General features: G+C 42.9%; 4 protein-coding genes across 5 annotated transcripts in view; 2 read left to right on the top strand and 2 right to left on the bottom strand.

Annotated features, from left to right (window-relative positions):
• The window catches only part of lman2lb (lectin, mannose-binding 2-like b), a 6883-nt gene extending 534 nt beyond the window's left edge, over positions 1-6349 (bottom strand). The window contains exons 1-9 of one of the 2 annotated variants that reach the window (XM_079358065.1): positions 6105-6349; positions 4603-4721; positions 4401-4518; positions 4115-4197; positions 3527-3547; positions 3111-3272; positions 2869-2983; positions 1885-2001; positions 1-1434 (exon numbers count right to left, since the gene is read on the bottom strand). The exon at positions 1-1434 is cut by the window's left edge and continues 534 nt beyond it. In XM_079358065.1, the coding sequence (XP_079214191.1) occupies positions 1292-1434; positions 1885-2001; positions 2869-2983; positions 3111-3272; positions 3527-3547; positions 4115-4197; positions 4401-4518; positions 4603-4721; positions 6105-6303 (1077 nt within the window). In that variant the 5' untranslated portion in view covers positions 6304-6349 and the 3' untranslated portion in view covers positions 1-1291. The remainder of the gene's footprint in view (positions 1435-1884; positions 2002-2868; positions 2984-3110; positions 3273-3526; positions 3548-4114; positions 4198-4400; positions 4519-4602; positions 4722-6104) is intronic. The other variant, XM_079358066.1, reaches the window with a different exon arrangement.
• A 12279-nt stretch (positions 6350-18628) lies between these two features.
• Positions 18629-28310, top strand: tbx3b (T-box transcription factor 3b; the record flags this gene model as incomplete). Its single annotated transcript, XM_079338517.1, has 6 exons — positions 18629-18972; positions 19124-19391; positions 19493-19639; positions 19745-19821; positions 23657-23834; positions 28254-28310. 6 exons carry the CDS (start codon positions 18629-18631, stop codon positions 28308-28310), a joined length of 1071 nt encoding a protein of 356 aa, XP_079194643.1.
• A 2096-nt stretch (positions 28311-30406) lies between these two features.
• Positions 30407-34958, top strand: tm2d2 (TM2 domain containing 2). Its single transcript, XM_079353750.1, has 4 exons — positions 30407-30791; positions 31107-31194; positions 31284-31399; positions 32924-34958. Exons 1-4 carry the CDS (start codon positions 30556-30558, stop codon positions 33135-33137), a joined length of 654 nt encoding a protein of 217 aa, XP_079209876.1. The 5' UTR covers positions 30407-30555; the 3' UTR covers positions 33138-34958.
• Positions 34959-37303: 2345 nt separating this feature from the next.
• Positions 37304-55235, bottom strand: htra4 (HtrA serine peptidase 4; the record flags this gene model as incomplete). Its single annotated transcript, XM_079358842.1, has 9 exons — positions 37304-37469; positions 39029-39124; positions 39329-39386; positions 39499-39613; positions 40577-40609; positions 40730-40924; positions 48057-48261; positions 48345-48440; positions 54808-55235. The coding sequence occupies 9 exons, from the start codon at positions 55233-55235 to the stop codon at positions 37304-37306; spliced, it is 1392 nt and encodes a 463-aa protein (XP_079214968.1).
• Between the last annotated feature and the right edge of the window lie 16531 nt (positions 55236-71766).

Here is a 71766-nt window from a genome sequence, read left to right as displayed (position 1 = left end):
CCTGTGCAAGTCATCGGCCCAGTCCCAAAAGTCTGGACCCCTCCCTGACCCAGCTCATGTGACGACGCAAATTAAAAAAAAAAAAAAAGAGGTGAAACTAATCAGCAGTAAACATTGTTCACATTCACATCACTTTCATTTGTTACTCAAAATCACAAATCTACGTGATCCTGCACACATACTGGACAGTTCATACTAGACTAAAACATCTAAAACAACATGATCAGTAAATGTCTGAATGAACAGGACTGATGGATTAAGTGCTTCTATAAAACCTTCTGACTGTTAAAAAGGAAAACAGATACGTCATGTGTGGCGCTCCATGGTGACAAACAGGAAGAAGAAAACACAGACAGGAAGTCCACTGATGACAGAAACAATATGAGCCTAAATTAATTTGTGACGTCACGTTGAAAGTAAACGAGCTCGTCTTTATTGGTCCAAATGTGAACAGCCCGGCGATCTGTGTGGAAAGTCAGCTCATCTTTTTTTTTTTTTTTTTTAAATCTCTTTTTTTCTATCGAGGGTGAAGATTAAAGTCTTTGATCCATTGAAGTTTTCCCTGAAAGATCACGATGAAACTATGACAGCCCGTGTAAACCCGAGCGCCCCTGAAGCAGAACATTAGTCATGTGAGAACAGGGCTCAGGGTTAAAGGTGCAGCACGCAGAGTTTTCATCAATCACACACTTACAGACAGAAATCAGGCTCAGCGGCTCAAAGTGCTTTGACTCTCTGAGGCTGGATTTTACCATTTCATTTAATCAGTGCAACAAAAAGAGAGAACGCTCCACAGGCTGAGCGGTCTTCAGAGCAGATCGGATCAGGTTCGAGGCTGCCCGTCGGCACCCCCGAGTGGCAGTAAGAGGTATCTGCATGTCAGTAAAGGTCAAGATAACATGACGTCAATAAAGTAAATACAGCATCTGTGATTCTTCTTCTTCTTTTTTTTTTTTTAGTGCGCGTCCCTTCTAAACGGACACGGGACACTCGTACGTACGCTTTAAGTCGACAGGGTCTCTGTTGGCGCCCCGACGCTCTGCACGCTGAGATGAACGTCACTGGAGCAGCTTTTATCATCAAAACACAGAAAAGATAAAGGAGAATACTTCACAGCTGGTTGGCCTGTCCCTGATCTGTTCGTCTCGGCGGCGATTGTTCTCTTGGCTCTTTAAGCGTTTTTTCATTGATCGTTCGATTGGTTCAGTGAAGCTGTGGCAGTCTTCGTCGTGTCGATTAAGAAACACACACACACACACACACACACATGGTAGGACTCATGGCTCTCTGATCAGTAGAAGCGCTTGCGTCTGTTCTCCTTCCAGCGGCCGTAAACCATCAGGCCGATCACCGCCAGAACGCCCAGGCCCATGACGGAGAAGAGCAGCGTGAAGAAGAACTGCAGCCCGCTCATGCCTTCGTCCTGGACGTCCACTGTGAAGCAGAAAGGACGAGAGACTCTGTGTGACATCAAGCCTTCAAACGTCCCCGCAGTGCGAGCGATTACACATCTATAAACCCTGAGCACGTGAGAGGGCGTGGAGACACATTTAGAGCCCGAGCAGATCATGACATCCACTGATATTAACTTATCCACTATGAGCTGACTTTATCTCAGAGTCTGTATGTCTACATTTAATCAGCAGTAAACAAAGAGTTTCACTACATCACACCAGCAGAGGGCGTCGTCACTCTGCAGAGCGTCGAGCTGGGACTCGGGTCGAGTGATCATCCTGTCTTCATAAAATATCTTTACGAGTGTTTGAAAACTGCACTGAAGGGATAAACTCACTCTCTCTCTCTCTCTCCAGACTGATGGTCGAGCTAACAAAGAATCATTCTAACATATGTAGTCCATATGATCCATCGTGTGTTTCAATGTACCGTGAAACTGTTCCATGTTGTCGACGCTGGGGATCGTGACCTCCTCCTCGTCTTCCTCGTCTGGCGCCCGCTCCACGGTCAGCTGGTACAGCTTCATGGAGATGATGTCGTGGTTATCTAGACCGACACGAGGAAGGAACGTCAAACACTCTCTCTTTTTGACCTCATCACTCGTCTCGAGTTGTTGCACGTTGTTTTGGTGTTTTTATGAAGGATTCTCTCGTCTTATTGGAGGATGTCTGCAGGTCAGGAGGAAAGCTCATTTGGCTTTTTAATCCTCTCACTTCCTGGAATCACTTCACTCAAACTGCCCTGCCTATCTACGGCACAGAGTCTACATGGATGCAGTCAGGGTCTCGAGGAGTACGAGAATCCTGATTTCACAATCAGGAAGGTTAAAGTCCACTCTCCCTGCACAGTGGAGCATGGATTACAGACTGGAATAGTGGAGATATTCTCATTGGATTTTGGATCATAAGAAAATAATCTGTGTCAAACATGTTTCTGATGTGTAGCTGTTGAGTTCAGCTGGATAATCTTTACAGATGAACATCATTTATATGAAGTTTGAAGAGTTAATGCAGCCCAGAGAAGTAAAAAGCTAACGTTATGCTACAAGCTAACTGCAGCCACAAAGTTAGCAACCGCTGTTTTAAGTGTAAAAAAGTTCAAATGTTTCAAAGTGGAGGTTTTAGCTAACATAGTTTATCTTGTCTAACAAAACATCAACATGTCTTCAGCTTGTGTTAACCACAGACCTTATTTCAGGCGTCTAAACACAAACGCATTCAAAATCCACATTGACTCTTAGAGTTAGGAACCCATGGAGCTAAAATGCTGACTCACTTCCTGGTTTTAGGACTCATTCCTGTGCTGGTCTACGCCACACGGATCGTCACGTGTTTGTAAGTCTTTACTGAACAAAGTGAAGTCTTTGATAAGTGAAGCAGACGTTTCTTGTGAGGTGCTGACGAGTCCTGATACCTGACAGATCTCCGGTGGCCGAGGACGCTCCGAAGAAGTATCCGGTCGGGAGGCGGAGTCCTGTGATGTCGGCGCAGTCCTTCCACTCCTGCCTGCCGTCCACGTCCACCATGAGCTGCAGGGCACAAAAACGCACGAGTCAGCACGTGTTCAACAGTTCACCAAAAAAAAAGCAGCAGCAAGCGTTTCCGTGGTAACGCGACACACAGCACTGATGGTGCCTTAAAGAGAAGCGTTCGTACCGTGAGTCTGTTTTTAGAGTATCTGACGAGGAGGAAGGTGTCGTAGATGGCGTTGCGTGTCATCGCTGTGCAGCCTCCGAGTTCGGTGGGCCGTCCGTCAGTGTCGTGGTCGTAGGACAGCGTCCCGTTCCCCAGCATCAACGAAATGTACGGGAACGCCCTCTGTGAGGAGGACAGGCGAGATCAACACACAACACCTCAACGACAGAGACACCTGACAGGAGGCCCAAAAGAACGAGCTGCGTCTCTTTTTCCCTGTGAAATGAAAAGCAGTGAGTCCTCTCCACAGCCTCGCTCACATGCTGACCAGTGTCTGAGCGACACACACACACACACACGGACACATGGAGGAGGAGCGTGATGAGAGGAGACGGATGGAGACGTGACGCTGGTGAGAGACAAGCAGCTGATGTTACCTGAGTTCCAGGTTGAGTCTTCTGACGTCCCGGGTAAAGAGAGAGAAAGACATCGGTTAAATACTGAAACAAAGTGTTCACACACGTCCTCCCTCGCTTGCTCGCTGCTCTGAGGCTGCCCACCATGAGCACCTCACAAGATCACATGAGATCCACAAGATCCCGCAGGAATAAACTGGTTGTTCGTTCAGAGCACGTTTTGACGTAGTGTCCATATTGTTTTATTTTGAAATTGACAGGATGCTCTGTGTGTTTCCTTAGTCTGACTTCCTGTCCAGCTGCATCTATTTGTTCAGCTCACAGCGCGCTCCTTAAAAAATAAACTCGGTGCATATTTGAAAGTGATGCTGCTGGCTCCGGAGACGGACGGCGGCGTGGAGACAGGAGCGACAGTGATCTGCTCTGTGGAGCGTGGCCGCGTGAAAACGTTCAGTAAGAGGCTTCAAAGAGTGACAGGCCCGACGATGCCACGCTTTCAAGTTTTGAGCCAAAAAAAAAAACTTCTGACAGGTTTTTGTAGTCTTCTTTTAAAACCACACAAAGACTACAAACCCCATGATTTAGGACAGGAGATACAAACTCACTCACGTCATGGCTTTTATCAGCGTTGGGATAAGTGTCCACAAATATTCCAAGTCCAACGAAGTGGTTCATGTTGCCAAACACAGGACCTGCAAACAAAGAGTCGGGATCATCAGGCTCAGAGTTCAAAGGTCACTGAGTCACTGAGCTCTGTGCCCTCACAAAGATAATTATCTGCATCAACATGTCTTTGGTTGGTTTAAGCCTCGTTTCCACCAAGCGGCTCGTCTCAGTGCGGCGCTCATTTTGTGGCGTTTCCGTAGGCGGTTAAGAAGGAAGTCTCTCTACGTACCATTCTGCATGCGATCTTTGGTTAGCCACAAGGCCAGGCCGTCCCCGTTCAAATTCTTCTTCCCCTGGCCGTGAATTTTAAAGTGCACCTTGAGCTCCCAGTCGCGCAGGAAGAAGGGCTGGAAGCAAGAGAAGACGGTGTGTCCCACTGTTCTTCATTATATTTACTAAACACAATCATCTGAGTCTTATTTGAGACTTACAATGCGACTCCACACCGCCCCCTGTCTGCTCTGCAGGTCAGGGGTCAGCCTCACATAGTCGGGCGTAACCATGGCAGTGCCCATCAGGTCCCACTGTGACGAGCTCGAGAAGCCCAGACCTGCAAAGAACAAAAGGGACACGCTGCTTTACACAGAGACGCCTCGTCCATCCACACGCAGAAGTCCTCCAAGAGGACGCTGAGGGGTTCAAATTACACCTGAGGCTTCTTTCCTGCATGTCAGTCCCCCCAATTACTGTCTCTGCCTACTGTCTCTGTCTCTACCCCGTCTGTCTCTATCCACTGTCTCTACGCACTGTGTCCGTCTCTACGCACCGTCTCTGTCTCCAGAATTGTCTCTGTCTATACCCACTCTCTGTCTCTACGCACTGTCTCTGTCTCTACCAGTCTCTGTCTCTACCCACTGTCTCAACCATCTGTCTCTACCCGCTGTCTCCGGCTCTACGCACTGTCTCTGTCTCCAGAATTGTCTGTCTCTACCACTGTCTCTACCCGCTGTCTCCGTCTCTATCCCTGTCTCTACCCACTGTCTCCGTCTACCACTCTCTGTCTCTACCCCCTGTCTCTGTCTCTACCCGCTGTCCTATCTCTAAATACAGGCAATGAAAGACTAAAAATAAACATTGAAAACAATGAAGGCACTGCAGCACCAGGTCAAAGTCGAACAGATGTTTCCATGGAGAACACAGAGCTCCAACAACATGTTTCATTCAGGCTGTCTGCAGATGTGATGTCACTGTGTTGCACTGCCACACAACAAGAAAGGAGAAACTAACTACTTCATTATTGATTAATACATAAGTAATTAATTTATTATTGATAATTTCATTGTAAAACCATTTGACCCATTTGGACATTAGCTAATGCTGCCTTCACGTGCTCGTGGAAAACATCGCACTCACGCATTCAAGCTCACTCGTAGAATAAAATTATAAATAAAAAGAGCTAATGTTGTTATGAAATGTTGATATATTCACCTGTCATGATTTATAGTTAAAGTGTGTCTGTTTGCTTAAATGAATAATTTAAGTAAACGACAGTGACTATATGATGTTTTATTATCTGTTGTTGACACTCTTTCACAGGTTGTCTTATTTCTGCTGCCCCGGCACGTGACACAAACATAACACCTCGTGTTTATTTGAAAAGTCTCCTTTTCACACACCTCATTATGACTATGGAGGGCTAATCATAACATTATTTTAACAATCTATGATCATGACCTGTTATGACATGAAACACATAAATGTCCGAGGAGTACGTGAATGCAGCACCAGTAGTGCTAACACATTTGCTCTTTCTTCGGCTTGATTATCAGACTATTTGTCATTTTCAGCGGATTTACGTTCCAGCACAGACCAGGTTTTACTTGGGCTAAAATGCGACCACTGTTTGTTTCGGATTAGAGGCTTTTATTGTGAAGCTCATAGTTGAACCGGCGTCCCGTTAGCTCAGTTGCTAACCCTGTTAATGCTCGCTCACCTCGGTAAGGCTTGGCCAAAGAAAACTCCCGCTTTAAAAAATCCTCCACAAACTCCTGCTCTTCCGCCAACGACAGGCCGGTCAAAGCACACACGGCGACAAACATACATGTTAATTTAAGGAGGTTTCTAAAGTCAAACACTGAGCGTAAAAAACAAAAACCGAGGACAGGACTTGACTTGGTTACCGTGGCAGCCATCTTTACGCTCCCACTTCAAACTAGTCACGTGATCTGACCAAAGAACGAACTGGAATTATGACACTTCCGGTTCAATGTCTGACGAAATGCATTTATCTATCTATCTATCTATCTATCTATCTATCTGTCTATCTGTCTATCTGTCTATCTGTCTATCTATCTATCTATCTATCTATCTATCTATCTATCTATTTATTTATTTATTTATCTATCTATTTATTTATTCATTTATCCATCTATCTATCTATCTATTTATTTATTTATTTATTTATTTATTTATTTATCTATCTATCTATTTATTTATTTATTTATTTTTTACGACGTGAAAGTCTTACTCAGTGATGTAATGGGACCAGAAGAAGTCCCCACACTGTGAAGTGTCCAGCTGAGGATAAACGGCCTTTACTTCACACCACCATCGACTTCATCTTTAGACATTGTTTTTGATTTAGAGCCCCCTGGTGGCTTCATTTACTTACGGGTACATTACTGATTTCCATCGTGTTGTATCAACACTTTCAACAAGTCAAATGGAACAATTTTAATGAAGCTCTGAAGGCTTTAATTGCAGCTGTATTTAAATTGATACTCCTAACGCGTCGAAGTTAAAGAGAGAAATAGGCCTACTTTTGCATAAAGAGCACATGCTGTACAAACAACATGTTCTGAAGAAAACATCTACATAACACTCCATGCATGAACAAAAAGGAGTGCTGCAGGGTATAGACAGTTTGAAGTACAGATCTGTGTGAGCGTCCTCTCGCCGCTGGTTAAGTTCAGTCTACTTTGCACTTGGTTGATTGAGTCCTTTGTAACTTAATGTCCAGGGTATGGTTGCTTAAAATTTATGCCACACACTATTAACTTTGAGCCCTCGTGTGTTACATATGTGGGGATGTGAAAAGCTCCAGATGTTGTAAATTCTAGGATTGATTTGTAAGCAGCAGTGCTGATCTCATTGAAACAAGTCGTGTTTAGTAGGCCACAACTAACAGAATCAGAAATGGGTTTGATTTACACATACAAGGAGTTTGTCTTTGTGTGTTGGTGCAAAACATCAAAACATTTAACCAAAGAAAATAGAACAGAGCACAAACTTAAATAATAAAATATAAGAAACAAGTTACAAATATATAAGACATCATTTAAAAATGGCAAATATAAAATATAATGAAAACACAAAATGACGAACATTTTAAGTCCAGTGAACTTTAATGTAATACCTCAAAATTATGTTGAGAATTTAGTTGTTCTCTTGTAGACAGGTTTAATGTTCTGGCCATACAGTGGAGCATGAGAAACATTTAAATGCATTTAATAAGAATATACTTTAATGACAAACTGATCATCCGTTTGAAAGAAATCAGAATCAGTTTTATTCGCCAGGTATGTTTAACAAAGTACAAAGAGACATCTCAAACATTACGAGAAATGGTCAAATAATATTAATAAAATTATAAAAAATAAAAAAAGATCATAACCCTTATACAGGGTTCATTCAGTCAAAGCAGAACCTTTCAAGAGGACTTTTTTGGAGAGACAGGACAGTGGGTGGAGTCAAAAATTGGATCTGACATTCAGAAGATCAGATTTGAGCTGAAGGTCAGATTCGAGCCGGGCCGCCTGTTGAGGACTGCAGCCTCTATACTGAACTTATGTGGATGCGTGCAAACTAACGACTCGACCACCAGTGCTTCAAGTACAAAATAAAAAAAATAAAAAAAGTGGGATATTGTAAGTACACCGGTCTGATATATAAAGCTCAGACACGTGGAGCATGGTGCACGTGAATACACAGATTCTCTCTCTAAAGGCAAAACTGCAGCTCTCCTCAGGGATGATTACGCTGCTTTAATGCTCTAATACCGTCTCTTCAGAACTTTTAAAAACAGAATCAGATCAGCAGCTAGACAACAGCAGGTCAAACATTCATGAGGTCGGTCGGCGTTTTCATCATTTGAGATTTGACAGGAGCTGCCTTTTATGGCTATGACACAATCCTGCTCTTTTCCTGACTTCTTGTCTCTATCAAACATTTGACTCAGCTCTTCGCTGTGTTTTTTTTGTTGCCTCATCCAGCATTTGTTGTGTCTCATAAAAGGATGCTGTGTGGTTCGATTAATGGACGGAGCCAAGTATTGACATGTGACGGAGGGAGCCAGGTTTGTGTCCGGATCTTAGGAGAAATTACAGTAATGCAAGTTGAGGGTGATGCTATTGCTCCTTAGAGACAGACAAAGAGACAGAGTGGGAATAACAGAGCAAACATACAGTAAAGGTGTTTATGATCCAGCAGTGACTTTGGGCCCTTAGTATTTCCTGTATATGTCCCCTGGGGAAGATATTATTCCCTTACATCCAGAAAGCTGCAGAATTCCAGCTGAACCTTGTAACCCGAAACACCAGCGTCTAGCACCTCTTTTGTCACCCACGTATCGCCATTTGTGTATCCTGTAATCTGCAGCAGAGACCAACACATACAGCATTTGGCGGTCTGCAGGGCAATAAATTCTGCCTCCGCTTATTGAGTGGAGAGGATCGCATGGCATGCTGCTCGCAGCCGCCTCCCACTGGGGCAGACTTGCACTGTAATCCCTGTTTGCAAGGTCAAAAGATATTTTAATATCCGTCGAGCACAGTCAGTTCAGTGCTCATCTTTATTAAAGCTTTCCACACCTGTTCCAGTGCAAACACTGGGAGCGAAACATTTCCCAGAAGAAGAGCAGGCATCACCTTTGCACAACAACAAGAGGCTTTCTGTTTGCGGTTTGGAAATGAGGAATTATTGGAGTTCATTGTTAATCATCATGATGATACATAAAACAAACTCTAAAACATTTTTCAAATTTGGTTGAATGCATCTTTTGATTAGTTACAAACAATGATTGGACCAACTTCATTTTTTTGTTTAAGGTGTATCTGAAAAGGGACAGATACAAAAACATAGATAAGCTCAAACAGTCATCTGATGTATGCATCATAGTGTTTTTAGGCTAATTCACAACACTTGTCCCAAGCATTCTGATTGGTCTCAGTGTTGTCTAGGTAACAGCTTTTGCTCTTGGTATTTCATACATTTTATTTATAAATAGTAGAGAAAGTTGATCAGGGCTGTGATTAGGATGCTCCTTGGTGCTAACCTTTGGAGGAGACAATTACAAACTTCATTAGCTCACAAGATAACAGCAGACCCCGCTGCACCTCATGTGGTCTGAGGTCCGATTTATCCTTAGCATGTGTTGTCGCACAGGAAGAATTCAAATGCTTATTGAACTGTATCACCTGTTGGTCATGGGATATTCATGCTTCGATTTTAAACAGGCAGGCGCTTGTTTGCATGTGAGGCAGGAAAGAGAGAGCTGATGCCTTGTTGATCCAAAGTGTAACGCCGTCTTGACATGCTAACCACTTGTTAACAGATTACCCAGGATGGATGTTAATGCAACGTGTACACAGGGCTTTATGTATGCACTCTTGGTCGGTCGTTCGGCTTTGTTTTCAGATATGTCCCGCCCCTTTTACCATATTAGGAATGCTACAGTCTGTCTGAGGGGAGCTTGTGCAACAACGAGCCAATGGGCTTGGATCAGTGACATCTTTGTGTTGTGATGTCACAACACACATTTTCAATGAGGGGGGCGAGGGACCGAGTGTTAGGAGGAGGTAGGAGGAGCCTAAAGACTAAAGAGCATCTAAAACCAGAAAAAACAGCAGAATATGGGACTTTTAATAGGATTATTTGTATTTTGAATTTTAGATTATTTTAATGTGCAATATGCAGCTACAAGCTAACTAAAGTACATTAACATTAGCCTGCTAACACAACAATGCAGGACACAGGTCCTTGCAGCTCGAGTGTCAGGTTTTTAGTCTCACGTTCTTACACTGAAGTTGTTTCATGGGACAGATACAAAGCTGAGCTACTTAGAGTTTGGTATGTAGTTTGACTTTCATCAGCTTCACACAGCTGTTTGATTCTGTGTCAGTATTTCCAGCATCCAGCGCTCTTCAGGAATCTCAAAATAACTCTATGGAAGAAACGCATAAAACCATCTGAAGGCTCTGCTGATGTTCTGTTGAAATGACATCCTGGTAACGTGAACCACAATCATTAACAATAAAAGCAGCCGGGCCCTGTTGGTTGGTTGCATTTACATTACACACAGAGTAGAAACAGCTTTCACAGGGAGGGTGTGTCTCCGACAAGCCGACAGTGTGAAGCAGTGAATTTTTAAATAATGAGGAGACCTTAATGCTTCTTCTGGCAGGACGTGCCTCTCTTAATATACGGCCACTTACAGCAGACAATAACTGTCCTCTTTGTCTGCGTGAAGAGTGCAGACATCCAGAAGAGGCAAACACCTCTGGACATAAATATTCACACCGTTCAAATCAACCGGCCTGAGAGAATACGGCCGGAGCAGTCGGCGGGTGACATATAGCCACATCTTATTTCAAACGCACTTTAATAGGCTTTTCATTCCCTTCGCTTTTTGTGCTGACAAAATGGAAAACACATCTTCTTAATTGAAACGTTGATTTCTTCCCTTTTGTCTCTTCAGTGTGTTTAACTGGACACCTTCCTAAGTACACTTTCCCAGAACATGGTGATGACATGCTGCAGGATTTTGATTTATTTATTGAGAAATTAAATCTGATTAATCGCTGAATTTCAATTGTTAATAGGGATGTAATTTTTAATCAAGTTTAAAAATAATAATAATAATAATAAATTTAATTTAAAATTTAAAAATATTGTATCTCAGGCTTTATTTTGAAATTGTATTCTGCTTTAAGCTGAGAGTACTTTCTGTTTGAATTCAACCAAGTGAAGAGGAAGCTTTTATTTTGAAATAAAGTAAGGTTCTTTTGGTAGTTGTATGGTTAGGATTTTATATTACACACAGAAACAGGAAGTGGTTCGGGATGCCAAACTGACGTCAACCAGCTCAAAAGAATGGTAACAAAGGTCATTGTGTGATGTCATCAGGTGGACTGGTGAGCTGAGCTGTCTGAGAGTTTGTTAATGGGAAACATTGAAAGAGTCCTTCTACATCACTGAGACGACAGAGAAACACTGAGGAGCATCAACAGTGAGCCTGAAGGGACAGAATAGCATTGTGATTTATCAAGATTTATCTCCATGTGATGTAGATCTGCTTTAGAAGCATTCATTCTAGAGATAGACTGGATAGAGTTGGATATCTGGGAAAAGGAGCCACAGGTCGGATTCGAACCTGGGACATCTGCTTGGAGCACTACACCTCCTTACGTGGGGTGTGCTCACTAGCTGCTTGACTACCAGCAGCCTCAGTAGTTCTACTTCATCAGATGCTTCCAGATGTTGTATGAAGATGAATGGAGGAGCAGCTTCCAGTGTTTGATTCAGCAGGAAGTTGTCCGTGTTTTCAGTGAATTTGTAAGTGCAAGCCTCCCTTCCTCTTCATGCTGTGAAAAGCTACTTGAGAAAATTAGCAACTCTCTGCCAGAGTCTGTAAATTATCCCTGAAAGTGCAGCAGTGTTCAGATAGAGAGGAAGCTGGGAGGAAAGAGAGGAGGATTCATTGTTATTGGAGGGAGAGTGCTGAAAGGTGTCTCTGTGAACACTTCTTAGAATGAAAGAGACCAAACAAAAGTCATTCTTTTCAAATTCATACCCCCTTCTACCAAATGTTTATGCTCTTACCAACGCTGTGGTATGAACATAACACATCTTTATTTATACTCAAGAACAAATCCATCAATCTGCCTCACTTCAGTTCAGATAAACATTTGCAATGACAGTAGGAAACCTCCCCAACTTGCATCTCTGGATGCTCTGATAAATGTTGAATGGAATATTTCTGTGAAAACTAAAATGACAAATGGTCAAAAGTCGGGAAAGTTTATCAGCCAGACTTTTACATGTAGTTCAGATAAAGAGCTAAAATAGATATCGTGGACCAAATGTGGAAGTAAGTCCGGTTGCTTGAGAGGTGACAGATCACTTCCCAAGTACTGTCGAGGTGCCTGTAAGCAAGGCATCGAAAGCCCTAACAGCTCTGGTACACTCCCTGAGTATAGCAGCTCGGACATCTCTCCACTGATGCAGGTGTGTGTGCATGTGCGTATCCAGTGAGAATCCATCATGAGCACTGAAGCAACATCTCAGAGGGAAAACGTTGTTTAGCTGACACACGGGACAGACGGAGAACGATGTCCGATGGTGGCCATCAGATGAACCTCTCTGAAGGTCGGGGGAGACGAGGACAAGGCCTCCATTAGCTCGTGGCACAGGAGGCGAGGAGGTCCACAGCAGCAGGCCGTCCTAAACAACGATCCAGAGGAACCTACGAGACGAGAGCTCAGCAGCTCCCAGGAACTGTCAAATACATCCTCAATGTTCTCACGAGTCGACTAGAACACTTTTCTTCAAGGAGTCCACGAATAACGAGGACAAAAGAGCTTTTAAAACCTCCTCTACAGCAAACTGCTACTCACGACTGGACACAAGGGACGAGATTTACTTTTAAAAAGCATTTAAACACTTTGAGTTGTTCCCGACGTCTTCATATTTAATGACTGTTTTTTGTCTTATTCTATCTCATTAATGTCTCAGCCTGTGATCAATGTCTTTATCCAAACATCTCTCCTCCTCTATCCTTTTAGAAGAAAGTCTGCACTTCAGGACATGAAGTGGTGATGGAGAGATGTTTTACAGCGAGCTCATCAGTAGAGAGGCTGCTTTCCAGTTACAGCTCTCTTTAACATCCAGCCTTCCATCTGTCTTCCTCCTCTCAATAAGCTAATTGTTCTAATGTGTCAAAATTGATCCTCAGGGGCTTCCCGCCTCCTCCTCCTCCTCTCGCCGCTCTTTCTCATCCCCTTTCTTTGCTTACCTTCCTATAAAACTGATTGATTGACTCTTTAGTGCTGGAAAAAACACGCATTGATTTTGTTGCTGTCTTTGTTTTGTGTAAAGTTTGCTGTTTGAGCAGAACGAAGTGGAAAATAAAATCTCCCATACTTGAGTGAATTGTTTGCATCAAAGTGTAACCACAGCCTGACACATCTAATATCAATATAAATAAAAAACTGACATCACATTTTATCATTCTTAGAAATGGACTCATCGCTGAATTTAAAGAGTTAATGATAAATTCCAACATTTAGTATTTCAAAATGTTGAATGGACTTGAGCTTATATTTTATGATTTGGTCAGTTTTTGGATTTTATTTTCAGAGTTTAGATTTTTTCTTTCATTTTGTCTTATTCTTCGCCGGTGTTTGTTTCTTTAATTGAATCTTTCCTCGGCCCTTTCCAAGAAGCCACAGATCAGTACGCAGCGTTTGAGCTGTTCGGAGGGTCTGATGTGGAGAGCTGTGAAATGTGAGGAATCCTCAGCATCCCTCTGTGAATCCTCTGCTTCAAAGTCCCCGCTCATTCCTGCAGCCCGCGGCGATGTGCGGCCTGCCTCGTCCACAGAGACACTCTGACACGCACGTCTGTTGGTGTGAAGGATCGTAATGCACTGAGAGTTGCCTGCTGTCTGAACGGAGCTAAATAAAGAAAACCTGCTTTAACTAATGTAAGGTAAGGCTTTGTCCCCCTAGTGGCAGCAGCTTGTAGTGTCAGCAATCATATAGTTGACCTTTTATCCATGGACTGATGTGATTTGGATCAGATAATCATCTTCTATGACACAGCTTTTTACGCTGTGTTGTTTCTGTAATAAAACCTATCAAAGTGACAGAACATGTTGTGTGTTTGTATGACGTCCGAGCTGCACCGTCTGTCGGTACGGTAAAAAGTGACTTGTGCGCCACCAGCACTCTCTCTCCCTGCTTTCCCACTCTATCCACTGTCCTCCCTCTATAAGAAAGGCTAACAATGCCCAAAAATAAATCATAAAAAAAAGAGACTTTATTGTGTAAATGTAAATATGAAATGAACCGGTGCTAAAGTAGTCCGCAAATCAATTTCTCAGATTGAAAAGAATCTAAGGTTTTATGAACTGCACGGATTGCACAGCAACATGAAAGTAAGAGTGGAGCATGAAGAGAAATCTGCACAACAAGTTTAACCTCAGTCAAAGATTTTTGAAGGTTTATTTTTGCCTTGATTCACGAGACAGGACCACAGCCCCGTGAACCAACCACCAGGACAGAGACCAGACCCCATTCAATGTTGTTTTGAATATGGCTCCTCTTTTGATTTTTAGTACCCATTGTACTTTGTCATCAAAACTGCACCCATGCGTATATACACACACATATATGTAGGTACTTCTTCATATACGTACTGAGAGAAATACAGTTTGAGGTCCACAGTGCTTACTGTATGCAATAATAACACTGCCAATGAAATATTCCACAATGTGAGTGTTGACCATGTGGGCATAAAGGGTCCAGCTACGTGTGAGATCAGCTGACACTTGTAAACAATCTGACAGGATGAGCTCTGTGTAAAGTGATAGTCTTGTCAGTTCTCACACTGAATGGATGAAATGAAAGGGAGTCCTGATCCGACACGCTGCAGTCTTCAGGCCGAGCCCGTGTGTCTGAGATCGGCTCCGTCTTCGACTCTTCTAGCACCTCTGCTCTGCTGCTAAACTAAATTCTTCTCACCTCCAAAGCCAAACTATGTTCGCTCACACTCACCCGCTACCATTAGGCCATTCATCAGTGTTCAACTGTCCAAACACGAGAGGTGTTAGGGAGACAGTGCGGCCAGACCTGTTTGGAAGCTTTCCCAGTGACCCTGGACAACGTTTCCAGTCAGAGGACAAAAAGTGTCTGCATGTTCAAAAACGGAGACATCACAAACGCTTCAGTCTGCATGTCCACAGTCTCATTTAATAAGTGATGACGGTGCAGGGCTTTAGCGTCTCTCTCCACGCCTGACATGTGCTGCAGGAGTTAACCATCGAGATGGCGGTGTGTTGGTGTGTGTTGTTTTGTCTGTCTTTGTGTGTTCATTTAGTTTTATGTCAAGATACACCAAGACACATTCCTCGTGTGTGTAAATGTCCTCAGCAAGAAAAGACGAGGATGTGATGTGAACTGACACACTGGGACACCAAAATCAAGTGTTCAGGTAAACTCTGTCAGTACAATGGATGACACTTCTTCAGAGCTGGTCGCCTCTTAACAAGAAGGTCAAGGGTTCGATCCCCAGCTCCTGCAGCGACATGTCCGATGTGTCCTTGGACAAGTTCTCCTGTCTGTGAGCGCTGTGTGAATGGGTTTAGATGATATGACAACCACTTTACATAGCAGCCACGACCAGTGTAATCAGTGTGAGGTAGGTAAGTGTGACCTGCGGTGAAAGAAGAGCATTTTCCATGCAGGAGATAAACGTGTTTTTGTTGGTTTCTTTGTTTTTTAAGGAAAGCAAACAATAGAACAAAGAAATACGTAGCCCCTCTCCTGCCTCTGTCTGTGGTGAAAACACCTTCGACCCACCCAGGTGCATGCTGGTCCTCTACCTGCCTCTAACTTAAATAAGCTTAGGTGCCTAGCCCACAGTGTTACCCAAAATATGTTCTGAGTACAGAAAATGTGTAAAATAATTAAATAAACAACACCACCAAACCTACTAGTAAACTAAATCCCAAACCTAATTATAACAAAAATTAAATAGCTCCAACACTATTAAAAGATTGTTTGCATTTGGAACTGTTGAGCCTCTCTGGATCTGTGACTGGTGAAAAAAAAACACAAAAAAAAACATACTCGGGTCCAGATCTCCTATAAAGTGTGCAGGCCTATGAGTTGGTGAGTACTTACTGTGGTTATGTTGTGAGTCTCCTCTAGCACCATCAAAACATCAGAAAAAAAGAAGAAGTTGTGAACAACACAAATAAGCAGAAAACTGTGGTGAAACTCCTCTCAGTAAGAGATAGAAAACTAAAAAAAACAAACAGTGATGTGGAGCAAATAAGGTGCTTAAAAAACCTTCATGGGCTACTTCTCATCTCTGCTTGAGGCTCGCAGCTCAGTGAGCCCACTTTAGCACATATAGCACAGCTGAATCACGTTGGAGTCCTGCTCTGGAGACACTAGAGAATAAAATGACAGCATTTGTATCCGTGCATCTTTTCTTTCCAAATTTGACAAAGTTTCCGACTATAAAGACCGGAGCACAGAGTCAAATTCAGCCTTGCACAAACTAATTAGTGCTCCGGCCTTGTGGACAACATCCCCTCACCCAAACAGGTCCATCCAGTAACGGGAGGTTAAACCGGCTCGAATGTGTTCCTGGGCAGTGACCCAGTGGAGATCTGTGGGTTTATCCTCAGAGACAGGTTTCACACGCAGCGTGTGGGCCAAACCCACAAATAACAGCCAGGCGTCTTGTTTGCCATCATCCTCCGGCCTGTTTCAGATTACTGACTGGCTCTTTGAAGTTGGCTGACGGACAGGCAGGGTTTTCCCCGGCTCCTCCGCCAGAAAAAGATTGGGTCATCATCTACAGCAGTGCCACTCTCTGCAAATCTTAAATGACTTCTGAATTAGAAGTGTGCTTACTTAGGCATCGGGTCAGAGGACTTCTGGGAAGCCTTAACATCAGGTCCAGTGTTTGACACTTCCTGATTTCACAGCAAGGTCCTTGTTGAATTAAAAAACATACCAGCTGTTATTCTTTACCGTTTTCAGAAGTATCTAAATGCTTTTGAATCAGGGGAGGCAGGTCAATACAGTAAATGATGTATCGCTATAGACTTGATGGAAAGGACGAGCTGAAGAGGAAAACCTCGGTTTTCAAAAAACACCTGCCCAGGTGTGGACTAGGCCAAAGATAAACACTAGAGAAGAAATAAAAGATGTGCTAAAAAGCTAAGGTAAGAAATGAGGGTTCCTGAATGTGAACTGGTGAAGTAATAATAATAATAATCTTTATTTATAGCACACTTTTAGAAAATCAAGTAACAGAGTGCTTTAAAAGGAGAGCAGATAAAAACAAGCAGGTCATCAAATAATAATAAACAAGATAATATTAAGAATAAAAAAATATATAAAAATACATTTCAAAGAACTGTAAAAGACTGTAAAGGAAATCTGAGCAGTGAAATTCAAGCAACGACCTAAAATCATTTCAAATCAGGAAAAAGTTTGTTTTATGAAGAGACTTAAGAGGTGACTGGTTCGGCTGAGCTGATCTCCTCTGACAGGTCCGTCCACAGTCCTGGAGCCCTCACTCTGTGAGCAGGTGAGAGCAGGTGAGGAGAAGGCAGAGAGTAAGGTAGAGAGTAAGGCAGACAGGCTGAAATGACAGAAGGCTTCAAAAACGGGATCAACACAACTTAACAAAGGGATAACAAAAATCATGAAACAAACTTGACAACAAAACCTTGACAAAAGTATTCACGCTTTTGTTTCACACGTTCACTTCTGTTGGTTAGATTTGTGGTGTGTTTGTCATGTTAAATGCTACATACGTATGATGAATATGCTTAAAAGATGAAGTTTACCTTATTGCGGAAGGTTCAAGGAACGCAGCGTTATTTCCTAACACTCTTTGTTGTTCTGTGTGACTTCACAATAAGCACCACCTCCACCTGCTGACCTGCTTTAGAGCTCCTGCAGTGGTGAACATCACATGTTTCACATGTGTCACCCTCACTCAAACAAAGTTTTCCCTGGGATCTTCCGACACTGTCCAGGGTCCATCGGGCAATAAAAAGCCTGTAACCGAACCCACAACCTAATCCAGCGGGGACAATCGCTGGCAGAGGCAAAGCTGAACCCCCGCAGAGGGTCCACATGCAGCGCTGCATGACAGGACGAGACCACATCAGTGGAGCTGTAAAACCACAGGCCACTGGAATGAAGTGGGACCACAGGAAAACCAGTGGCTTTATCAGAAGGATGGGCACGCGCTCAGATTACATGATGGTGCATCGAAGTGTTCAGTTTAGACTCCCACGTGGGGCAACAAACACAAGAGATTTAATCCTGAAAACTGAGAACCAAGTAGTCAAAAATGGTTATTTTTTCTGTCTGATGAAGTGCTGTGATGGATTAGGATTAATCTTGATATTAACCCCCATATTGGCACGAGCAGCTCTGCTCATGCACAAAAGGCCAACACCAAGGTTACTCCGCCCACCACACACGCGGAGTCCAAAAGTGTCTTGAAATGAGCAGATCAGCGTGGACAGAGGCGAGGGGGCATCAGAGCTCTGTGGACAGTGAGCAGGAGCTCTCGGTCAGACCAGTCATTAAGAGGGAACACAAGTAAAGCATCTGCATTTTGAAAGCAAAAACAGCTTTCTTACAAGGTGACGTCAAAGTTTGACTTGGACAGAGTCGTGCGTAAAAGTGTATTTTCCCGTTGGAGATCATGCGCTGCTTCTCCGAGCCGTGCGCTCCGGGCGACATCCCACAAGTCTTTTCAGCACGGGTAGGAGATGCGACGCCTCAGGCGGCTATCCTGGCAGGGCCATCTCTGTTCTCAGCCGTCGCCTTAACCTCCCGAGGACCCGCGGATCTCAGTGGGAAAGCCATCGCACACCCGGCGAGGCGCAGCTCACAGCCGGAGCGGACTTCCGTTTTGTGCAGACCTGCGGAAACTTTTGAGGGAGTAGAAATGTCCGAAGATGAGCCGAAACTTTATCTGGAAGAAAATGATCTTTGGAGACAGTTTCATAAATGCGAGACGGAAATGGTTATAACGAAATCTGGGAGGTATGCCAAACTGTACATGTGTCATTATTACGCACGGTGGAAACTGTTAGGCATGCTTTTACACTGCTCTCTCTCTCTCTCTCTCTCTCTCTCTCTCTCTCTCTCTCTCTCTCTCTCTCTCTCTCTCTCTCTCTCTCTCTCCTCCTTACAGGCGCATGTTTCCGCCGCTCAGAGCAAGGTGCACTTCGATGGACAGGAAAGCAAAATACATTCTCCTGATGGACATCGTAGCTGCTGACGACTGCAGGTACAAATTTCATAACTCCCGCTGGATGGTGGCGGGGAAGGCGGACCCGGAGATGCCCAAACGCATGTACATCCACCCGGACAGTCCGGCCACGGGCGACCAGTGGATGTCCAAAGTGGTCAACTTCCACAAACTGAAACTGACCAACAACATATCGGATAAGCATGGCTTTGTAAGTGTGGGAGGTCAAGTCAAGACACATTTCATAATAAATAGAAAACCAAGGCTCCCACAACTATGTGTTCAACTTTATGTTTTTGTTTTCATTTGCAGACTATTCTCAACTCGATGCACAAATACCAGCCGAGATTTCACATCGTGAAGGCTAATGACATCGTGAAGCTGCCTTACAGCACCTTTCGGACCTATGTCTTCTCTGAGACTCAATTCATCGCAGTGACAGCTTACCAGAACGACAAGGTAAGAAGTCCAACATCACACCATCCAAGCAGCATACACTGTGACGTGAGTTAACGTGTGGCCATGTGATCACATGTAAAACATCATATTTGTGTCATCGTTCAGATCACGCAGCTGAAAATAGACAACAACCCTTTCGCGAAGGGATTTCGAGACACGGGCAACGGGAGGAGAGAAAAGAGGCGAGTGACTGCTTCCGTTCATCCTTCACTGACTTTCATGATGATGAAGTCCTCGCTGTTATGCTCAGATATTCAGGGCCTTTAATGGTTCGGGATTAAAAAATACAAAACTGCATCTTAATTCAATTCAATTAAAAAAAAAGATCATTTTCAATTCAGTTCAATTCAAAGGCACACAGAAAATAAAGTGTCAACATGTAGCCTACAAAGTTAAAAATACAAAAAAAGAAGCTGGACCGTGATGGGACTAAAGATGTCAATAGAAATAGAGTAGATAGAGAATAGGCAGATACTAAATAATAAAGTGACAATAGTCTTGGCAGATAACAGAACAACAGACTAAATATTAGAGCTATATAAAAAAGATGAAAAACAAACAAAAAAGAGACAGATAAAAAGTTCACAGCTTTATGTTACCTTAATCTTTTATCATTCAAACTAAAATGACAGATGATGTGAATGGCCTTCTCTGTCATATATTCATGTGTATAGGCTACTAATACTAACAATTATACCATCGGACTTGATTTAATTTGTTTTACACGACCATGGTCAAATAATTGTTATTATTTATTCTTACTATAATAATCATTGTCAGTATATACAAGAACAGCTCTCATTCCTTTTATAATAATAATAATATTAAAACTGTTAAGTAATAATAAATAATAGCCCAAAATTATTGTTTTCACTCTTATAAAAAGAAGAATAGTTTTATATTTATCATTTAATAATTTGACTTTAGTGTTATCATTGAAAAGCTGTCTAACTTTATTTCTGTAGCAATAAATCAGTCATTTGTAAATAATGATTAATGTGTCTGTCTGTTCTTAAGTGATTGTTCATTCAGTTACATGACCCGTTACATGTTTGTTCTTATTGTAAAGATATTTTGATCAGAAGCTCGTCCTTAAAGGTGCACGATGGAGATTTTCTTGTGAAATTGGAGAGTTGGAGAAGTGAAATATTTCTATTGTATATCTGCTGAAGTGAAAACACAAAGTTTAATGAAAGTAAAAAGTGTTTCTCTGAACACTCAAACAGACCAGGAGAGAGCGTTTCATCTTCACACAGTTACAGTGAACACATGTTCTGATCTGAGCACAGTTTGTGTCCAGAGTTATCAACATAAGCGCCTTTAAATGTTTGACATGTTGCTCTTTTTTTCTGAAACTAATATTGAATCGAATGTTCTATTTCTGTTATTTCAATATCTGTTTATTCTAAAGTGTGTAAAATAGTAAATATAAAGTGAACCCTCTCATTAGTCGGTGTGCCTTAGATACAACTTACAGTATCTTTATTATCATAATATATGATTCTGAACTATTGATCATCCTGCTCTGTGTTCACACATTTGATTGATAATGTACATTATAAAGTATATAAAGTAAAGTAAAGAATAAAGTGCCAAACAAAATTACAAAGTGTGAAGCACTTTCACAAAGCTTAAGACAAATTTACATTTTGTAAAACATTTTCTTAAACACAAAGAAGTTTAACCGAGGACAGAAGAAATGTACACGTTATGAATCTTTCTGTGTAGTTGTCTTTGTATTTGTTTTGTCCTTTGGTTAAGTTGTGACTTAACTCGTTTGAGAAATAATGTTGGTGTAAAATTAATTAAACATTATTGCAAAAAAACAAAACATTTTGGACAAAAATGTTGACCATGAGAAACACTTTTAGGAGCGCTGAGACAAAGTTACAAACAGCTGAACACGTCTCTCAGTCCCCAAACAAACGTCTGACTGGAGCGAAGAGGAGGCGTGAGACATCCGTTAGTTAGTTTAAGCTGAGACCTGACAGTCGGTACGTTTCTTCTGTCCTTGTTACTTTTATAGTTTAATAAAAGGCCAAACTGTTTGACAACATTTGTTAAGGTGTTTCACAGGTTTGTACTTCCCAGCCACCGTACTAATGCTTCATTAAATGTATTATTTTGTCAAAGCTCTGTGACATAACTTTACTGTCAGTATGGATTCAGTCGTGTTGCACTTCTTTATTCACGAGCAGGAAGTTAACATTTCTATGGTCAGGACAGATTTCTCCTCCGTCACTCCCCAGCCCGCAATATTATCTGAAAACAACTATTGAAATCATTTCTCCTTATTTTACTCCTTTAGTCTTTTTCTGAATCCTAATGTAATCCAGGAGTGAAAGGTCTGTTTCATATGTTTATTGTTTATTCCCCTCCCTTATTGAAATCTTCTTGAAAAGAGCTCTTTTATAGCTTCTGACTTCTTTTTATAGCCACTTCTCTTCTTTCCTCTTCAGTCCTCTTCGTGTCATCCTGAGTTTCCTGAGTCGTCATTATGAGCTCTTATGTTGCTGAAGAAGTTCAGGTTTTCCTGTCGGGGTTTTCTTGTCGTTGATTGCGTGTCTCATCCTTGCGTTGCTCTGTTGTCGTGGTGTTTTGTTGCTCATGCACACGTCGAAGCTCTTTGTAAAACCATGTTTTTAAAAGTCTAACACAAATAAAGTTGTGATTATAATAAAAAGTGAAAAGACGTGTCCCCCAGAGAGAGCTGGAAAAAGTAAAGGAAATAACATAACTGAAGTAGTAACTTCTATTACAGTATTCCAGACCTTTTAAAGATTTTTTTTTTTTTTTTGGGGGGGGGGGGGGGGGCTTTATTAGAGAGACAGGACAGTAAACCAGGGACAGAGAGAGTGGGGATTGACATGCAGGAAAGGAGCTACAGGCTGGAGTCGAGCCGTGCACACTAATCATTCCACCCACCAGTGCCCCCTCAGACTATTTAAAATATGCTGAATTCACACCGACATAGTTTAGATCTGTATTTTATAGATTCATGTGTTCCCCAAGCAGCGAAATGAAGAAAATCCTGCAGTTCATCGAGCGTCCACTTGAGGCTGACTCCAGGATCGTGAGAAAACACAATCAAATGACTGGAGAAAAGCTGTTTTAACACCATAAATAAACACATTCATTCATAGTTTGGCACATAGCTGACCTGATTGACAGGTGGGCGAGAGGTTTAAAACCCGCCTCAGCTCTCAGCCTGTCCTTAGGTTGACTGAAAGTCCTGAGACAGGATTTCCTACATGGCGGCTGCCGTTGAGCCTTCGAGCCCCCTGCAGGAACAGTGGGGTGACGTCACTCAGATTTCAAACATTAATATTTAGAGTCTGCAGTTTTCCCTCCATCGAGGGTTCTTCACCTTCCTCTTTGATATCCAATAACTAGAATGGAGCGAACAAACACATGACTCATTTCAAATAAAAGAGAGAGAAGTTGAATTAGAAAGAGGAGTTGAAAAGACAGAGAGAAGGGAAAATAAAAAATGGTTGTAAAAAAAGATGAAATGATTATTAACCGATTCTTCTTTCCTTTTTGTGACTTCAGGAAGCTTCAACATTCACCTGTAAAGTGTGAAGAGACGCAGGTGACTGAGAGGGAATCTGAACCTGTCAGAGACTCCAAATTGTCAGGTACAGTACTTCATCATGTGTGTTATTCATTCTGTCCGGACACTCTGTAAGTCCGAAGTTTATACATCATTCATGTTTGTATTCAAGACTGTCATGAGAGTGACTCTGACAAAGACGACAACGCTGAGGACCATCCTGACCACGTCATGCGCCGAACCCTCAAAGAAACAAGACTTAGTCCGAAGGTTTCAATAACAGAGAGAAGCGAACGAACGCCCCTCGCTTCAGAGACAGACGTGGACTCCAGTCAGAGCCGGGGCTCTTCCTCACTGACGGATGCAGCGGGTAGCTGTTGGCCACAATTCTCAGAGGAGGATCAGTTTTGTAAACTGTGCCGCAGTTTTCCATGCAGTTCTGTTTATACCTCAAAATCCGGCAGACATCTGCAGGATCTACGTTCCCCATCCGGCCTTCTCTACTCTGCTCACGTAAACACCTGGAACAGCTGTGCCCCCATGGAGAAAGCAACGGCGTGTGGCCTGAGCCTGAAAGCACCTGTAAGGACTTCAGGAACTCAAGGCTTTCCCACCAATGCTCCACAGCACCCGCTGGTTCAGGTACACAGACGACTCAAACACTTGTTTTTTAAAGGTTTGGTTCTTATGAGCAAATGTTTGTTTTTTTCATTGGTCCTTGATATGATAGAAGAACAGTGAAAATAACCTTCTATAGCCATTGATCCCTTAAAGAATCTTGAAGTTTATATGAGGAAGAAAACGAAAAATGCAGTTCAAGTATCAAAAACTATTATTATTGAAAGTTTGTTTCAATCAATCTTTTTTTGGATAGCACCAATTGACAACAAAAGTTATTGTAAGACACTTTAAAGGTAGAACACTTTAAAGGAAGAATGTGCGACTTCTTGAGCATCAGCATGAAACCAAAACAAACTGCTGTTTGGAGACACCTCCGTTATTCTAAAGTTTCCTTCAGCGACAAACCTTCAACTCCTCTCTACTCACAATCGCATGAAGGAGTTAAGAACGAGAACGCACCGATAATAAGCACAATTAAGTACAAACGGCGGACAAATTTGCCCTTCACTTCAGCTGCATTCACCTGTGGTTTGTGTTAGCATGCTAATGTTAGCTGGTAGCTTCATATTGCTTGTACATTTACACAGAATGACAGTGATCTAAACAAATTTAGGTGACATCCAAATAATCAGTGAGTCTGTTCTTCTTCTTTCCTCTGTTGCCAGATTTAATCAGCTTTATTCACAAGGCCGTCCCATCCATGCAAGCATAGTGTAAACACAGCTCTGACAACAACACAGCCAGTGGGACTCAAGCTTCTCACTTGTTGTAGACAGTCAGGACTCAGAGAGACATTTACAGAGGATATTCTTGATTTCTGCTTGATTTATGTGTAAAATATCTTTTACTCTTTGTTATATTATGTTCAAAGATCCAATTTGAGTCCATCATGAGCATTGAGAAACATTTAGCAGGAGTAACCAGCCGTACATCTATCATCATAAATGCAAATATTCAAATGAAACTAGTTGGAGCTGTTGTAGTCAGGAAGTTTTTAACGGGTAGACAACTCAGGCAGAGTGTATTGGTGGATAGCTGAGGCATTTCATTTTGTCTGAGTGCTACTTTGTTCTTTACATACATTTTCAATATCATGTAGCTTATTTTAATGTTCTTTTTAAGGAAGGCATGGTTAATATAATCAGGCGGCCGTTTCAAGGCTTTTATTTCCGTCCTTGAGCGGTTCACCTTCAATCTGAATGTTGTGGAAGGACTAAGTGATCCCCTCTGTACATCTTTGGAGGTAATTACAGAGGGGCCACAGTTACAACAGAGCCAGCAGGAGAGCACAGTGCTGTTTGTGTGTGTCTGCTAGACTAAAACATTATTTGAATTTACAGACTGGGACAAGAATGTTGGGCGTTAAAAAATGAAGACGGTGGAAACGTTGTGATCAATTCAAAGTTTCAACAGCATTTGAGCAAGTGTGCGAGCATATCTTCTTCCTCAATCTGTAATGTGATCTGGAACACTACAGCTTCAGTCTTTGCCTTTGTTCTAGTTTTGTATTTCACAGGCTGTTATGGGCATTTTACATGAGTGTGTGTATTTTAAATATGTCTTCTATATTTATTTTTATTGGATCTTGGTGAGAAAGGCTCTATCATTTTGCTTGCACTACTGGTGAATGTAAAACTGAATGAATGAGGTAGTTCTGAAAGACATGACACAGGTTGCATCATGAAACAGTCTAGTGTAAACCGTTACAGATCAGAATCAGGAGCTATTTCACATCTGAGCTGATGTTGTGCCCCCCCCCCCCCCCCCCCCCCCCCTTTGTCAACAGGACCTGGTGACTTTTTCTCAGTTTGGAGGCTTCCTGTTTTATCCCTACTCGAGCTTCACTGCAGCGTCGGCTCCGTGTCTCTTCCCACCGGTGCGGCCCGGAGTGGATTTCAGAGCCCCTTCAAGTGTCCACAGCAGGGACTCGTTCACCTCACCTGTCATGTCTTCTGTTCCTTCTGTGGCTGCTGGCAGCCTAAAATATTTCACCCCTGATTTCCTCGTTTTACCCAACATAGACCTGAAGGACTCAATAAGCAGCACTGAAGCGGACTGCAGGAAGGAGGCGGAGTCACAAACACAGGGAGCTACTGCCTTGTGACTGTTACGGCGTCCCCTGCATGATGTCTGCACACCCCCCCCCCCCCCCTGACTGCTAAGGCCGTCCTTCTGAGGGAACGACGCAGAGTTTTTGAAAAGTCTCATTCACCTTCCTGTAACCAAAGACTGAAGAATTCTGCTGCACAAAGCGTTTCATTTCAGTCACTGAAACTAAGTTATATATGTAAATGAGCTGCAGCTTGGTGGAACATGCAGATGATAAATGATGTCTGGTTTAGATATCATTTCTCAACCCAGAATCTAAAATCACACGCAGTGAAATGTGTCTCGTCAAATATTGCCTTGGTTCAAACACCCAAAAAAATGTAAGTGTTTGGAATGTATCAGCGAGCTATTGAGCTTATAAAACACACACACACACACACCCGTATTAACAAATAACACACTAAAAGATATGCAAATGATTTATCCATATGTAGGTGAAAGCACTGAAATTATTATTATCAATTTCAAGTTTGTCACATTTTTAGTTTGGACTAATAAAAAACAGACTTCTGGACCAATGCCGCTAGTGCATGTAAGTGAGGGGCGTGGCTTTTGAGGGAGCACAGAGGGGAGGGGCTGAGTGAATAAAGAGAACGGAGAGGATATGCTACTTTCAAAATCATGCTAGTTTTCAAAAATTACCTACCCTACCTTTAACATAACAGACCATGCTCATGGTAATGTTTACAAAAAGCAGCTAAAATACCTTACTTATAGACTGGTATAGTAATGACGTATTTTTGTAGGCCAACCTGAAAAAATGGCGCCGGTGGTTCCTTCGAAAATTCTGATTCGAGCTGATTTGTTCAGCAGGATAATCTTTACAGATGAACATGATTTATATGAAGTTTGAAGAGTTAATGCAGTCGAGACAAGTAAAAAGCTAACGTCATGCTCTAACAAGCTACACCGCGGTCGGTTTATAATGATGTCACGACCGTTATGCTTCATCGATCTAATCAGCGGATTTCACAAGATAGCTAAACGTTAGCTTAATAAGTTGTTTATTAACCTAATATTTACAAGAACACTGAAAAACATGACTAGAGGCTGTAAGGAGGATTAGGGAGAGAGTTCCCGGCGTGATGACGTGTAATGTCTGTGACAACCACTGTAGTTTCAGTTAGCTACTCGTTAGCAACCGCCGTTTAAAGTTCACGTAAAAACTTTAAAATTCTCAAGTGGGGTCTTAGTGCACGTAGTTTATCTCGTCTCGCAAAACGTCAAAATCTCTTCAGCTTGTGTTAACCACAGACCTTATTTCAGTCTAAACACAAACACATTCAAAATCCCCTTTGACTTTTAGAGTTAGGAACCCATGGCGCTAAAATGCTAACTCACTTCCTAGTTTTAGGACTCAAAACTATACCAGTCTATGCTATATTACAAGAGCCCAGCTTAATCCGTCATAGAGTGGCAAGACAAAAACTTCCCTTTAATGGTCAATCAATCTGGGGCCCCCTAACCGTATGGGGCCCCGAGCAGCTGCCTTCTGACACTCAGTGCCTCTGAAGCTGTTTAAGTGAAGGACTAGAGAGAAGAAGAACACACTCCACTTAATTAGATGTCACATTAGTGTTTTTAGATCACGGTCATTCTGTATCACTGTAAAGGCAACATAAAGCTATGAGCTAACTAAGGTGTGCTAACGTTAGCCTGATAACAACATTGCAGGCCGCGGGTGATCGCAGGTTGAGTCAAGGACTGCTTGTGCTAAACTCCTTTCATGTGAACCCGAGTGGAGAGAGGGGTTGGAAGTTTGTCGCTGGAGGAGAGCGGACGTTTCAATATGGCGGAGGTAGCAGTCTGTTTAGGTTTTATGCTGGTGCTCGAGGGTGACATCTATTGGATCAAGAAGCTGCACATTCCTCCTTTAATCACCTGTGATATTTACCACTGGCTACATCAGCACAGAAGTTAATGTGATTTTGTCACGTGTTGTTTTTAAGTGTTTGTGCAAGTTCTGACATGTCTGGAGGCTGTTTGTTTTCAAATGAAAGCAGCATGATGCAATCATCGGTTGGCTGTGTCTAATACAGAGAAGCATAACATTTGGTTTTTCTTCAGGTTTCATTTGTACATTTTTTTAAAATAAAAGTCGACATAAATGTTTTTGTATATTTCTTTGGTTAAAAATTGTCTGATCCATCAGTGTGTGGTTTCAGTGTTGCTCTGTCATGAAATATGTTTTTATGATTGAGGGAGAAACACAGTTTCTAAATTCAAGCCAGTAAGAAGAATGAACTGAAAGAGATTTTCTGGAAAAAGTGGATTAAGATAAAAAAAAGTTTAACCTCAAAGCTTCTGATGTGAGTGGTCTTTGTGTTTCAGGTACCAGTGAGTGGGGTCTGCTCTTATGGATTAGAGAACACAACACTGGGCTCTTAATCCAGGATGACACCAGTACAAAACAGCAAAACAAGGAACCAGCAGGGGGCGTCACAGCAGCCTGATCCACTCAAAAGAAGACAAAGTGATGATATTCTCAATACATTTTTAAATTCCCAGTTAACATAAAGAATACACATCATTATTATTATTATTATTAGTATTATCATTGTTATTATTATTATCATTATTATTATTATGTTACACTCTATGGATTCATAGAATAATGAAGCAACACGCTGAACCTCGAATGGGGCTGACAAGTTTACGTATGTATATATACACCCACCCACACACACACACACATATATATATATATATATATATATATATATATATATATATATATATACATACATATACTATTATTGTACTATTATTATTTTTATTTGCTGAGTGATACATGTTTTTATACATGTTGTTTTGTTACCCGCTAAGGGACTGCAGATGTAAATTAGCCTAAGGCTAACTCTGGTGCAATGCATCAAATGGCTACATTTATGTTTTAATTGCACATGGTCCTTTACAAATACAGTTTAAAAAAGAAAATAAACTAATAAAGAAACAGTCAGCAATAAAATCCAGACTCAGAATTAGATGACTATAACATAATAGAAAGATATCATAAAGTTTATTTTTTCCCAGATTGCAACAGCCTGTGTTTGATAGAAAATATATCAGATTGTTATTTCCAAATCCATGCAGTCCCATCCGATCCACATGGATCCTTTAAAAGGGATACTTCACAAAAAGCATCATATTGCATCACATTAAGAAAACTTCCAAGCAAAGAAAAACACATATTTCTCGTCTCAGGGCAAAATGAGGGCTGGATTCACGACCATTCAACACTACTATCATGTTTCTAATGATACACAGCTTCATGTAAATGGGTGAAGTATCCCTTTAAGTTCTCCTTTAAGGTTTTGGATTTTTAATATTGCTGTGTTTACTTCCACAGGATCTTTTCCTCCTCCTTCAGACAACTTAGAAAGCCTAGTTTATGCTTCTGCGTACAGACAGCACCTTTTCAAACTCTTATAGAAAACATTTAAAATACTTTACATAGAAACATCGTAATAATACTTTAACACTATTTAAGGTTGGAAAGGATCAATGGTTCTTTTTGTATGTGTTCATAAAAATAATGTCCAGTATCCTTATTTCATGGAGGAAACAACAAAACCATACCAGGATAGGAATACTGGTTTTGATGTAATTCTGCATGTGTACACACTGCCGGGACCACACTCGGTTCCTGCGCCGGATTCCTCTCCTCGATGTGTGCGCCAGCGTGTCCTCGCTGCCGCCTGCCCGCGCTTCAACAACTGTCCTGGACCCTTCGCAGTGCTGGAGCCATGATCAGGGGTTTTCATCGCCATCGCCTACTTCCGTGTTTATGCCGGCTTTTCCAGCGTGGACCAGCTGGAGCTCACGTGACCGCTGGATGTGCCTTCGTCCAGTCCCGCTCCGCAACACGGACACTACCTCCGAGACGTCGATCCACGTCGGCCTATTGGATGCTCGTTCAATGTGACTCCGACACTTTCAAGAGTCAACTGGGGACGTTTTTTTTTATTTGTCCAGGCTTTTGGCTGGTCTCTTTTAGGGCTGCTATGATCTCTGTACTGTCTGTTTGTTGCTTGTGATGTTTTAAACCCTGTTTGTGAAGCACTTTGTGGCCCCTGCGTGCGAAAAGTGCTATATAAATAAATTTTACTTACTTACTTACTTACTTACACACACACACACACACACACACACACACACACACACACACACACAGGACTTCAATTAAAAAAACTAATCTAATAACAGTCGGTGGGTCGATCACATTAAAATTTGCCTGCTGATTTTTTTTTTGTGTAAAACCTTACAATAGATGTTATTATATATTATTGTGTGAACCAAACTTCATCCTATAAACGTGTGAGCTCGTGCCTGCTGCTGTGTTTCATCATGTTGTGTTTCTAAGGAAAGAGAGGAGAGCAGAGCCACGACCACAGACTGTAAATAATAACTATAATAAAAATAAATACATAAATAAAATAAATAAAGACTGTAAATATTAAGGCAAAGACACGTCCGAGAAAAAAAAAAAAAAAGGTGGCACCCTCTGGCTTGCAGTACTTGCTTGGTGACGTCATCCAGATGCGACCCAAACATAACCTGACGTCGTCAAGCAGCTAGCTGAGGGCTAGCCGTGTGTGGTTGTTGTTTTGTGGATAAAGGTGGTGGATTGACAATGATCTCGGTGAGTTACATCCTGCTGTGTGGACAGTTCTTCCTCCTGTTCACGGTCATTCTGCTTCAGTGTCTGGACGGGATTCATTCTCAAAACTCGACGAGTCCGGAAACGTCTCGTGCGTCTCCTGCTCCGACAGACTCGGTCAGATATGAAACACCGGCCGACAGCACGAATAACACCGAGACACCGTACGAGTACAGACCACCGTCACCTGTGGTCCTCTGCAGCTACCTGTGAGTATCACACCCAGGTCTATTTAAGCTACTCTGCTAATTGAGGCTAACTATCGAGAGACTTCAAGGAGCGTGGAGAAAGCCTGTGATCTGTGATGACAGATAGTATGTCAAGTGAATACAATAATGATGTGTGTGTAGACTCAGTAGAAGATGCTTGGCTCTGAAGTGTGTGGTGTCCAGTGAGCTGTGTTTTTATTACTCATCAAACTCCCCTGCTTTTCTAAAAGTGTCTGCTGTTAAACGCTGTCAGATGTGATGAACTAATGAGAGCTGTTGTGTCTTACTGTCCGTCTCTCTCTCTGCATGATGAAGACCGGAGGAGTTCATCTTCTGCCAGGACCCTGTCGATCACGCGGGAAACAGCAGTGCCCACCAGGAGATGGGCCACGGCTGTGTTTGGGTAACTGTTGATCTCTGACTGTGTTAAAGTTTGTCGCTCGCTCAGTCTTAAACTTTGTACTTGTTTTTTGTTGTTGTTGTTTTGCTCAGTGGGGAGGCCAGACTTATAAAGAGGTGAACCACACGCAGGTGTTGTGCACTGCCCTGGACGATATCGAGTGTGCTGGACCCAGAGAATTCCTCAGAGGAAAAGTGCCGTGCATCAAGTAAGAAACATATCGACGTGTGTTACAGTAAACTACACAGTACACCAGGCTCAGTCCTCCTGTACGAATCCTCCCCGCTGGCCCCCCCTCACACTGCTCCAGGACTAGCTGTGTACCTCATGTGGCCTGCTTAGTGTCTAAGGTCGCTTTCACATGTAATGTCTGGTGGACTCGATTCAGAGGTCACATTGTTGCATTTTTCATTCAGTTAAGTTTGAATCCAGACTGCACTTTGTCACGAAAACCTGTCGAATGATGTGTCCCACAGACGCGCGTCACTGGTTGGGCTGTAGCTGCATTCAGGTGGTGTCGGACATATCTAAACTCCTGCTCAAGTCGGAGCAATAACCTAAATAATTCGATGCCTGACTTGCTGACATTTTCGTCATCAACTTGGGGGGCAAAATATGTTTTGTTCATGTTAAAACACTTTTTAATAGGCTAGTTTACATCAACATTTTGCCGAACTCTGGTGCACTTGGAAGTGAACCGAGACCCCCGTTTTTAAGCCAGAGTTCGTTTCTTTGGTCCGAACTATCCGACAAACCGAACCAGAGTTTGTTTCAAGCGGACCAAACGGCTTCGGTGTGAAAGCACTCTAACACACACACACAGCTTCACGTGATGATAAAGTGTGTTTAGCTCACAGTAGCAGCAGAATCAGAAGACGCTGATGTCAGCAGCACGTCGGGATCTGTGCAGGTTTTCAGACTGGGGCGTGGGGATCAGCCTGGTTTCTTCATTCTTTATTCTTCTCTACAAACACGTCACCAAAACAGTCTTCTCCCAGCTCCGCCCATCGCTCTCATTGACAGCTGCAGAGTACCTCACCCACACATGCATCACCTCCAGAGGAGACCGCTGCAACAGAACTCTCAGAACTCCTCACACACCCCTGCACCAGAGACCACACACCCCCTCTGGCTCCTCCACCTGCACCCTCACACCTGCCCTGCTCCTGGGGAGCCTTACATCCATTCTTTGTTTTTTATTGTCTGTTAGATTTTTTTTTCTTTCAAAGCGCCACATAAAACAAATGTATAATTATTCTAAGACTCTTTATTCATAACGTGTCACATGTGATGATCCCAAGAAGAAAGGACTGAAGGACTCATCCTGTAAACTGAAGTGTGTTGGCTGAAGACAGAATGTGGTTGTGCATGTTTGTACACGTACAGATGATAATAAAGCCACATATATGATGTGGTCCAGTTCCTACCAAATAACATGTAATAACAGTGCTGAACCACTAGAGGGCAGTATTCACACATGACTAGAACTTCCTTCAGTTCAGTGGGTGTTTTAGAGATGAGAGAGGAGCAGCTTAAGAGACACTGCTGCTGGACTTTTGTCCACTCCGTCTAGAATGAGTCCTGGAGACGTGTAAACGTTTCTGGATTAATGACGACAGTGTTTTAATTACTGGAAGGACTTCAACATGTATGTGATTGATCTTTTCCTTCTGTGCTCGATTGTTTCCGTTAAATTCCAGCTGACCTCTCTTCCACTGTTTGTTTTGTACAGATACACTGGGCATTATTTCATCACCACGCTGCTGTACTCATTCTTCCTGGGTTGTTTCGGGGTCGACCGTTTCTGCCTGGGTCACACCGGCACTGCGGTAGGGAAGCTGTTAACCCTCGGAGGCCTGGGGATCTGGTGGTTCGTGGACCTGATCCTGCTCATCACCGGGGGTCTGATGCCCAGCGACTACAGCAACTGGTGCACCTACTACTGAGGCGGACAGCAGAGTGGGGCCCAACACTTCCCAGTCTGTAATCATCTGTTGAACATCGAGAAGTCCAGGGACCTGAGCTCAGCCTGCCAGGATCCTGAATCCTTGTCAGGCCTTCCTCAGGGGGGATTTTTAGCTCCTGCTGTGTAAAGTCCCAGGACCTCCTGAGGACTCGTGATTGTATTCACTTTAAATATCTGCTACTTTGAGAATCCATAACAAAGAAGTTGTTTTCAGAAAAAGGTGGTAATGGCTTTACTTTACAACCAAACGTTTCCGTTCATTGACCGGTGCCAAGAAAAAAAGGCGGGGCTTAATCCACAGGAAGTTCATACTGATCTGTCTCTGATCTTCCGTCTTGACGACCAAACGCTCGGCTCAAGTTCTCTGTTAAAGTCTCTGCAGACCCGGTCCCAAACCTTTAAAAGTGGCGTTCATAAGGGCCCATGTTTAATAATAAGGATCAACACATCTGGATTCTAAAGTCACAACATCCAATCACAGGCTGCTCTACAAGGCAGAGGCGCGGACCATTTTTAAAAGTACAGTCAAGCGCAGTATACGAGCGCTAAAGGCTAATGTTAGCTTGGATGCTGCTGGTTCGGACTGAAAAACTACAGCCCTATGTTTTTTTGTTTCCTCGTCCACATGTTCGGCCTTTTGAATAGTTTCTCTTCCTTTGAAGCAGAACTACATCCAGATGTAGTGTCACAGCTGTCTCCTTTCTTTTCCTTGTGAAATCTTTAATATCCGGTTGATCCTGCATCACATTTAAACATTAGAGAACAACAAGTCCTGTCACTGGTAATACGAGTGAAGCAACCTGCTTTTAAATAGTTTCAAGTGGGGCCAAATTCTGCTTCATGTTGTGACACGGACTTGACTTACGGTGATCAACAGGCAACACACACACACACACCTTTTTTAAAGTATCGTAAGAGTCCCTGCACTAACGTACAGATTGCGTTGTTGTCAGCTAACGGTCTGAAGATGGTCTCGAGAGCAGTCCAGTTCTTGTGATTCTGCTAATAGAACGTTTCTGCCATCACTGCATCAGGACGTCTTTATTTCACTTTTACACCACAAAGAAAACACACAGGAGTTTTGAGTGCGTGAACCACAGGATCTCTGTCCAGCTTCTCACTCACCTGAACGCATTCAAAGGGTTTCAGTCTTTACCTCTCGAATAACAACGCCATCTTTGAAAAAACGTTGTTGAAACTGTCGGAACAGGATCTCGCTTTGAGAAGGCTCAGACTCAGAGGGCAGAACAAACACCTAGCTGTGGGAGTGTCACCCACCTGGGGGAGGGGCTACTGCCCTTTGTGATGTCATGAAGGGAACATCTCCAAACGGCCTGTTTGAGCACACATTTTCTGAATAGTGAGGCAGTGATGGAGTTTTCTCATGACTGAAGAGTTTGTAGACAGACGAGCGACACATTTGTGTTATACAAACATGGTGAAGTACATTTTACATAACGTGACCTTTAAATAGTTCAAAGCATTCAGATGTTACAACAAACACTGCAGGTTTAATTCACCAGTGGAAATGTATACACCGTCTCAAAGCGCTCAAAATATGTTCAGAGGTTTTTTCGAAGCCTTTTTCTTTTTATTTGAATGTAATTATTTGTTTTTGATGTTGAAGTCTAAACCAAGCTTGTTAAATCTGTAAAAAGTCAAAGTGAGTTCTGTTGACCTTGTAAAATATTGTAGATAGTATTTATCGTCTAATGAAGCTTGGTAAGTGTTTCTTTATCGACATGAACTCTTTTTATCCACATGTTTATTTTTTGTGATGATTCAGAAAAGCGTTTCTGTTTCTGTTTGTTCCTCATGTTCACCTGACCTTTTCTTCTCATGAAATAAACTCAAATTAAAAGCTGATATTAGCTGTGTCGTGTTTCTTTTTAAGTGAAGATGAAAGTCCGCCTGTTTGAACCCAAAGTGTGTCGCTGTCACTGAGACTTCACTGTCATACTTCATGAACCCTGCAGCGCTGGCTTCAGATGGATCCAAGTATTTAGAAAGTGCCTTCAACCCTGAGTATACCTGCTTTTTATACACATTCTGCTTTTGTTTTTTATTATTGTATGCAGTTAATACACATTTGCTACATATCTGTGTAAATATTTTTTGCTTCGTCATGTTTTGTTTTTTTAACGTGGTGATATTTTAACATTATTTAGGTGGAGATTCTGAATCTGCTTCTTCCTGCACTGAATTTTGTCTATTTCGTTATTAGTTGTTGTTTTTCCCTTGCTGTGCAAATAAATAAAATAAAAAATAATTCCTACACATTCCATTCACACGCTGCTGACAAAGCAGCATGTGGCTGCAGCGGGGGTTCAAACCCTCGACCTTCCAGATAACGACCACTGAACCACAGCCGCCCTCATCAATAGAGCTGTGGAACAAACCTGAGTTTGTGGATCAACAAGTCGGATTTAAACGTGGCTGTATAGGTTCAGTAAATGTGACCAAAGTAAACGCCTCAGTGTGAGTGACAAATAGGATTTCAGTTCCCATGTCAGCTCTGTAAGATAACCTTCATATCGTCTGTCAAAGTGTTTACGCAGCAGTTCACACGCCCTTACCTGAACACACAATCAAGTCGTAGAAGTAGCTGGAATCAACGGCTCTGCTGCTTTATGTTGTAACATAACGAAAAGCTTTGGTGTTCAAGTCAGATCCAGTTAAACTGAAACATTCAGATGACGTCGGGGCCGATGTTCATGCGTGCACTCTGTTTCTTGGTGTTACGGATGTATGTTCTCCATGCTGTTTTGTTCCCTCTCTACCTTCTGTTGTCTCCTGTCCCTCTACCTTCTGTTGTCTCCTGTCCCTCTACCTTCTGTTGTCTCCTGTCCCTCTACCTTCTGTTGTCTCCTGTCCCTCTACCTTCTGTTGTCTCCTGTCCCTCTACCTTCTGTTGTCTCCTGTCCCTCTACCTTCTGTTGTCTCCTGTCCTCGTGCAGCCTCAGAGCTTAAAAGGCTGCTGGCTTCAGCAGAGGAGACATTTAGAGTTAGAGCGGTGCTTCTCAGTCAGTGATTGTGTTTTGTGTCACGTCAGTCTCAGTTGATCATTATCATTTAGTTTGTGTGATCTTAATAAACCCCTTTGTTGGACTTTTTTTACAACTTTATTAGGCTTTTTCAGTTACAAACAAAGGTAAACAAATGTACATATACAAACAAACCAATTCCTAAAAACAGAAAACCCAAGAGACCTGTGTTTGACTCTGTTAACGTGTCAGTGTGTTTTAATGGGTTCATTTGTGGATTGTCGTTAATCCCACGGGCCGCCTTATGGTGGAGCGTAACATTGGCACACACTGAAATATTTTAACATTTAAACGACTTTTAAAATGTGAAAGAGCCAGCACACGACGACAGATCATGACAGATTTTAAAGCTTTGTACTTATGGTGTGTGGTGTACAATGAGACGACCAAATCAGCACACCGCACAGATTTATTCCCCAAAGACAAAACAACCTAGAACCTAGAACAACCTGGCACATTCATTGAGAAACAGTTTCAGTCACACTCCTGTCCTTGTCAGATCAACAAGTGGCTCCACCATTTCTGAGGCCAACCTCACTCTATGCTCTGTGTTTGCTCTCGTATGGCTGTGTGTGTCTCCCAGCCTGCCTCCTGATTGGCTATTGTTCCAAGTGACGATCCACGGAGTCCGTGCTCGTTCATCGTCAATGTTCTCTCCACAACACATTTTTCTTTAAAGGGGACATATTATGAAAAATCCACTTTTAAAACGTTTTTGAACATTTATTTAGGTAACCTACGTGTGCCACACAATTTGAAATAAATCCGTCCTGTCCTTTGTTTGTGGTCTGCATAAGTTTTACCACACAGAGAAAAAAGCTCTGTTTCAAATATTTTCAGTTTGTGACATCACAAGGTGGATTCTAGTAAGAAAATCCCCTCCCCTTCCCTGGGATCTCCTCCTATGGACTCCAGCCTAGAGTTAAACTTTTGCACAGATCCACCACAGAGGAGGGATGTCTACAGGGAAAACTCAGGGGGCGGGGCTTATTACATTTAAAGAGACACACACCAAAACAGAGCATTCTGAGAGAGCTGGTTTCCACAGGGTCACAAACCTCCTCTGCTGCTTGATTCATGTTATATTTGGACCAAAGTAGTATCAGTTGATCTCTTCAGGAACGATGCTAAGTGTAATGTCCTTGTCCTTTCGTCTCACCAGCACAGATATCGCTGTGTTGCCGTGGATGGCATTGCTCACTTCCTGTGTGGTGTGGACGATCTGTCCATTGATGCCGATGATGACGTCACGCTCCATCATGCCAGCACTGTGGGGAGAGGGGAAACACATCAGCAAACAGCAGCAACAGATTCAAAACACAAAAAGTAAATGTGATGTTAGTAGGAATACCAAGATTTTAATAATGTAAATAAATGGTTTAATATATAATAATAAACTTCTAGAAAACCCCTTTTAACCCCCCCCCCCCCTCGGGAAAACACACTTGACCTTTACACGATCGTGTACCTGTCTCAGGTTCTTTCCCCCCTGTCAAGAGACACGTCCACATCGGGAGCGGTGGGGTCATGGCTTTATAGAGCGCCACACTGCTGACATTTACGTCGGCGTTATTGACTCCAGCTGAAGGTCTTACGTACATTGATACTGACAGTACACCAGAGACCACGCAGTGGTTCAGATACCAGAACAAGTGGAGCACTCGGCACAGTCACTGTAAATGGTTGTTGTGCTGTATTACTTTTTTATGAAAGACTACAGCTGATGGATGCTCAAAGCTTTAGGTTTCAGTGCCACTGAAAGAGGCGTTGAACTATAAAAAATACAATCAGTGAGAAAGATCCTTTCTTCACCAAGAGATGGATGTCAAAGCTTTGCATGTGGAAAGAGCACATATAATGAGCAGCAGGATCACAGTTCAATCTGCAGCCTCGAGAACCGCAGGGATACAAATGCCAGTTCACAGAACACTGTTACATTACATAAAACCTAGAGGCTGATCAAGCTCTTACTCAGATCATACTGAGGAGCTCAAACGCAGACATGTTAGGGTAACATTTCAAAAATATCAAAATGCATCAGTTAGTGTCAAGCTTTTTCTTACTTTTAAAAGACCGATAGTATGTCTGATATCTTTGAGTTAGAACGTCTTTGTAAGCACATGATGTAGAACATGAACAGTGGAAATCCTTTGGCATAACTCCTAATAAAGGGCATGTCATTCAGAATCCACTTTACTATATTTCTCTCTGTGTCTCATGTCTGTCTACAAACCCCCCTATCATGAGAAAAGTCCATCCTCTCCATCTTTAGCCTGCTCCACTTTTTTAGAAAATGTGTGCTCAAACAAGCCGTTTGGAGATGTTCCCTTCGTGACATCACAAAGGGCAGTAGCCCCTCCCCCAGGTGGGTGACACTCCCACAGCTAGGTGTTTGTTCTGCCCTCTGAGTCTGCCTTCTCACTGTAAACAATAGGACATGGAGCCAGAAAGCAGCGAGTACACCCGAGCCCTTCCAGAGAGGGGGTGTGGTCAGACACAGCTCATTTACATATTTAAAGCTACAGACACAGAAACAGCCCGTTCTGAACAAGAGAGAAAGAGTTTACTCAAACAAACTTCAATTTATTAAAGTCATGAATTTGTAACTTTATTCTTTATTATAGTAAATTTACAACATGAACATGAAGTTATGACTTCCTTCTCTCAGAACATTATATTGGTAAATTCACTTTCAATTCAATTTTTTTACTTTAATTTTTACTTTAATCACAAAATCAATTTACAAAAAATCCCCATAATGTAGCCCTTATACTCCTTTGTAAAATTGTAATGGGACTTCACACCACATATTGTTCGAGACTCTTACTTGGATGCAGCTGTTCCAGGTATAACCTCGTAAACATAGACCCCTGAGCTCACATCTGGAAAGTCCCTCTCACGCTCCCTGAGATCTTGGATCAAACTGGTGAGAAGGAGAAAATGTTGTTTCACTGCATATGATTCACACGCACTCCTGTTGCCTGTGTTTGATTAACAAGGGTGAAAAATGAATACGAGGCAGACCGGATTCTATCAGAGTGACTTTACGGTTTTTAACGAGTTGTCTTATCTGGAATGAAAATGAATTTGTGGCATTTGTAAAACACGTCTTCTCATGTTTCCTTACAGTGGTGAAAGCTGCAGCATTCGAACACCAATGTATTTCTTCTTCTGATCTGAATTCCCTAAAAGGAAAATGAAAGAATAATTGACTTTTTTTAAATGGCTGAATATAATGACGAAGTCATTCCTTGAGAAAGTCCCATATCAGCAACACCAACGTGACTTATTGCTCACCGCTGACTTTTCTGTTGTGGGATTCAGCGAGGAACTGTCGTATTCTGTCTGCTGGGATGGCAAATGAGATTCCTGCAGCCACTTTCAGAGTGTTGATGCCAATTACATCTCCGTCCTGTTCAAGCAAGAAAGAGCACAGAGGCGTTGGGTTTCTATCTTTAAAGGATTATATACATGGAGAAACAAAACAGTGTGATGCCTCTTTTAACCTCCAATACACAAACACAGGTCAGAGTCGAACATGTGCCCTATTTATTGATAACAAAAACAGCCTTGTAGACCATTATCTGCCTTTCCCAGTAAAAGATAAATAGACAGCCGGTATGGTAAAAATCCTCCTTTAAAAAGAAATGTGGTTTCATTGGACCTCATTCTCCTACAGTAATTCTTTCTTAAGAATTAATTTTGTTGTTTTTCAGCTTCTCCGTCAGATTCTCCAACGTGTTCTTAAATGATTGAATTGTTCACAGCTGTGCTCTTATCTCATGGTGTTAGAATGTAGAAAGCGTGTTTACATTAGCATACATTAGCCCACTAATGCCCATAAAAGGGCTGAAGATGTCCCTGGCAGAGTGCTGGACTGTGAGCAAAGAAGAAACTTGAGGACAGGTCAGCAGTGTGAGGGACGGTTACACAGGAACACAAAACGGCGCTTGGGATGAAATAAACATCTAATCTATGTGAAGTGAGGTGCTGTGTGTATTTTATTTATTTAAAAATAAATGATCAAATATTGTAATGTAAACCCACTAATGTTATACATCTGTATTTTTGTTTGTGTTGAGTGTTTGTTAAATCTGTTCTTACTGGAGAACAAATCCCACGGGAGAAAACATCGAGGAGTCCCAGAATCTTTTTACAAATGTTCATAGGATCTATTTATAAAATGTTTCTTCAGAACAGTTGAATGTGTTGGTGAATGAGGCCAGGTAACCTTTAACCTGAGCGAGCAGTGTGCACACTTTGGATATTAATTAATACAGGACCACGAATAAATAAATCCTAATAATGATAGAGTGATCGCCTGAATGAATGTGAAAAGTCAGTGCTGCTGTTGTGACACTATAAATCAACTTACCAAGTTTACGAGCGGCCCACCAGAGTTTCCGTACTGTGAATCAACAGAGCAAAAGACACGTTCACACTCTTCAAACTGTCCCGGCAGATCAAATGAAATGTAGAACAAAGCAAAGACATGGTGTGTGGTCTTGATGATTGTGGCCTCACTCACGTTAATGATTGCGTCTGTTTGGATGTAGTCCATGTCCGAGTCCTTGAAGCCCAGCTCCAGGCCGTTGCGCTGGGCAGTGCTGATGATGCCAGTGGTGACAGTGTTCTGCAGGGCGAACGGGCTCCCCACGGTCACCACGAACTCGCCGGGGCGCAGGTCTGAGGACTGGCCCAGACGGAGCACAGGCAGGGGACTCTGCAAGATTTGGATAACAATCACTGAACGGAACAGGAACAGATGCCGGAGAATTAATGTCTTTATTAAATTCTTTGGAAATGAAGTGTAGCTGTCTTTTACTAAGAAAACAATTTTGATTGTGGGGGGAAAAAAATGTCTGAGAGGAAACCTTTTTTTTTTTTTTCATTGTGTCAGTTTAATGAAATGTTTTTTTGTTTTTTTTTGCGTATCTCAAAATATTTTTAGCAATTATTCATTTTTTTGCAGTTGACCTTCAGGCCCTTTTTTCCTAACCCTATATAGCTGGTGGAAATAAAACGTTAATGCTTTAAGCACAGGTCTATATAATTACTACATTATGATTTTAACAGGGTATTTGTTGAGCATGACTGAAACTAGCACGTCTTCACCTGCCCCCTCCAAGTATAGGGTGTCAACATTTGTCTTAATTTATAGCCCCTTCTCTCAGGGCAGGGAGCCTTATGAGAAATATGCCTTTTAGGCAAGCTTTAAGAGGAATGTTCCCCAAAGAGATAAAGCATGTTTAAGCTGTCACCACTCCCCGACTGTTAGAAGACCAACTCTTCACCCACAGGGCCGTCGACTTTGTGACTCTGGAAGTTTTACTCCTTGAGACACTTAGGAAAAAATCTGTTCTAAAAATGTTGACCCCGCGCTTCATGCTAAGCGGGCTCTGACTGAAGAGGAGTCCCTTCTTCCATACAAAGCAGGCGGTTGTGTCAGAGCATGTCTAAGCAGCCGAATGTTTTATTCACAACAGCACTCCCAAGTATTAAACAGAAGGGCAGAGGCTTGGAGGTTTTACAAGGCATAACGAGGTCTGAGCGATATGGTTAAAAATGTTTAAACATTCATTCTTTAAATTCAAAAGCAGATTTTTTTCTCCTGTGTGATAGTTGGAGAAACCAACTGGTTCATTATGTTTTAATTATTGATGATGATGATAAACTACAATTTAACAGGAACATTTCACTATCATAGGCTTAGTGCACAGAGCTGGAGACGCTGATATGACAGTTAGCTGCTGGCTAGTAACACTTAGCCTGCTGGCCCGCTGCTTACTGAGGGTCCACTCTAACAATGTTTATATTATTCACAATACAATAGCCTAATATCTGAGATACAGCTCTCACGTCACTTTCAACATCAAGGCAAACCTCATGTGTCTTACCACCCATTTCCATCATGTTTCATGATTCTGAATACCGTACACACTAATGCTGGTTTGGGGTGTTTGCTCATTTCTTCCTTCAGTGTGTTTTTATCGGGTCAAACACTGAATGGTCTGTAGTGTTGCACGTTTAGCTGCACTCGTCTTCAGCACAGTTAACGGAGCATGTTACTCTGTTGGACTGTAGATATCCAACATCTCTCCAAACCCTTTAAGTTGGGCATCCTTTCTTGTTGTCTAGTCGACAATGTTTTCTTCGTGCTTTGAGCTGTTTTTGTCATGAGTTGGTTGCTGTATGGTTCCCTCCTACTGGTGTGTGTTGTCTGTTTTCCCCTGTCTGTCTGCTCCTCCTGTCTCCTCCCACTACCCAGATTGGCAGCAGGTGTGTTTTCCCAGGTGCAGCTCATCATCATCATCAGCGTCAGTATTTTAGCCGCTCTCCAAATCTCAGTCGGCGCCGGATTATTACTCTCTCCAAGTGGTGAGTACTCTGATCAGGCTCACTCCTATCTTGTGGATTCTCAGTATTTTTGTGGCTTCGTGTTTTGACCCTCCTCTTGTTTTTTTCCCTGCTTCAGTGCTCCCCACCAAGACTCTCCTGCCCCGCCGTCCTGCCTGCTTGTTTGTTCTGCTCACCTGCCTTCACCTCACGCGTTCGGGATTCGGGATTTGGATTGCTTCACAAGATCGTCACCTTATTCTTATTCACTGCTCACGAACGAGCAAGGACTCTCACTCATTGTCACTCGTGTCACTTATTCGTGTTTATTAAATATTGTTCACTGTTTAATTGTCTCTGAGTCGTGCGTCTGGGTCCAAGCTACAGTGCATCGTAACAGAATAATCCGGCCACTATGGACCCAGCCGACCCAGAAACAGAGAGTAATGTTAACGCCCTACGTCATGCCATTTCGTCGCAGGGAGTCATGCTTGGGCAGCATGAGCAAACCCTCCGTGGACTTATTGACTCACTTCAGGTTATTTCCGCTAGCCTCAATCGAGTTGAGGTTCAGTTACAACCCCTCCAGGCGAGCGCTCCCACTCCGTCTCACTCAGCCAGTCCTTCCTCCAGTTCAGCTCAACCTCGTGAACCATTCATCCCAGCACCAGAGAGGTACAGTGGTAAATTGGGGGATTGCAAGTCATTTTTGTTCCAATGTAGCCTCGTTTTTGAAACCCAACCCCTGACATATTCCAGTGACCGCGCTAGGATTGCGTATGTTTTAGGTTTGCTTTCGGGTCAGGCTAGATCTTGGGGTACTGCCTTTTGGCACAACCCACTCACAGCTAATGTTAGCTTTAAACAATTTTTTGATGAAATGACTGCTGTGTTTGATCATCCCATTGCTAGTAAAGACACGGGTAACCAACTGCTCAGTCTTCGTCAGGGCTCCAGAAGCGTGGCTGAGTTCTCTATTGAATTTCGTACCTTAGCCGTGGAGCTAGGTTGGGACGATAGGGCATTGCAAGGGATATTTTTGAAAGGGTTAAAGGGGGAAGTTAAAGATAGCCTGGTGGGCCGTCCGGAGACTAACAGCTTACAGGAGCTAATCACGCTAGCTATAAAGATAGATAACCGTATCCGTGAGCGAAGACGCGAAAGGGCACAAGAGAGTCCGTTTCAACACCTCAGCTCTAATCCTCCTAGTTTTGCTAACAGGACTCTCAGTGAGACCCCACACCCTGAGGAACAACCGGAGGTTCCTATGCAAATTGGACGGAGTCGGCTAACGCCCGCCGAGAGGAATCGACGCTTTCAGTAGAGGTTGTGTATCTATTGTGGCGAGGAGGGACACCGACTGATAAACTGTCCTAGACGTTTAAACTAGTTCACTCATCAGTCTCAGTCGGGGTGCTGGTGAGTAGAGCCGCAGTTCCTTGTTCTCCCCGTAAACGCCTCAACCTAGAAGCTAGCATTTTTATTAATGGTAAACCTCTGACGTTGCTTGCTTTAGTGGATTCAGGCGCTGATTCTAATTTTATTGATATTGAATTAGTGAATCAAGCTCAAATTCCAGTTCGACCCATTTCTCAGCCTCTGCTAGTGGACGCTTTAAATGGTCAACGTCTCGCTTGTGTCGAACATGAAACTGAAGCATTATCATTACTCCTAGCCGGTAATCACCGTGAACAATTGGCATTTCATGTCATGCCTTCTGCCCATGCACCCATTGTTTTAGGCCTTCCATGGCTTCAACTCCACAATCCCCTGATTGATTGGGCTGCAGGGAAAATAATTAGTTGGAGTAACTTCTGTCTCGCTAACTGTCTGACTTCCGCGTCTCCCTCGTGTAAATCATCCTCGTGTCCACTCTCTGCGAAACCGCCCGACGTTTCTTCGGTTCCCTCAGTTTACCACGACCTCCGCGAAGTCTTCAGTAAAGAGAGAGCGCTATCTCTTCCTCCTCACAGACCATATGATTGCGCCGTTGATTTGTTGCCTGGCTCCCCGTTGCCCACTAGTCGCCTTTTTAACTTGTCGGCCCCTGAACGATAAGCTATGGAAACATACATTACAGAGTCTCTTAATTCAGGCATTATTCGTCCTTCGTCGTCTCCACTAGGGGCAGGGTTCTTCTTTGTCGACAAGAAAGATAAATCCCTACGACCTTGCATCGATTATAGGGGTCTCAATAGCATCACGATAAAGAATAAGTATCCCCTACCTCTCATTAGCTCTGCTTTTGAACCCCTTCACGGGGCCACCATCTTTACAAAGCTCGATCTCCGCAACGCCTATCACCTCGTACGCATCAAGGAGGGGGACGAATGGAAGACAGCTTTCAACACCCCTTTAGGCCACTTTGAGTACTTGGTCATGCCTTTCGGTCTTACCAATGCCCCTGCAGTTTTCCAGGCACTTGTCAATGACATTCTCAGAGACTTGTTGAACCATTCGGTCTTTGTGTATTTGGACGATATTTTAATTTTTTCACGGACACTGGAGGAACATATTGTTCACGTTCGCAAAGTTCTACAAAGACTCTTGGAAAACAGACTGTTTGTAAAAGCTGAGAAATGTGAATTTCATTCTCCATCTGTGTCATTTTTGGGATACATTTTAGAGAGTGGCCGGGTGAGGACTGATCCAGCTAAGATCAAGGCGGTGATGGACTGGGAGACTCCTAATTCTCGCAAACAGTTGCAACGATTCTTAGGCTTTGCAAACTTCTATCGTCGGTTCATAAGGAACTACAGTCAGGTTGTCGCTACACTAACCAGACTCACGTCTCTCAATGTTCCTTTCATTTGGTCCTCTGCAGCTGAGGAGGCTTTCCAGAATCTCAAGGAAAGGTTCTCATCAGCACCCATCCTCATCCAACCTGACCCTAAGAGACAATTTATTGTGGAGGTCGACGCATCGGACATTGGTGTGGGTGCAGTTTTGTCCCAACGAGCAGCAGGTGACGAGAAACTACATCCTTGTGCTTTCTTCTCCCGGAAACTGTCTGCCGCCGAGAGGAACTACGACGTCGGAAACAGGGAGCTACTGGCAGTCAAACTAGCTCTAGAGGAGTGGCGTCACTGGCTAGAGGGAGCCGAGATGCCATTTGTGGTTTGGTCCGACCACAAGAATCTATCTTACATCCAGACTGCCAAACGACTCAATTCACGACAAGCCCGTTGGGCCCTGTTTTTCACCAGGTTTCAGTTTACAGTTACCTACAGACCAGGGAGTAAGAATGTAAAACCTGACGCTTTGTCTAGACAATTTTCTAAAGACAATGAGACCCCGAATCATCCTGACACCATATTACCTTCTTCGTGCCTGGTGGCTTCGGTCACGTGGAAGATTGAGTCGGTGGTGAGGGAAGCTCAGAGGTCACACCCTGATCCCGGTGGGGGTCCCCTTAACTTGTTTGTACCTAATTCTGTCCGTTCCCAGGTTATCCAGTGGGGGCACTCGTCTAAGATTGCTTGTCATCCAGGGGTGGCTCGGACTTTGGACCTTATTAAAAGACACTTCTGGTGGCCAACTATGAGCTCGGATGTAAAGGAGTTTGTGTTAGCATGCTCGGTGTGCTCCCGGAATAAGGCCTCTCACCGACCCCCGGTAGGTCTCCTTCATCCACTCCCAGTGCCTGCCCGTCCTTGGTCTCACATCGCTCTCGACTTCGTCACAGGATTACCTCCATCTGAAGGTAACACAGTAGTTCTCACCATTGTTGATCGCTTTTCTAAGTCTGCCCATTTTGTTGCTCTGCCCAAACTACCCTCTGCCACAGAGACTGCTGACCTGCTGACTAGTAACGTATTCAGACTGCATGGGATTCCTGTGGACATTGTGTCAGACCGTGGACCTCAGTTCACCTCACAGGTTTGGAGAGTTTTTTGTCAGGCACTGGGAGCTACAGTCAGCCTCTCTTCAGGTTACCACCCACAATCCAATGGTCAAACGGAAAGGGCCAACCAGGATCTGGAGGCCGCTCTCCGATGCGTATGTGCGCGGAAACCTACCACCTGGAGTCAACACCTGGCATGGGTGGAGTATGCCCATAATTCCCTCACGTCTTCAGCCACAGGTATGGCACCTTTTCAGTGTTCTTTGGGTTATTTACCTCCTCTGTTCCCCACCCAGGAACAAGACATTGCTGTTCCCTCAGTGCAGAAGTATCTGCAACGGATCCGCAGAGTTTGGAAGGAGGCTCGTGCGGCTCTGCTTAGGTCTAGGGAGCGTAATCGGAGACTGGCAGACCGCCGCAGGATCCCTGCTCCCACTTACACTCCCGGACAGAAGGTTTGGTTAAACTCTAAGGACATTCCCCTCAGTGTGGCTTCCAAGAAGCTGGCTCCCCGTTTTATTGGGCCCTATGAGATTGTTGAAATCATTAACCCCTCTGCGGTCCGCCTCAGACTTCCTCCTGCCCTCAACATCCACCCCACTTTCCACGTGTCTCAACTAAAGCCGGTGGTCACCAGTGAGCTGAGCCCTCCGGCCGCCGCCCCTCCACCCCCCCAACTCATCGACGGCCATCCTGCCTTTGATGTGAATCGGATTATGGACGTTCGCCGCAGGGGGCGTGGATTTCAGTTTTTAGTTGACTGGGTGGGTTACGGTCCAGAGGAACGTAGTTGGATTTCCAGAAAACTCATATTGAGCAAATCTCTTATTAGGGATTTTTATCAGTCTAACCCTGGTAAGCCTGGAGGACCGCCAGGAGGCGGTCGTTAAGGGGAGGGTACTGTCATGAGTTGGTTGCTGTATGGTTCCCTCCTACTGGTGTGTGTTGTCTGTTTTCCCCTGTCTGTCTGCTCCTCCTGTCTCCTCCCACTACCCAGATTGGCAGCAGGTGTGTTTTCCCAGGTGCAGCTCATCATCATCATCAGCGTCAGTATTTTAGCCGCTCTCCAAATCTCAGTCGGCGCCGGATTATTACTCTCTCCAAGTGGTGAATACTCTGATCAGGCTCACTCCTATCTTGTGGATTCTCAGTATTTTTGTGGCTTCGTGTTTTGACCCTCCTCTTGTTTTTTTCCCTGCTTCAGTGCTCCCCACCAAGACTCTCCTGCCCCGCCGTCCTGCCTGCTTGTTTGTTCTGCTCACCTGCCTTCACCTCACGCGTTCGGGATTTGGATTGCTTCACAAGATCGTCACCTTATTCTTATTCACTGCTCACGAACGAGCAAGGACTCTCACTCATTGTCACTCGTGTCACTTATTCGTGTTTATTAAATATTGTTCACTGTTTAATTGTCTCTGAGTCGTGCGTCTGGGTCCAAGCTACAGTGCATCGTAACAGTTTTTTTGAACTGTCGCTAACGCTAATTGTTGCACATTCTTCTTTTAAGGAAAAAGGCACAATTTTGGCAGGGAAAAAGCCTTGTTGACCTCTATGGACTATGTACCCAGAGGATGTGCAGGATGGACACTCTCTGATGTCATCCATGGACAACAGAGAACAGACAGAGATTAGTTGAAAACCCTTTGGTAGCTCAGCTGAAACAAAAGCCACTCACCTCTGGTTCAATTTTGATGAGTGCAATGTCGATTTTCTGGTCCATGTCCTTGACCATAGCGTCGTACTGCAAGCCACTCTTCAGCTCTACCTTTATACGCTGCTTGTTAGAGAGGACGTGAGCATTTGTGACAATCCAGCCGTCTTCGGACACTATAAACCCAGAGCCGCTCGACACAGAGACCTCCTCTCCGGAGAATGCATCCCTGCACAAAAACATCAAAAACATTTTGTAGCAGCAGGAGCACTAAAGGGGAGACTTTTGATGTTTTGATTCAGCTCATTTTACCTCTGGAAAAGCTCCAGATGCACAACAGCTGGGACAATCTTATCCACCACATCTGCAATAAAGTTGAATTTGTAGCGCATACTTCCTGGATGTTGCCTTCCTATAGGGACACAGGATCAAAGACGGCAGGTTAGGGCAATCCGTTTCTGATAAATATGAAGACTAAGAAGAAGGCGACAGGCTTTATTTTTCCCGGGGGGCGGGGGGGGTTCAGTTTTTATGCCCTGTTTTAGAAAATGCAACACACACATTCTACAGTTCCTTCTACAATAATTAGTTACTGCTCAGGAAGTACTGGATATTCACTCATTGAGAGAGCGAGGGGTTGCACATGAAAGAGCGGTTTAAGGGTTTGGTTAAAGTTTCGATTTGAATTGTTTTTGTAAAGCCATCAATGGATGCCAGAATAAACAAACTGATTAATCTGCTGGATCAGACATCAAATATCTCAACAAGGAAATCCATCATCCACCTTTGGGACTCTCACTTTCACAGCCTCCTTCTGACATTTGTGATCTGCAGGCGGTTTGAGTTCTCACGGGAGGTTCTTCAGATTCTCTGCAGATAGCGTTCCTCTCATTAAACCTTCAAGTTGAAAACCCAATAATGCAATGCCTAATAATCCTGTTGTATTCTTTAAAAATGCTTGCAATGTTTGATGTTCCTGTTGTAAGCTCACTGTCCCTCACTCTGTGTCTCGTCTATCCTCTCTGCATTAAACCCTCTGAGACAAGCCACCTGTTCTTTCAAACTGCCTGGATTTATCATCTTTCAAAATATGAACCACCACCACATTTTAAATTAGCTATTAATAACATCTACTTCACAGAAGCCCAAAACAGACACACAACGACCTCCCTTTAGCCACTTTCGTGAGATCTCAAGATATGAACACGTTTCCTTGGAAAACCAGCGTCCCTATCCCGAGATAATGACATCATTAGATTAGATTAGAAAATGTTATTAAATCCCAGCGTGGAAACTCTTGAACCCCCTGCTCATTTCATTTACACAACAAACAATATGAACAGTACAATCAGAATAATAAGAACAAAAACCATAACACCCCCCCCCCCACCCCCCCGCTGGCTACTCAAATACATGGAGGTCTAAAGAACCTCGGCATGAGCTTCACTTTGACAACAGGACAGAACATCCACTTCTTATAGGTCAATGAGGTCACGTCTGTGTGCTAGTTCAGACAACTGGAGCTGCACTGATTTCATGTTGACATCTCGTTACTCTCCATCACCTGACAACACCTCCTTCCAATTAGAGGTCTATTTAAGCTGACAGATTTATGCCTGTCTCTCTCTGCTCTGTGATCCTCAGCTCCGACCTGCAGCAGTACAGCTTCACCAGCAGCCCAGCAGCCGCCTGTAGGCTCCCACTGGGGGGGTCTAAGATACCGTGTTTCCACTAAATCAAAGATAGACAGATAAAGGAATTCTTTGAATTCTCTGATTGAAGCAGAACTAAAAACATTTCCAACATTTCCCTTCGTTTATGTTCACTCAGAAGCTCGGAGGTGCTTTTGATGAGTATGTTTTGATATCTGACATCATGGAAGAAGTGAGTGCACACTCCAACCATGTCATTAAAAACACTGATTTATCCGTCCCGCTCTGCTGGCTTTACACTGGTGAGTATACATCAGAAGAGTTAAATGTCTGAGCGGCTAAAAGTGGAAACGGAAGGTCAAACATCTGAGTTTTAAAGCTTGGAACAGTTTGTGTTGTAGTGAAAATAGCAGCCTCTGTGGACACTCCTGCTCCCTGATCACAGACACGAGCCCTCTGCAGGATCATGCACATTCTGACTGGTGCAGCTTTGAGTCACACCGATGAACTTGTCTCTGCAGAAACAGCCTTATCTCCTACTGACAGTTTGTTTATTGTCAAGATCTACTCTGGCAGAACACCAACTATTTAACCTGTCAGCTTTACCATCACAACAACAGTATGGAGGAGACATCCTGCAGGCTTCATCTCGCAGAATCACTGAATTAAGAGTTGACAGACTATCTCCTTCTGTCTGTGATGGATCCTGTGAGGACCGACTGGTCAGTAGGCTGATATTTGTTCCTACTTTGTCGGATTCATTCAGTGTGGACGCGGCGTCATTAGCCTCAGAAAATAATACAAAACTTCATATTGCATGAAAAATATTGAACGACTGAACACTTGAATGGCACGTTAGCCGAACCAGCTGCATACAACCTTATCCTTTGTTTTTTTCATCCTTGTTGGATTTGATTTGGAGGCGCACGTGAAATGTCATTTCAGATTTAGTTTTGAGGATGTTAAAATATAACTACTTTACTGAGAGGATGCATCCAAACAATACTGCACAAAACCAGGAAGTTAGTCTGCACTGGATGACGAGCTGTGAGGGTCAGAGCCTGACCTGCTTTAAAGTCTTTAATTGTGAACTAAATGAGGCGACACCTGCGAGCTACTGCAGACAGCTCAACTCCAGCTGATTTCACACTCGACATGTGTCATTATCCTCAATCTGCTGATGACACCTCACATTTCAATTACCTCCTCTCTCTCTCTCTCTCTCTCTCTCTCTCTCTCTCTCTCTCAGCAGACCACCAGCCCGACATGCACCTGAAGGCTCTGACTGGACCCTTAAAGATGTCCTCCCATCACTCCTCAGACTTCACCATGTAAATGAAACCTGTGAGGAGTTATGAGGTCGCAGCATAGAAGGGAAACACAATCCATGTTCAGCAAACGTAAGTGATGCAGATCACATATCACACCCAACATTTCATATGATGGCCTGTAGATATCAGGTGTCAGTGTGACATCACTTGTTGGTTTGCTTTGATTTGAAGCCTTGAGTTTCACATTTAAGCCGATGTCATCTAGTTTTCGTACATCAGCACAAAGGCAGTAAAAGTGAATAAAATAGAAGTTATACAGGAGAGCTCAGGTGATGCAGAGTTTTCTGAAGAGGTGAAGGCTCTCTCTCTCTCTCTCTCTCTCTCTCTACACTCAGACATGTTTTGCATCACACAGACAGAGTCTCTGTGGCTATGCCAACATATTTGCATTGTGTGTTTCCAGATCCTTCCTGACAGTGGAAGGTGTTGAAATGTGCTGACAGGCTGCTGCACGTCACAGGGTCCTCATATACCTTCTTTAAACTTTGACAGGATACACACCTTTAGGCTTGCATCATCTTAAATAATGTTTCTCTTAATACAAACCCGTTTCCCCAAAAGTTAAGGGCATGGCTAAAATGTAAATTAAAGCAGTGTGTGATGATTGTGTGTGTGTGAAACCATTTTTAATGAGACGTCAGCAACATGCTTCAAAAAGGTCACGTGTTCCTCTGTGGCATCGTTCTTTCTTTTAACACTGTCAGAAGTCTCATGTGTGTAACTTTAAAGGAGGAATCTTTTACAACTCAAGCTAAATGTCAGATTAAGGCTCAGGATCTCCTCTGTCTTATTTCACTGGGTGAGAAGTTTATCAGCAGCTTTCTTTCACTTCAGAGCCACACTGTTGTTCTACCTGCATGATCTGAAAGAAGTAAAGCCTTCCATGAAAAACAAATTTATCTGTCAGAATATGTTATATATGGTTCAGCATTAACCCTTTGATACACAAGCTATGCCAACCCGCATTCATTTCCTACAGTATGTAATGTCATATAGCTGAGTGTTTCTTTGCTATACTTCTTAAATTAATGTATTTTATTTATTTATTTATTCATTTAGTATGCCAGTCAGCCATTAAATATCTTGTTTTTGATTACCACAATTCATTATTATTACGTCATTATTTCTTGATGAAGAAATAGAGGTTTTGTATAAAAAGATCTCGTTTACATACATGACCCGTGTCATTAAATTAATTATTTTAGCAGTGATCTGGACCATACAATAAACCATTTAAGATGTGAAATATGTTTGTCACTTTTGTATTGCTCTGCATACACCATGTGAACCGTCTGATCCATTGTAATTACTCCTCCTTTTGTTTTCTTCCAGTAATGGATCACATCTGGATTCCTCTTCAAACTGTTGTCCTCCATTGCTCTGTCATCATGTATTGTACCCTTCTGCCGCAAACACAATATGAGCATAGTGAGCGTGGTGCGATGTGGGGGGAGGCCGCTCGCTAAGAGGTTTTGAATTTGGACTGAAGTACCCATTTTAAACACTAGGTGTCAGAGTTACATATTGCTCCTTTAAAGATGTCTTTACGAAATAAATAAACTAAACCAAAATAATATAAACTGAGCAGTCACTTTTTAGCTTTTTCGAGCTGCTGCTGTTTCCAAAGCAGGACTGACTGTCTTCACTCTATTTGACCACGACGGACACAACATGTCCGTCAAACACATTTGATAATAAAATGTTTTTTTTATGACTTTGGCTTTCTGACTAAGATTTAGGTCATATATAATATTATTATATATTATAATAAATAGTGCTCTTTCAGTAATCATGGAGGTAACTCGGCACAACACTGATTTTATGAAGACTATAAACACGTTCTCACTATGCAGAAGTCAGTGATGATTGGTAGAAGGACGCTGAGGAAAGAGCTGAAGGGCCTTTTATTTCTAATGAATATTAAATAACATTTGACAGGTTGCTGAAAGCTTTGGAAAGCAAAGCAGCAATTAGCAGAACGTGTTGTCACCTTGGCACTGAAAGGGGCCTGGTAGCTGCTTTCTGAGTAAAACCTGACCATAGTTATATAACATTTCTGTTCTGACAAGTCATCAATGGAATAATAATTACTGTTACGTGACAAGATAAACTGTTTGTTATCTGGAAATAATGTGATCCAATGGAATTTGACCACATGCCTTGATTGCACAAAGGAAGCTAAAAACTTGAAAAGGTTTCTACAAATCTCACGAGGCTCTGGAGAAAAAAAGACTTGTCAATACAAGTTGACATCGAGCAGAAACTAAACCGACGCTGGCAGCAGCTCAGGGCGCACTCACACTTGGCAATTCGTACCCAAGCACATCTGAACCCCGAGGTCCGGTTGGTTTGACGCTGGTGAGAGCTCCTCTTCCTTGGCCCTGTTGGAAGTGGTGTGCTTTGGCTCGGTACAGTTCCTGCACGAGCTGGTGCACCCATGGGTGCACAACATGAACGTGAATGTGAAGAACAAACAACTCAAGCCGACCATTATGAAGGAATCCCACAGTGTTATGGATGAGTCTGACTAAAATAAGCCACATAGTCAGTCATGTTCTCCAGAACAGTGCAGGAGAAGTGAGTGCAGGCCAGAAGGACACTGAGAGTTTTGACTGCTGCGAAACCACAACTACACAATTTTAAACTGAAAATAGTTGTTGTGCATTTAAATTTGTGACCAGTAAAGATTTATGTAAACTCGGTATAAAAAGTCCAAAACACTAAGAAATGCAGCTAAAACCTTGTGAACGACTTTACGACTTTACACTTTATTGTCCCCGAGGGGAAATTCTTTTTCACTATACAGTAAGATTTAGGGGCTGCACGCCGACAAAGAATGACAGGGGGCCATACACGGGGGACAACAGGACCTACAGTGCATATAGTTATTAGGAGACAGGAGAATGGGACTGAGGAGGATTAATGTCAGGCATCAAATTCTTAATTTCTTAGTGTTTGTCTTCAAACATCGTCCTCTGGGTAAAAAGAGGACCTGTGCTCGAATGATGAAAAGTCTTGGATTCAAATGTGTAATAAAATCTAAATGTCCGACGATATGATTTTATAACCAAACATGAACAAGCAGGCCTATTAGAAGTTAAATACACACATGTATAAGACAAAATACATGAAGTGCCTGACACAAACCTACAGGGAGGACGAGCAGAGAGCATGTGAGGAGTTTTCAGAAATATCTTCAAACTGAACGTGGAGATCTGATGGGACAGAGGAGGCTGAGAGTGAACAACTCATGGGATTCTTTTGTTTTCATCATTCATGCAACAATGATGGAGATCACATGATACACTACTAGACACTATAGGAGTTTGTTACTCTCTGAAAACAGTCCATACTGATAATCATAACTACATACTGAAGGGCCATTCAGTGGGCACAAGCAGATAGTGCAGAGCCACCTCTGATACACACCATCGACTGATGGTCAATACTTTGTAGTATGCTGCAAATGATTCCCCTGATGTTGAAGGGATGACTCTCCCGACTCCGTCTCTCATGGGCTCGCACACACAACATTAAATATGTAGTCTTACATGTCACTCTATGTAACAGAGGCCACTCATCCTTTTGGATGGGACACTTAAAAAAAAAAAAAAACATTTGGGGAAAAATGATACCCTTCACTTTTTAAGGCACAAGATATTTATCTTTAATTTGTGGGCCTTCAAGACCTCCTTATACTGTTGCTTCATGAACAATGTCCCTGGAGGTCATTGTAAAGTTAGCCTAATAAATGTTAAGAAAGAAGTCATGACATTTAACTAAGTGATACACTTGCCTGAGTCACACGCTCCCCTCTGGATCAGAAGGACCGGGGGGGTCTCGCCCAGCTCTGCTCTCTTGTTCTCGGCTCTCAGGCGACACATGCTGGGGTAAGTCCTGCCGTCACTGCCGCACACCGGGCCGGAGGAGGCGCACACACAGGTGCCGTGGAGCCCACCGAGCTTTCCCGGGACAGAGTCACACCTCAGACCCTCTCCACAGGACAGGTCCCCGCCGCCCCGAGTCCCGCACACATCTCCCTCCCCGGCCGCGCACACCATACAGCAACCGCACGCGTCTCTCACGCGTCCGTAGTGACAGGCCTGCGGGGCGGCGGGGCACTGAGAGGCCTCGCACACCTGCACACAGCTCTGTCTTCTCCTCAGCAGACCAGCGTGGACTGCGGAGGTGAAGAGGGTGAAGAGAGTCACAAAGTTCATCATGTCAGGAAATCAATGCACAGCACGCGCTCTTGTTTTAGTCTCTGAGGGGAAACTGTGAAGTCTTGAAGCTGCTGTCCGTTCTGATAAAGTTCCTTTCAGGTACCCTCCCCTTCACTCCAATAATCTCATCCTTTATAGCCTACAGGACGGGCTCAGAGCCAGCAGCTTTATGTATCTTCTAGTAGCTGCATGTTGGTCCTGCTTCCCCTTCATACTACTGTTTTATATAACCTCAAAGGAATGCACGCACACTGACACGGGCAGAGACCACATCATGAGACGAGTCTGGCGTTCAGACCTGGGTTCAAACCATAGACTGTAAAAACACTGAGCTGCAGGCTGCATTCATAACTTCATACATTATTAGTTGTCCGGAAAAATAAGGAGGAAGAAGTTTATAGTATTTTTCCAGCAATTTGTTTGAATAAATAATATATAAACTTTAATAAATTAAGTGAAGAGAAATGTAGTGCGTTTGTTGTATTTTAGTCTACATAAAGACAGATTGTAGAGAATAAAGTCCAAGTGTTGAGAACTCCTATAGTGTCCCACAAAAAGTGATCATTTGTGAAATCTACGGGAGCCCTTTTTTTTGGAATTACATTTATGTTACTATTTTATTCTGTTTTTGACTTTTTACTGCTGCAAACGCCCGTATTTCCCCATTGGGGATCAATAAAGTTATATGTTATCTTAAAGTTAATATTGTGGTAACATATTTGTCATGGTTATCACATTTAAACTTTAGAACATCTGCATTTTTTAGTGTGAGTAGAGAAGATCTGTGTATAGGGATCATTTTGAAAGTTAGTGTGTTTTTAAAATGAAGAATAAATAAAGACAAAGTATACAAGTCACTCATTAGTTTACACAAACATAAATATAGATTATTTTGTAGAAGTCAAACCAAGTAGCTTTATCTTGATGAAATATGAATAAAGTACACTTAAAATAAAACTAAACAAGTTGAAGAGATTTAAACACTGTAAAGGTTTTAAATTCAGATCAAACCTCTGATTCTTCTCTTGCCTGCTTTTCTATTTATTTTTAGTTTATTTCATTTTGTTCTTAAAGTCATACAGTCTATATAACGTGTTTGCACCTTTTTATAAATGTAACAGTCAAACTTTGATTCATAGGGTAAAAACAACAGACCTGACCAATCAGAGCCCTTCAGATCTGCCCGGGCTGCATATCAGCAACACTTCATGAACCTTCAGAAAGTACAGAACCCCTGCAGGGTCTTCTTTAGGGCTAAACTTCTACCCTAGAACTACATTTCTAGATCTGGTGGAAGCGCATGTAAAGGGGCTGATGTATGTTTCTATATTGTTCAGGTCTATAATTGTGTTGTGCTTTTCTACATAGCTGACTCTGCGCTTTAATTTTTGCTTCTTTTGATGCTGACGGCTGATCGCTCGTCGCTGACTCGAACTCCCAATGAAAACCTTCAAACTGAAAGTCTGAAACTTTCAAAATGAAAGGAGACACAAAGTGATAGTCTGAGTTGACTCCAGTTATTATGGGGAGATAAATCTGGCCTCTTCACGTTGGGACTTGTAAAAATGAAATTGACAAAGTGAATATTTAAATGGAAAGCTGTTAAAATACGTGAGCTGTCAAGATAATCGCTTCAGTTTTAAATGACTCTTTACTTTACCATTGGTGTATTTCTGTCCTCTTCAATTTTTTACACTTTGATTAGTGTGACTTTGCTCACTGTCAGTTTGAGAGACGCCGATTAAAAGCTCTATAGTCTGAGTGTTAGTGAGGCGACAGGGTTGGTTTTATGACCCACAGTGGGATTTCTTTGTCCGCTCACAGAAGTTATAATGTTAGAATAATAGAAATGAAATGTGACTCACTTAGAAAGTTTTGCTTCAAAACCAGAATCAGGAAAGTTCTCTGAATCATGAAAGTAGGTGGACTCATGATGGAGCCAAACACAGACTGGAAACATTAATGGATGAAGCCTGAGTGACGTCACTCGTCTGTTACTCCAGGGGGCGCTGGAGTCATGGATGGTGGTCTTTCAGTCGACCTAAGGACCGGCTACTCCTGATCAGATCAGACCAGCTCCTTCTTCTCAACACCTCTTATCCTTCATCCAAACGGATGAGTCGTCCAAAAGACTCATAAGACCTGTTTGTTTTTTTAAAGCAGGCTGTAAACATGACAAAAACTGACTTCTTTGAATGGGTGTGCGTGAAAAAAAAATCATTCAGAAAAGAAGAAGCCTTTCAGAGGAGAAGTCCTAAGAGTCCTAGAGTCCTAGAAGACTAAGTCCAGTTACTTTTGGATCAAGTTCTGATTGGCCATGAAGCGGATGACTGCAGAACCTACGAAGAGATAGCGCTGTGATCTGACATGACTATCACCCGACGTGCCAGACGCCCAGCACCGACCATCGGACTGTTTCACCCTCTAAACCATCGCAGTCCTCATTCACGCACGGCCTGCGTCTTGAGATTACAACTCTTATTTACACATGTTTCTGCTTTCAAGTAGATGCTAAATGAAGTTGAGAACGTTTATTTGAAATCAGCACATAAATAGATTTTACATAAAGATAGCACATCAAACGGCTGTTGCTCTGTCTCCGACTGGTCCAATGACAATGTAATGCTTGTATTGAAAGTGCATCAGTGGAGGAATACGGACGCTGTTTTGGCTGCATTTGGAGCGGAAGTGCTTTAATGCAATTGAAAAAATAGGCGTCAAGGGGTTATTAATGATTGACAGATTGATCTAAAATTCATCATGAATTTCTTTATTGCCCCTTTTCTAACATTAACTTGAAAAGGGGAATAATCCTTCTTTGATGTTATTAACTCTGTGTCTGTGTCAGCGAGCCCGTTCTGAGTACAGTGTTATTTCTCAGTGTGCTGAAGGCCACTGATGCTGTTTGTTTCTATTGAACTTTCTCAGGATGCATATGACTGCTGTCAATAGGTAAACACAAGAATAATCCAATTACTGCTTTGTAATTTATTAAAAGAATTAAAGGAAATAATCAAAATATCAGCTTGGTTGTATTCCAGGTAGAGTTTCTGCCTAACAATATTTTCTAGGTTGATTATATCTGGCTTACAGTTTTTTAAGTTATTCGTTTTAAAAGTTAATTCACAACTGATCAACTGGTTTTTCTTGAGTTGTCATCCCTCCGCACACACACACACACACACACACACACACACACACTCTGTTTTTCTCTGCACACAGCTGCTTGCCTTCCTCACCCCTCTGTCAGTTTGTCTCTCTCCTTCTTCATCAGAAGTTTATTTTCCTCCACATGGATCAGTTTCCACAGCACCTGAGGAGGAAGCTTCTTTTCAAAGACGTCATGAAACGTTGAACAACAGATGTATTCAAATGAATAACACATGGTAGGATGTACCTCAGCATGTCTCCCTACATGTGTGGCTGGCAGTTTTCCAGATCCACAGAATGCCAAAACTAACCCAACCCAAAACCGACAGTTTCACAATTCAAAACGCCGTGCAGGTCAGAGAGCGAACTGATCCTCAAAACCATCAAAATATACTGAATCCTTCATCAGCTTTTTGACTGTAAGTGGCAGCTAAACTTTCGTGTCGTCCTCCATCAGCTGGGCTGTTTCGTCACTTCCTCCAAGACTGGAAACCATGCTGCAACGTCCCCAGCGACAGACAGGCAGAGGAGAGATCGAGGGCAGACTGAATCGATGGTGTTGATTTCTCAAAATGGATAAATAATAAAAGTTAACAGCCTATAACATGTTTGGCATGTATTTCATCAAATCGACATATATCGAGTCATTTCATGCTGACGACTGGGACAAATTGACGTTGACATTTTGAAGCACATCGTTTCCCATTCTCCTCCATCTGATGGCCAGAATGAGATACGATTATAGCGTGACTGTTGTGCAAGTCAGTTTCTGAATGATTTTGTTATGATTGTAATTACAGTATGCCCACATGCTAAATGGATTACATTTCACATTGCATCGTTTTGAGCCCTTACAGCAGAGGCAAAATAAATGACCTGACATTTCCACAATAGCTGGCTATAACTCTGCAAGTCGTTTGCTTTCATTTATAGCGCCCGTCATTCTGGCTGCTCCTTCAGCATACAAATCCATCATTTCCCTCAGAAAACTCATCATTCATAAGCTATTACCAAGGCTGGTAATTAAAGAGGCTGTGTGAATTTTCCTGATCACTTTTGAAAGTCAGGAGCCAGTTGAAAAGCTTACAGGGATCCTTTCACTGACTGGAGAAGAACTTTAGTTTGTCGTCGTGTCATGGGAATCTCGGGTGTCTTTACTTAGCGTGGTGGGATCTCTCTGAGCCGTCTGCTCTTATACTACATGTGCACAGTTTGATCAGCATCTCCTGCTCCGGTTGCTGAGCTCAGGTGAAGTGCTGGATGGGTTGACTGATGTCTTGCTTGCCAGTTGGGGGCAGAAGAGATCTATCTTTCAGGCCTTTGTAATCGAGTGCCTCTGATCTTTTTTCGGGGGCAGGAGGTGTTGAGAGCACCGTTAAACTCTGCCAGCCTCGACAGACTCAGAGGCTTCAGGGGAAGGCTGCTGCTCCAAGGTCAGATATCTCATGACCATCACTGTAGCTCCTTCTCTTCCACAGAGTTCTGCTGGACTAATTGCCCCCCCCCCCCCCCCGTTGCCATGGTAACACTGACAATGAAGACTCACAATGACAGCCTGACATGCAGCACTTTTAATGTCCTATAAGTCAATTGTCCAAAGCAGGACTGTTTGGAAGGAAACTCTCTATCATTCCATTAGCCTGGTCTGCTGCTGTGGATGAGCTGCAGCGTGTTAGCAAAGTGCATCTAAACAGCCCCTCCTCAGGAGCAGCTGTCAGATCACCAGCAGGGCGAGCTTAGTCGAGGATATCGAGTTTACTCCCTCACTTCCTTTTGTGTGTGCTGGCTGATGGGGCTTAATCTATTGAGAGGATTTGAGCTAGTTTGAAATTGAGGGCAGAGAATAAGCGTCCTTACTGTCAAGAAACTCTGCAGGAACATGAGGTGGGGGCAACTTGAGTTGTGAGCAGGAAAAACTCATTAGCTGTGAAAGCTGTTTAGCAGCTTCATTCAGTGAATGTACAGATAAGCGCTCTACACAAGCTCTTGACACCAGAAAGCGTGGATGACATATTTTCAGTAATCACAGAGCCAAACGTTCCCCCTCTCCCCGACCTTAATCAACCTTCCCTCAGCTACTTCAGGCTGTAGTACCAGCGTTATGCAAGTTTAAAGGTATCATTAGTTTGAGTTATTGCGAAAGTTAAATTAACTGCTGATTTATGCTCTACGTGTTAGACAGTATATCTCAAAGGACCGAGCATACCGATACGTGCGGAGGTTTCTGCCTGTGCTCTGCCTCCATATAGTCATTTCTTTCTGCATGTTTTCTGCAAGCTTACAGATGTGGGCCAGATGTTGCAATACCACCGCACAAATCAGTTCAATACCAGCTGTTGATTTAAGGTTCAAGGCTTCTTTACTGCTACCAATCCCCTGGTCTTCAAAAATGAAGCCAGTAGCAGAAGTGTGAAATCCTGCAGTTTGTTGAGTGTCCACTGGAGGCTGGCTCCAGAAACACCAGGAGTCACATTCACACCACAGCCAATAACGCTTGTTTTTAAAGCAGAGATGAACATGTTTACACGACTAGACCTCCAACCTATTCGACTGTAGAGGTTGTCTGTCATGTACCTAAAATACGACCCAGCGGAGCGTTTCCTAAATTAGCGGTGAAATACCAGTAAATCGTCATCCTGCACCGTCACACTGCTCACCAAGGTAAGTGATAATTAAACATTGATAGAATCATTTGATGGCAGGTATGGGATGTGTGGGATTCGTTTGAGTTGATTTTTTTTGTACAGTATGTATGTACAGTATTAACGAAAACCTTTCATTGTACTTTGTGTATGAAAAACATTAGAGTAATTTAGCTTTAAGTATTCTTTGGGTGAAAAGTTAGCTAGCTTGGACTTGTATTAACCGTGTGTGGCATTAATATTTACATTATCGTTAATATTTACCTTTTTTATAGTTATGACTGTCGATAATCGAAGCAGTTAGGGTTTGGAGTCAAACGTCATACGATGACGAACACACATTCACCGGATCAAAGTTATTTATACGTCCGCTAGAGGTCGCTTGACTCTAAAACGTAAATATGGGTCGTAATTTGACGCTTGCACAAACGACCAGTGGAGTGGTTTGTTGGTGGAGGACAGGCTGTGTTTGCAGCCTGGTACAAAAAAGGTCTGATTAGGTGAATTTCTGTTTAAAAGGCTGTGTCTTAAGTTTATGAATGATATGTGTTATCTATAGTTAGGCACATAGCTTACATGATTGGCAGGTGGGTGCGATGTAACAGCTCGATGAGTCACCTCACGATTTGATTGAGAGGGTTTTTTTCGTTGTGCAGGTAACCAAATCAGATTAAATGAAAAGCTCCATAAAACAAAATCATCCAAGTTGAATCAATCAGTGGTGGAGTCTGTCGTCTCTCACCACAGTCAGGGTCGTTTTTTCATTGCCAAGTACATTGACACATACAAGGAATTTGTCCTGGTGTATTTGTGCAAAAACACAAACATGGGATATAAACCCAAAATGTCAGGGCTTTGAATCCCAGCTAATGCAGGTAAATGTTGAAGTGTCCTTGGGCAAGACATTCAACCCCTGGAATTGCTTCCACTGCTGTGTGTATATGAAAGGAATGAGTAAATAAAGGGGTGTCATTATCTCTTGGTCGATTCTTTACAGGAAAGGCTGACGAGTATAAACTCATCACTTTACAGGCTGTTAAGCATGCAGAGGTAGTTTCAGGTGTAAAACACACGTGTGTGGGGTTGGGTTTTCAGAGAATGATCTTATGAGAAGCAGAATGAGATTTGGATCACACGACACGAACTGGGCAAAGTGGGAACCATTTCTGCTCAGTTCTTCCTCCTCTTGTGAGGGAGAGAGAGGATAAAGGTCGATCTTCTGATTGACATGTGAATCAGAGACAACCGTCAGAGAAAGGCCGGTTTGGGATGTAGCATTACGCTACATGTCATCTGATTTAAACCCATGCACTGACAGGCACTCCTTCCCTCCAGGTGTCACTGACAACTGAAATGTTGAATGAAAGCCATCACAGGTTCCCCAAGTCAAGATTTAAAAAGCCGAACATCCAGGAACCACTCCAGGTCCTGAGCTGAAGCGACAGGGGATCTATCATAAGCCCTGAGCCTTGGGGCACCTTCAAAAGAAGAGGATACTACGATCCTCCGGAAGCCTCCACCCCCCAACAAAGGGAGTGGCACCATACCATTAAGAGTCTACACTTTCAGTGGTGGTGTGTCTGAGAACAAGTCGCTATGCTTCTGTCTGTATCCTCTGCAGGAAGGGATGCCCTGGTCCAGCAGAGCATCTGCACCAAGGGGAAGGCTCTATCTCCTCACAGAAACAATATATACTTTAAAACAGACCAGCCTTTCAAGCCATGGTCCTCTAAACTCCCATTAGTTCCCTTAAAGCAAGCTTCTTGTACAATTAAAATACAGTGAATTCAATCAAATCAATAAAATTAAATAAAAGCATTAAAAGAAAATAACGGATCATTTTCAGAATTCAAGTCCTAAGTTTGCAAAAATTCATTTCACAATAACATGTAACACATGTAAAGTTCAAATAAAAAACACTATATATATGTATATATATATTTTTTTTTTAATTTAAGCACTTTCAGAACCAATAGTCTTTGAAAAAATAATTCAAGACCTGGAATACATCTCAAAGCTTTTTGCTTTGGAGATAGTGTGTTGACTCCCTGGAGCTTCTCAACTATCTTTCAGTGAATGGTGCAGCAGGTTCTGACTGAAATCCTGTGCCTCCATGTCGGACCTGCTGAGCAACTAAGTAGACATTTCTGGCCCCTTTTAAACATAGGTGAACCTACTCCATGCTGTCATGAAAAAGCAATTGGATCAAAGGGCAGGTTCCTCTCAGCCTGCAAAGTGGCAGCCACAACCTAAGCAGGACACAAATTACTGTCAGCGTCTTTATGTTTTGTGTTTTAGTGTGAACTGTGACTAGAATCACGCTTCACGCCTGTGTTTTTGTTTTCACCTGGAAGTCTCAGCTTACCCTGCTGCTTCACATCAAACAGCGTACATATCCACAAGCGAGCTACACCTGAGCACATCAGTGTTTCTCGCCATAAAAAATCCACCAAACTGTTACAAATGTAAATCTCATGTTGGCACATGTCTGCACAGTTTAACGGAATGCAAAAAGGCAGTATGCTTGTACAGCAGTGGGTGAGCAGGTGTCAGTAAACCCACTTCTCTATGTGCCAGCAATTAAAGCCACAATTGTGACGTCTTTGTGAAAATCTGCGATCTCAGAGCTTGTGACTCTTAACCACGAAAAACTTTGACACTATGGAAGGATTCTTTTTTTATTGCATAAAAGGTGCAATCACCCGAGCCCTTCCAGAGAGGGGGCGTGGTCAGACACAGCTCATTTACATATTTAAAGCTACAGACACAGAAACAGCCTGTTCTGAGCAGGGCTGAAATAGAGGGGTTTATAGACATGATCAAATACAGGATCAGACAACAACACACACAAAAAGAAAGAAAATATGTGACCTTTAAATCTTTCATATCATGCATGTTGATTATGAAGTAAGCAGTATAGTGTTTATATTTTAAAATTTGACCAACAAGTTAAATTCCCAGGATGTATGTTTCTCTTGGCATGTGTCATGACTTTCCTATAGACCCGTTAACGCTTCTTACATCTGAGCAGAAGCTGCTGGGGCTTTGTCGAAGGCTTTGCACTGGATACAGAGTCATGAATATTTCATGGTTCATACCTTTATTATTTTTTGCATCTGTCGGCATAGCCTGCTGGTTACCTTCCCCCTCTTACATGGAAAGTGTGACTACACAAGGGGTGAAGTGTTTGACAGTTTCTTTGTATCCAGACATCAGAAGAACTTCAGCATGACTGTAACACTAATGTTATGGTACGCTGAGCTTGAGAGAAGGCAGCAAGCTCTTCATCTGCATTCAAGAGCTAATTATGAGAGTATCGTCCAGCGAGTCACATAAAGCACTAAGACAGATTCTGAACAAGCTGAGGGTCTGTAAGCCTGAGGAGCCTCCTTCAGCATCGCAGCACATGTTAGTGAAAGAAGAAGAACATTCACACCGTGCTCAGTGGGGTGAGAGCTGAGCTTCTTTTCTTTCTAAAATTGACACATACCATATAGTTCATTTTCAACTTCAATGAATTCACTGAACCTTTGCACATGTTCTTTTCTTTTAAAAATACATTAATTAACATGACCTTTCATGCAATCCTAATTTGAGAGCCTTGCTGCTGCGCAGAGGGAGCGAGCGGCATTAATCAGGTAAAGATGGAATATACTACATAAGTAAGTTTGTTCACATTTCTTTTTACACCAATTACGTTTCGAGCTGCAAACTAATTTTCAACATCTTTTGGACAAACCCTCCAAAGATGAGTTTAAATACTGATTGTATCTCAAATAAATGTGCATTCAAAGAAAATCAACTATCCCTTTCACCGTTAATCTTAAATTGGTGAGTAAGGTTGTGAGATAGCTCAAAAACCTCTTTATTAGTATGATACAGGCGTCAGTGAAATCCTTCATTTCAGCCTCCACCTGATTTTAGCTGCCGTCTCTTTAAGGCCCGCCTCCCCACATGCCCACTTTCCACCTATTGGCCAGCTTCGTTTGCATGTGCTCTGGATCAAAGGACTTTTTATTGAAACTGCTATTCACTTGCAAACTTACCCAACAAGCTGAGAGAACGCATCTCAGGCTTTGTGTTGGAGAAAAAAAATGTAATGGTAACTCTTTTTTAGGTCATGAAAGTCTTGAATGTTTCAGATTGATGGAGCAAGAAATCCAACTGAATGGATAAGACAGAGTTAGAGAACAGTGTTTCCATGTTCTAACATGAGAAAAAGCAGAAAGGAGCGGTCACATGGTCCTCTTCACATCATGAAAAGTTGGGATGAAAAGTTGAGATATCTTCATGGAGGAGACGTCTTCATCGATTTTCTCCTCCAGCCTAAATGTAGCACAAGGAAGCAGATGCCGTCTGTGTCCAGCCACATATCCTTTTGGATGTCCCCCTTATTAATAATTAGTCTGTGATGATGCAGAAGGCTTTAATCATGAGAGAGCGGGTGAGAGCAGCAGATTGTGATTGATGGTTGGGTGTCTGCTGAGACGTGGGTTGAGGAGGCAGTCATGGCACAGCGCGGTAAGCAGATGGTTGTTGAAAAAGAAGCTCAGCCTCGCTCCAGTTAGGTTAATTAGTCTGATATAAAAATGTGTTGGTTTTGGCACCTCGTGTGAAACTTGTTGAAATGTCCTCACGTGCTCACCAGCCTACCTGTCACATTCAGCACGCTTCAGATGAGCTCTTCTCCGTCATGGAGGTGTAAAACTGTCAGAGCTGCACAGGAGGGTGACGGGTGTCATTAATGGAAACGTCATTCAAAAGAAGAAAATCAAAACATGAACCACTTAAGTAAACAATCGAGCATTTTTTTATTTTTTTTTTAAGGCTCTTTATGCCTTTATTTAGAGAAATAGTAGGGAATTCAAATTTTAAAAAACTTTATTCATCCCTGGGGGGACATGCAGGAAAGGAGCCTCAGCCTGGATTCACACCAAGGCAGCCCAGTGTACATATGGCACACAAACTAACCACAAGGCCACCAGCACGCTCATGATTGTGTTTTTTATTCACACTGATCATTATATAAATGAAACCTTCATTTAAGAATGGCAGCTCTGTGCTCTTTGATATGCTGCGACACAGGCTGGCCCTGGTTCTGCTCAGGGTTTCTGTCAGTGAATAAGCAGGTTTTCCTGACCTTGATTGTTCCTGTCAATAACATTAAAATGAGTATAGTCTAGGCCAAAGGTTGTGTACATGAAGAAAACAAAGCCATTGGGATGTCAGCCATCAGTTTGAAAACCCCACCTGGAGCCTGGAGTTTGACTTTTTAACTGCTGCTATTTGCGGCAAATGTTTCTTGGTATAGGGACAATTATGAAGTAAAGCGATGCCACACACTACAGCATTACAGTCTTAACTTCCCGTCCCGAGGTTGGCCTTTAAAATACACAACATTTCTCAATAGATCCAATAAAAACAAACAAGCAAACAACCTCCTCTCCGGTCCAGGACCTTGTTACCTGGTCAAGACTCTCCATCTCCTCCTTGCTGCTCACCTGTTCATAAGTTCATAAGTCCGGTTTTCCCTCCACTCTCTGCCAGATCGCCTGCTCACCACCAGTGGGAGATAGTTTCTGCTCCTTTCTTTTTGCTGTCATTTAATATTTGTCTTCTTTTTGCCTTAGTTACCTGTCTGCCTGCCTCAACCTCTCTTTATGGGCACCAGCATCACTTGTGGACAATATACAGCCCTTACACCAACCACTGTGTTTGTCTGTTGCACTCGGGTCCATGAGTTGAAATCTTATTAAATCCAGGATGCAAAGCCAGAATGGTATAAACATTTATATGTTTATGACAAATCTGCTCGAGGGTCCCATCTTTTTGGTGTCCTGCGTCTGCTCGTGACGTTACACAAAATGAATGTCTGGACGTGTGTGTGATGATGTGGAGAGTTTACAGATGTAGTCTTGGAGAGAGTCTTCTGATGAAGAATATGACTGAAGGCTATGAATCTATGGAGACTTTTTTACAAGGTCACATGGTTTGGACGCAACAAGAAGTTAGAGCATATGGTTGAATTTGATGTCAAACAGGTGAAACATGTTGCACAAGGTTTACTGTCTCTTACCTGTAGCTGCTGTCTTTACAGATACTGAATATTGTCATGTAAAAATGTTCAGACATGGACTCTCGTCAACCCCCTGTCACAAGGATACATCGGTCTCTCTTTCCAACTCTCTGCTGACAGCCGATCACAATGTGAGACATCATCAGACAAACAAAGACCCTGAACAGACCTGAGCACCCGAGCACATCTAGTACCTACACCGGCTCAATGCATGGCGCAGATAAAAGGGGCCATGGTTTGCTTAGGCGGGAAAGACAAGATCCAGTAACATGTTTGATGTGAAATAAAACTGAAGCGTTCACAAGAGGCCTGAGATAAGAGGAGCACCTGCATCAGTAGGGATGAGTGAGGAACACGTGGACATCTAATAAAAAGTGGGTTGACTATTTGTTGTGCTTGCATAAATCAGACTTGATCATTCGCCCACTGTTGGCTTTGTTCCTCATTCATAAACCTGCTACACCTGAAGGTTACCTGCAGATCATTTTCTTGGTGCTTTGGGGCATATCGTGGGGTCTGACTCTGTGTCTCCTTGAATGAAGTGGACTTCCTCCTACCTTGTCTCTGAGTAATCCATTATGACGAGGGGTAGAATGACGAAGTCAAGCTTTGGCGTCTCACTTGTTTCTCAAGCTCCAACTTTTGACTTTCATTATGGATCAGTGTTCATTCCAATTTGACGATCCATGCAATGCCACTTTGAAGATGACGACAGTGTTAGTGATGATGAACAAGCTGGGAAGTGGCATGCTGTCCTCTTTCACCACTCAGTGCATAAAGTGAAACTTCTTCTGACTTCTGGGTCGTTGTAGAAAGGCTATAATAATAATAATAATAATTTACACTTTATTAATCCCACGAGGGGAAATTCAGTTTTTTACACTCTGTCTAACACACACATAGGCCGAGATACACACTCATGCACAAACAGGGTTCTAGTGACATGCATTAATGGAGAGGTCTCAGAGTGAGGGGGCTGCCCACAGCGAGCGCTCCAGAGCAGTTTTGGGGTTCGGTGCCTTGCTCAGGGGCACCTCGGCAGTGCTCAGGAAATGGACTGGCACCTCTCCAGTTACCAGACCAGTTTCCGGACTTGGTCCGTGCCGGGACTTGAACCGGCGACCCTCCAGTTCCCAACCCAAGTCCCTACAGACTGAGCTACTGCCGCCCCAATCACATCACTATCACACGCTGTCTGGCATTTCCAACCACTCAGTCTCTGGTTACGTTTAGGCGTCCAGGTCTTCTTCCTATTAGATGCAACCTGTGTAATGCTGCGTTCCAGTTGAACTGGGAAGTAGGAACTTGTCAGACTCATCAGACTTGTAAATGAAATCAATATTATACAAAAGGATCATCAATATGGTAGAATAAGTCATTGAAAATAAATCCATCATGTGGGAAAATTGGGTGAGAGCAGGAGTGATGCTGATGGAAGATCTGTTCGATCTACTCTCTTTTGAACAGATGGCAGCTAAATATGATCTACCCAGAGAAGATTTTCTTCAAAAAAAGAAGCTTCCTCACAAGAGCGGAAAGAAAGAGAAGTATCCCTCCTGTTTCTTGCATACAGGACTTATGGCGGTCAAGCTGGAATCTGCAGGGGGGGGTCATCTAGAATTTATAAAGAGTTAAGAAAACACCAAGCTCCAAACTATGAGGGTGTTAAACTGGCTTTGGAAATAACATAGGAAAAACTATCCACAGGGAGGCCTGGGTAAAAGTCTTACAGTCATGGTACTCCACAGCTCGAGACATGCAGACACGCGTAATCTCATTTAAAATATTGTACATTATTGATACATTTGTGGTGTTTGTTAAAGATGAGTAAGCACAATAAAAAAGTATAATCACAAAAAAAAGGTACTCCTGGAGGCGTCCATGTTTCTTTTGCGACTTGCAACTGGAACACGCTCAACTCGGGTGAGACCTCATTCCCAGCTCCGACTTCCCAGTTCCAAAGTAAATGGAACGCAGAATTAGTCCTTCAGAAACACAGACTGCCAGGTTGCCGGAGGTTCTCATGTATCTCCAGGGAGAAACGTTTGATTTATCTCTAATAGCAGCAACCTGATTGGCAAAAAGTGTGCCGTATCTCGTTTCATTCTTGAGGTACTGAATGATTGATGTCCTGTCCATCCACGAGACAGATTGTTTCTGCCTTGTACCCACCTGTCGCTCATGTTGATGTCTATCTTTGCTGCTCTAGCCATGGCTGTGAGCTCACATCGTGGTATGTGAACTATTGGCTTTGCCCCGAGGACACTGCTGTGTGCCTGGTTCTGATAAAAACATTTTAAATGAGGGCTGTGCCATACCTCGTTGTTGCTTACGTCACTCAAGTAGTGACATTGAATTGAAGAGGTCTCACCGACGCTGGTTGGCTTCACATATCTTGAAACTGGCCAGGTGAGAAAAAACATAGGTCTTGTCACCAATCAGATTTTTGTGAAGAGATAGTTTGCAGTCTGATGTGTTGAAACCACAGAAGGAAAACCTCCTGATGGAGCGAGAACAACTTTCACTTCAGATCTCCTTTTTAAACAGCGAGTTCCCTCTCCTTCACTGATGCAGCGCCACATCCTCATCACATGGATTTTTTTTCCTTCCACAGCGCTCTGCATAATCTGCTTCACTGGGAGGACGGGGTTGAGCCAAAATCCCAAGTGGATCATATACAGTGCTCACCAGAGAAAGTACTCTTCTCCTTGTCTTTGTTCAACTCCACACACTGTTGGATCTCTAAAGCTCTTTTGAGAGGGAGGCAATCCTTTTCCAAGTCAAGCTCTTTCACCTGTTTGACTGTAACAGTCAAAGCGATGCCAGAGGTGCCAGTCCACTTCCTGGGCACTGTTTCACCCCTCTATGTCCATAGTGCATGTGTGTATTTCAGCCTGTGTGTGCAGCATGTTCAATAGAACAAAAGTCTTAATTTCTCCTATTGGGAAATTATTAAATTATATATAATGGATGCATGTACACTGTCGCACAGCTACAGCGACGAATACAGGGAAAAATAAAGACTAGTGAATATAAGGCTTGTCAAATAATCTTTAGTGTACAATTATCTGAATCTAATAACCTCTGTTTATTAAATCTGGTGTGTTTGAATGTTCAAGATAGTTTTCCTTTACAGAGGTGTATTTGACAAATGAATATATGTGGATGCTGTTGTCTTTGAAGCGGACGGCCCGGGTTCAAATCCAGCCTTTCTCTCCCTTCCTGCATATCATCATGCAGCCTGATTTCTTCCATTGAACATTGTTCTGAACGAGCTGCTGAGACGGTGGGGTGTTCTGCTTAAGTTACCATGGTGATCTACCTTTCGGTATGAAGTGAACCTCTATAAAGAGTGGAGCTTGAAGTTACCTTGAAAACTTGCCCAAGAGTGCACTTTGTTCTCCTGTGGGAGGTTTGAGATCATCACTTCGCTGCGTGTGACGTCTTTGAGGTTGGTGTTTGCGAATGCAGATCAGGACCAAGAATCAAGAGCCTGATACAGGCCCCATTTTGAAAAAAAAAGACTATATGACTGATTTCTTTATCATAGTCAAAGCTTACCTTCTTCGAGTAAAGCCATCTGTCCACATCGATCTGTTGAGGAATTTCCTCATCTCTGATTTTCTTATCCAAACTGCTGACCTCCAGCCTCTTCACCATGTCTGCACTGTGGAGAGAATCACAGAGCAGCCCATACCTATCAAACCAGTGCAGGGGGGCGTCGCTAATACTGACTCTCCTCTCTGTTCTCATAGTGCCATGATGTTACCTGTTTGGCCCTTCATCAGATCTTCCTGGATCACAGGACTACCCACGATTACATAGTTTTGCTCTGCTCTGGAGCGATGCACAGAGTCTGGTCTGCTGGCCAGCCAACAGTGCAACCAAGTTACACCGCTCTCTGATATGGGAGAACAATTCAACACAGAGCTACTTTCACCGGTAGAGGTAGCTGAATCCTCTTTGTTCAAGTGCAGCACGGCGGGGGGGGGGTTGAGAGAACATGTTTGAAACGTGTGCTGTCGCTGAAAGCCATCCAAGGCACTCACCCTGCGTCCTCAGTTTTGACAAAGACACTGTTTTTATCTTCTACTTGTGCAGCCAGCATTGTACTTAATCATCCACTCTTTGCTTGCTGTGTGACGTGTATAGCAGATGAAGATGTTCCTCTTCTCTTTGATTCCTGGAGCACTCTCTCTCCTTACTTTTAGTTTGCTCTTATCTCTTGACGAGGCAGGCTTTTGTATGCTGCCAAACATCGGATGAGAAAATGTTCCTGCCAAGCTTGGAGATGAATGTCCTCGTATTAGCAGGAAGATAAGGTTGTTACGTATAATCTGGCCTACTCCTTTCATGAAGATCTTCTCGTTCTGACAGCACAGCTCTTAAACTCGGTGTACACTGTACAATTGTATGAAAGTTGAAAAGTCAGATCACATGTCAGACACAACATATAAGTAAAGACGGGACAGAGCAATCACAATTATCAATAGAAAACTCCCATAGACAGAGATCATGACTTCAGTTGTCTCATATACTTGGCTCAGCTGAAACAAAAACACAAAGGTGCACACTCAAAACATCAAACGTGTCAAAAGGCTTTCTTTCATCGCTGGCAGTGGCTGTTCTAGGGTCTGCTGGGGCTCTGGGCAAAATTCAT

The sequence above is a fragment of the Symphodus melops genome (genome assembly GCF_947650265.1).
Source record: "Symphodus melops genome assembly, chromosome: 1".
Lineage (NCBI taxonomy): Eukaryota > Metazoa > Chordata > Actinopteri > Labriformes > Labridae > Symphodus > Symphodus melops.
This window is presented reverse-complemented; position numbering and strand designations above follow the sequence as displayed.

Bases quoted from the DNA above. Each gene is read 5' to 3' on its own strand.
- tm2d2 (XM_079353750.1), top strand. From the start codon at position 30,556: ATGATCTCGGTGAGTTACATCCTGCTGTGTGGACAGTTCTTCCTCCTG. The intron at 31,195-31,283 runs GTAACTGTTGAT...TGTTTTGCTCAG, and splicing joins TGGGCCACGGCTGTGTTTGG to TGGGGAGGCCAGACTTATAA. The intron at 31,400-32,923 runs GTAAGAAACATA...TGTTTTGTACAG, and splicing joins GGAAAAGTGCCGTGCATCAA to ATACACTGGGCATTATTTCA.